Source organism: Malus sylvestris, chromosome 7 (assembly GCF_916048215.2).
Source record: "Malus sylvestris chromosome 7, drMalSylv7.2, whole genome shotgun sequence".
In the NCBI taxonomy this organism is placed as follows: domain Eukaryota; kingdom Viridiplantae; phylum Streptophyta; class Magnoliopsida; order Rosales; family Rosaceae; genus Malus; species Malus sylvestris.
In genome coordinates this window covers 11616544-11688632 of record NC_062266.1, presented here as the reverse complement: position 1 = coordinate 11688632, position 72089 = coordinate 11616544, and the positions used below count along the sequence as shown (strand labels likewise).

At 37.8% G+C, this 72089-nt stretch overlaps 4 protein-coding genes and 1 long non-coding RNA gene across 8 annotated transcripts; 2 read left to right on the top strand and 3 right to left on the bottom strand.

Moving 5' to 3' along the window:
• The first annotated feature begins 9980 nt into the window (after positions 1-9980).
• Positions 9981-13106, top strand: LOC126630584 (receptor-like protein 7). The gene has a single exon (XM_050300712.1). It carries the CDS (start codon positions 10042-10044, stop codon positions 12889-12891), a length of 2850 nt encoding a protein of 949 aa, XP_050156669.1. The 5' UTR covers positions 9981-10041; the 3' UTR covers positions 12892-13106.
• A 358-nt stretch (positions 13107-13464) lies between these two features.
• Positions 13465-14591, bottom strand: LOC126630592 (uncharacterized). The gene is made up of 3 exons (XR_007626049.1): positions 14266-14591; positions 13552-13688; positions 13465-13521 (listed from the first exon to the last, which is right to left on the bottom strand). It is a non-coding gene; the product is annotated as an uncharacterized LOC126630592 (long non-coding RNA).
• Positions 14592-22635: 8044 nt separating this feature from the next.
• Positions 22636-35422, top strand: LOC126630585 (COP9 signalosome complex subunit 7-like). Of its 4 annotated transcripts, XM_050300717.1 has the most exons (9): positions 22636-22973; positions 23162-23240; positions 24025-24110; positions 32969-33058; positions 33784-33828; positions 33964-34034; positions 34438-34576; positions 34921-35009; positions 35229-35422. In XM_050300717.1, the coding sequence occupies exons 1-9, from the start codon at positions 22815-22817 to the stop codon at positions 35254-35256; spliced, it is 786 nt and encodes a 261-aa protein (XP_050156674.1). In that variant the 5' UTR covers positions 22636-22814; the 3' UTR covers positions 35257-35422. The 4 variants fall into 4 exon arrangements, with proteins under 4 accessions (XP_050156674.1, XP_050156671.1, XP_050156672.1 ...); XM_050300714.1 differs by lacking the exons at positions 22636-22973; positions 23162-23240 and having other exon boundaries at positions 23295-24110; positions 34900-35009; XM_050300715.1 differs by lacking the exons at positions 22636-22973; positions 23162-23240 and having other exon boundaries at positions 23537-24110; positions 34903-35009.
• Positions 35423-41975: 6553 nt separating this feature from the next.
• On the bottom strand, positions 41976-42991 carry LOC126630588 (ethylene-responsive transcription factor 2-like). Its single transcript, XM_050300719.1, has one exon. It carries the CDS (start codon positions 42890-42892, stop codon positions 42230-42232), a length of 663 nt encoding a protein of 220 aa, XP_050156676.1. The 5' UTR covers positions 42893-42991; the 3' UTR covers positions 41976-42229.
• An 18888-nt stretch (positions 42992-61879) lies between these two features.
• Positions 61880-62745, bottom strand: LOC126630587 (ethylene-responsive transcription factor 2-like). The gene has a single exon (XM_050300718.1). The coding sequence runs from the start codon at positions 62649-62651 to the stop codon at positions 61938-61940; it is 714 nt and encodes a 237-aa protein (XP_050156675.1). The 5' UTR covers positions 62652-62745; the 3' UTR covers positions 61880-61937.
• Positions 62746-72089: the final 9344 nt, after the last annotated feature.

Genomic DNA, 72089 nt, shown 5'->3' with positions numbered 1-72089 from the left:
CAAAAATATGGTATAAATAGCATTTCTAAAACCAAAAAAAAAATGGTATGAAAATGTGTTGCATCATCAAGCCTTGTGTTCTTGTATGGTGCTGCTCATTTTTCTAACTTCTAATTCACGCAATTTCAAAAGTTGAAGATGACTTCAAAAGTTAACTCATGTATCAATTAGAACGACGGTTTGATTCCTCATTAAATGTTGTTGTGGGAGACATATGAGAATTTTTGAGTATGTGAATTATCGAAGGAAATCTAAATGTGGACTTGTGCTTTGTTAGGCGGTGATAGAACGTGATGCCTTGACTATTGTGCTAGGGTACATTAGCACGGACTCCAGGTAAGTGACTTTAATATATGTGATATTGGTAATTATCAGGTTGTCATAATTATGATCCTGTGTGGATATGAATTGGTTTTATGAATATGTTCTATTGAATTGTTATTCCAATACTTCGACATCAATTTATGTTTATGAAATAGGGTGTGGCATGTATATTGGAAATGTGGTTTGATTTGTATGATTGGCATGTTGAGATTAATGTGAGGACTAGTAATGGACCGTTAACCATTATGATGGGGATTTGTTGCTTCGATATTGTTTCACCTTCCGCTGCGGTGATTGGTTCTAAATTTAGTAATTGTGCCTAATCTCCCTTTGTTGAGTTTTTGTAAATTAAGTAGCATGTGCTTGTCTCATTTCTTTGAGTCGTCGTACATTCTGGTTGTTGGTCTTCTGCGATTCCGTTGAGTGATGGTTCGGAATCGTATCCACTAGGATTCCGTTGAGAGATGGTCTGAAATCCCTTTTATTCCGTGATTCCGTTGAGTGATGTTCCGGAATCGTATCTAATTTGGGTTTCATTTAGTTATTGTTATGTATCGTACTTTGCGATTCCGTTGAGTGAGGGTCCGGAATCGTATCCACTTGGATTCCGTTGAGAGATTTTCCGGAATCCCTCATATTTCGCGATTCCGTTGAGTGAAGGTCCGGGATCGTACTCACCTTGGGATTTATTGAATTTGAATTGAGATATCTTCAAAGGTGTAGGCTTCGGCCAAACTGTGTCGCTCTAACTCTACTTTTCATTGTGTTGTATGAGAAGATGGTTGTGAGATGTTGTGATTGGTTTCAGACGAACCGTTGGATGTCTGGGTGACTCCTTCGGGGTTTACAAAAGTTGGTATTGATTTCTTATGAATGATTTATATTCAAGATATGTAAACTGTGTTTGATGGTTGGCATTAGCATTATTCTCACATACTTGATATTATTGTCACTCTCATAAGTTTCGCAACTTATCCAGGTTGTTGTTTGCCTGGTGCACCATTTCGATGGTGTAGGCACTGATCGTACAAGTGACAGGTTTAAGTAGACTCTAAGAAGTTTGTAGGTGGGGGTAGCAGTGCAGTTATTAGAGACTTGGAGCGTTAGGTTACCCTTGATTCACTCTTGTACTTTATCTTTTGGGACTTTCTTTTGAGCACCTCATACTTGTTCTTAGTAAAGCAAAGATTATGCTTCTTTTTGGGATGTAAATATTTGTAAATATTTTGTGGAGAATTTAGCCACCTTCACATTATTTTGGGTTATCAATTAAAGTATTTCATTCCGTAACTTATACCGTATTCAACGAACGTTATTTTCCTGCTCACATGTGGATTCTCGACGTATGTTGGGATCGAGACGTGACATCTTAATCCAATATACTAGTTTGGATGACATATGGAATTGGAATGACATTATCATGGATGATGTTTCAGTTATATGGTAGCTACAGACATAAAGGAAAAGTGACGATATCGAATTGCGTTCTGTTGATTACTAACAACGTAGAACTGATTGGTCAATTAGAAATAAACAATCAATGTCGAATGAGATGAATGAAATAGTGCGATAAAAAGTTACCTTATGGGATCATGATACGAAATATACATGGAAGTTTCTGAAGAACTTACATGTATTTATTCAAATAGTTCTAGACCACAGAACACCCTCTGGGTTTAGATGAGGCTTTCACTTTACGGATGCAGAACAATTTGGGCAGATGTGGTATACCCGTCTTAATGAATAATTGATCAGTTAGGGATAATGTCATTGTGTGTACATAATCCAAAATTGTTAGAGTTGCAGAAAACTGACTCGCACCTAAAGTCGGACTTTGAGATGAATAATCTTGGGAAAACTCTACACTACCTTGACCAGAAGTTTCGAGTATAGTTCTAATGATATTACATAAGGTTCCATATCAAGACATGCGGCGCCATATTTGAGTGAAATTAGTGTTTATTGTACTTAGCTCATAGCACTAGATCGGACATCTCAAGTGCTAATAATCATTTGACATAAAGCAGCACTGACTACACGCCATCCCCAAATTGGTGTTATCGACATTTTTCCGTTAATACAGATTTGGGGTTACTCTATTCCTATGCATCTCAGAATAGATCACACCTTATTGATCTTCGGAATGAGGCATACCTTGTGGGATTCACTGAGTTAAACTCTCTATCTGATCTGCACAAGGTACATTCCTAAATGTTTATGTCTTTACTATTAAGGAACACTGCAAAATCTTAAAGGTCAACTAGATAGACCTTAGTTTCAAAATCTTCGAGTTGTTCCAAAACCCACCGTATCTCACGTGAGATATGGTCGAGAACTCTTGTTGAGCATATTTAAAGTCACTACGATTTTCATCCATCGTTGAGTCTTAACAATGATCCATGAAGAGAACGCCATATGTATCGACCAGATCATAAGGCATCCTAAAAGTCAACACTAAGAATATTGTGTCTACATAAGCATAAGCATCAGAAGATTGAAGTCAAGTAATCCGACCTAGACAACCTTGTCGACCTCTATACGATGTCACTGCTGAAGTCTACGTTCCAGAAGCTTGTTCGAGGAATTGGATGCGTAACTTTCTCAACTTTTTTCATTAGTCATCATTTTTTTAATATTTGTCAATGGAAAACCGAATTGTTGATGATTCCATTTTTCAATATTTGTCAAGGAAATTTATTGCGAATAATATGTTGTTGCATGTCATTAATGATCAAGACTTCTTAACGTGACTTTGGCAGATAGCCTAGTCAATTTGGAGTTTTTAACACTTGGCCACAAATCTTGGAGCTCTCCAAATCAACACTTCTTGACGTGACTTTAGAAGACAGGATAGTCAATTTGGAGTTTTTAACACTTGTCACCGCATATCTTGGAGCTCTCCAAACCATTGATCTTCATTTTTAATGGACTGTACTGTATGTTTCAGAACATGATGTGGTTATCCATCAAAGATCAGATGGAACAGGTCAACTTTATTTATTTATATATTTATATTTGTACAATTGATATTGAGATGTACGGAATGAATGTTATTAATTACTTGAGTTACGCTAATCAACCTTTTTTTGGACAAATGTTTACTTATATGAGCTCAGAGTACCTACAAAATAAATAAAACCAAACACAATTAAATATTTGCAACTGCACTAGATCAACAATAGTATTTTAGGGGCAAGCATGAGAGCGACTATTATCCAACTATTATGCGAATGTTAAAGGTCGAAGTTCAAGAATATGTACACTTCCTAGAGACATATGTAGTTGGAGGAGGTTTCCCCATGGTTGGGGCCTCAACTCCAAGTCGAAGTATTGTCTCTTCCTTGCTTTCCCTTGAGTTAATGAGTTACCGTGATATTTCTTTTCTGATGAGAAAAGAACTTGCAGTTTGAAAAAATCAACATAGACCAAAACCAAAGCACAAGTTCCACACATAGACCAGTATCCACTCCACCGGTCGAATTAAAACCTTGTAGCTTGCGCCCAGACGGGGATAGGTTATACTAGGGTGCTGGAGCCGAAGGGGTGCTGCTGGATTTTCAGCCCACTTTGGGCTCCCTATCCCGGGGTTGCTCCTTCACCTTTCTCTTCCTTTAAAAAAAAATAAATAAATAAAAAGAAGTTCTACACTACTCTTAAATCCTTCTGTGCCACATGATCTTAGATTACTTTCGTATTATTTAGGAGGGTTTTCGATTGCTTTCATGTTTGTTAAGAATTGGGTCTTTATAAATACATCATTTAACTTGGCTGGAGTAAAGTTTGGTATGATGTAGTCACTTTGTGTTGTGTAGCAATTTTGGCAAAGTTTTGTAATCAGTTTGTACTTCTTTTTCTCTTCCTTTCATTTATTTATTTTTTACACACTTGCTCTCCAACCATTAGTCTGGATCTTGAGGTCGAAGATCAGATGGTTGAAGTCAAGTCAAGTGATGTAAGACAAGATATGAGTCACTTCGTATGAAGAAATATAAATAAAATAAAATGTTTCAAATTAGGAGAAGAAGAATTAAAATTGGAAAATATTGGATTAAATAAATATGGCAACAGAAAAGGCAGCAAGAAATATTCTGGTGTCATAGTTAGGCTTGTAATATGTCGTTTTAAAGAGAATCGCGAGTAGAACAAGAGGAATGATATCATGAGCCCATCGTGTTTAAGAGGGATTAAGCTTCCAAAACCTAAAAATAAAGTTTGTAATAAGTTTCGAACTTTTCAATTGTCGTCTGATTAGTGCCATTTACTTTTGTTTTAATTCTCTAAGCCTTTTGAGTTGTCCAGAAGTGTTGTAAATGACTTATTTAAGTCATGGATGTCATCGATTGTAATCTTCAACTCATCAATTAATCAAATTAACCTTTAGAGTGTCTATCAAACTGGTGGGTTCCAAAAACTTTGGTTCTTCAAGGATTTATATATTTTTAATCCAAGTAATGCTATTCGTACCATGTTTTTGTACCATATTTCTATACCACCTTAGGTGGCATTTGATGTGGACAGCTACATCATTTGAAAAATTTGCAAAACTCAAGGAAAGGAAGGAGAAAGACGAGGAATACGACAATCATTATTTAATTAACTAGTTTTTCTTAATTATTAGTTTGTTAAAGAATGAACTAAATTTAAAAATCTGATTAATTCAAATGATGTGGTTATCCACATCAAATGCCACCTAAGGTGGTATGAAAATATGGTATAAATAGCATTTCTAAAACCAAAAAAAAATGGTATGAAAATGTGTTGCATCATCAAGCCTTGTGTTCTTGTATGGTGCTGCTCATTTTTCTAACTTCTGATTCACGCAATTTCAAAAGTTGAAGATGACTTCAAAAGTTAACTCATGTATCAATTAGTCAAGAGCATCTCTTCTTACGCATGTAGAAGAAATGCGATGCACTTGTCCCTGTTACACCTGTCTCTATCACTTTTTAGAAATTATATTGCGGAATAATTTTATATTGATGCCAATCTATAAAGGGTAATGCTAGAGAGACTAAATTTGAAAACTAAATTTGCAATATAAATGACATGTCTCCAATAGGAATAAGCACGTTTATCAACGTTTAAGTAATAAAACAACCATCAGTTTCCATGTCCTTTAGTTTTCAAAACTTTATCTACAAATTTAGTCTCCATAGCATTACTCGTCTATAAATAGTTGTGTCACTTTGTACTTCCATAGATAGCTAAGAGTGCAAAAATTCAAAAGATTATTGTTATGGAGTTACTTGGTATCACTACAAGAAAACACCTTTTTAGAGGAAACCATTTCGTCAGGTAAAAGTAAGTTTTCAGCGCTTAAGCTTTTACCCGAAATTTAAAATATTTGACTATGAAATGCAAGTTGGGAGTTCGGGATCTTCACTCTCTAACTTGAGAGGGAGTGTTAGTTAATTAGGTTCATTGAACAATTAGGCTCATTAAATCTTCTACATGGGTTCATTGACGTTTTTGCATTAGGCTCATTGTATAAAGGAGTAAATGGTGTGTATTTATAATTAATCCATATATTTTTATTTACTATATATATATATATATATATATATATATATATATATATATATATATATATATATATATATTGTACATTTGAGAATGAATGAAAAGTAAAATTGAGCCAAATACGTTTTTCTACTATTTTCTTATGGTTGGAGAAAATTTTCATTATGACAGGAACACAAGTTGTACACCACGTGCTTTAATAGTAGTGGTGTGAAATTTTATTTTTTAAGTTATTAACTTTTTAGCACACGTATCCCACCATTTATATAGTGACACATGGTGTATCACCCCGTATACTGGTCATACTGAAAAATCTCTCCTTTGGTTGGGGCCTCAACTTCAAGTCGAAGTATTTCCCCTCTTCCTTACTTTCTCTTGAGTTAATGAGATGTTACTTTTCTGATGAGAACAGAACTTGCAGTTTCAAAAATGCAACATAGACTAAATCCAACATGATAAATTTCGCTACACCTGCACTCTTGACATAATATATGTTAGGAGTTTGAAAGTCCTAAAATGAAGAAGAAATTGGGTATCGAATAAAAGTTTCGGGCCTTAAATCCATCCCACTTCAAGCCAGTGCAGGAATTGAAACTGATGAGTCTAATGCTTTAATTTGATGGTACGAGTACGAAACTTTCATCCCCTTTACTATCTGTTGGTAACCTGTAAACGAGTTGAGTTTATTGGGTTTGAGTTATGTTTCACCTGACTCGTTAAGCTAATGAGTCACGCGCACCTAACTCGTTAAGCTAATGAGTCATCCAAATTCAACCTGTTAAGCTCATGAGTCACCCGTTAACATTTGTTTTTTTTTTTTGTTTAATTTTGCATTCCAATACAAATTACACATTTTTGAATCAATATTTCAAGCGTGTAGGTCCAACACATATAGAAGTACCCAAATGCAGAGTTGATAAGTCTTGCAATTAGCCATATAAATATGATAAAACCTTACAAGTAGACCTAGCAATTTCTTACACGACCCGTTAACACAATACGTAAATGACACGAAAATAACAGGTTTCGGGTCAAAACAATAACTAATTGGGTCATTATCGGGTCACATGATAATAACCCGTTAATAATGGGTCCTTAACAGGTTTACACGAGAGTGACACGCGGGTAACCTGTTTCGACACGATACGAAAAAAAGTTATTTTGATGATTTTAATTTTTTAAACTACTAAAAAAAAACTTACTATAAAATACAATAGATATAATGAATATGTATATATTGTTTATTAATTATTATTCAATATAAATTTTAAAATTGAAGTTTTATTTATTTATTTATTTTTATAGTATATTATAGGCAAAGATTAAGATTAAAAATCATAAAACACATTAAAAATAAAAATATCAAGTAATTTAAAAATACCAAACACATTAAAAAAATTATAATAATTAATTTACATGTGCAAAAAATATGCAAACGCTCGTAGTCGCATCCTCTACGCTTTGAGGATGGGTATATGATCGTGTGAAATTTTAAAACCATACAAACTCTCATGAATAATATTTTTAAGGGGGTTCAAAATAAGCAAAATTCATAATCATTAATGTATAAGTCTGAAAGATGTGAAAGCATAATAAATGTTCCTAATTGCATCCTCAACGCTTAGACGATGGTAACATGGTCGTTTAGATTTTTAAAACCCTCCAAATCTCATGAACAATGTTTTTTATTTGAGTGCAAAATTAATAATAATTATTGTAGAAGTGTGAAAAATGTAATCACTCGTAATGAAAAGCTTTATAACTTTCACGAAGGGGTCAACTCCGAAATTTAGTATGTATATACTAATTTAGTACTATGTTTTACATTTTTTTTTGGTCAAATTATGTTTTTCATTTTCATTTTTATTGATTTAAAATATATTTTTCTTAACGGGTAACGGGTCGGGTCATATTACCCGATAATATTAACAGGTTAATTTTGGGTCGGGTCATATTACTAGTTTACTTTAACGGATATTACATGACACAACCCGTTAAGCTATCGGGTATGACACGAACACGAGAAACACGACACGAATGCCAGGTCTACTTACTAGAGTGTCAATACAAATATCATAAACCCTTACGGAAGGAACTCATGAGATCAACTATGAATGTGTTACATATATGCAAAAATTAACCTCTTTTTTTTTTCTTTCTGTTTTTTGCGGAAGAATTTTCAAGCCTAACATGTGAACAAACAACGGGGCAACGTGGAGCGCATGTGGCCATTGGGATATTATGGTAGAACCTCAACTTCTGATTTCACGCCATTTCAAACATTGAAGACGACTTCAAAAGTTAACTCATGAATCAATTAGTCACGAGCATCTCTTCTTACGCATGTAGAAGAAATGCGATGCAATTATCCCCGTTACACTCGTCTCTATCACTTTTTAGAAATTATATTGCAGAATAATTTTATATTGATGCTAGTCTACAAATAGTTATGTCACTGTGTACCTCCATACATAGCTAAGAGTGCAAAACTAAAAAATTTAAAAGATTATTGTCATGGAGTTAATTGATATCACTATAAGAAGACACCTTTTGAGATGAAATCATTTTGTCAGGTAAAAGTAAGTTTTGAGCACTTAAACTTTTATTCGACATAATTTAAAACTTGAGGGGGAGTGTTAGTTAATTTGGTTCATTGAACAATTGGACTCATTAAATCTTCTACATGGGTTCATTGACTATTCTACATTACGCTAATTGTATGAAAGAGTAAGGGTAATGATATTAACACAACTCATTTTACTTCCAACACACCCTTGTTAATCTTTGTACATTGATCTTCTATCATTCACATGATCTGAAGGCCAAAAATTGAGAGTGGTGTGTAACAGGTTAAAATGGGTGTATAGATAGCACCACCCAAGAGTAAATGGCGTGCATTTGTAAATAATCGATATAGTTGTATTTAATATATATATATATATATATATATATTGTGTACATTTGAGAATGAATGAAAAGTAGAATTGAGCCAAATATGTTTTTCTATAGTTTTCCTATGGTTGGGGGCTCAACTCCGAGTGTAAGTCCCTTCTTGCCTTCTCTTGAGTTAATGAGATATTTCTTTTCTGATGACAAAAGGGCTTGCAGTTTGAAAAATGCAACATAGATCAAATCCAACATGAAAATTTTCGTTACACCCGCACTCTTGACTTAATAAATGCTAGGAGTTTGAAAGTCCTAATGATGAAGAAATTGGATATTGAATAAAAAGTTTTGGCTTCAAATCCATCCCACTTCAAGCCAATGCAGGAATTGAATCTGATGACTCTAATGCCTTAATTTGCTGTTGAGAGTCCGAAACTTTCATACCCCTTACTATCTGCTGGTAACCTGTAAACGAGTAGAATTTATTGGGTTTGAGATGGGTTTCACCTGACCCTTTAAGCTAACGAGTCACCAACACCCGACTCGTTAAGCTAATGAACTACCCAAACTCAGCCTATTAAACTCATGAGTCATCCGTTAACATTTTGTTTTGTTTTGTTTAATTTTGCATTCCAATACAAATTACACATATTTTCATCAAGATTTCAAGCATGAAGGTCCAACACATTTAGAACTATCCAAATGCAAAGTTGGAGGACGTTTCTCTCCTACTCAACGTCGACAAGAATACCTATTATTCAGGATCGTTTGCGATTGCTTTCATGTTTGTTAAGAATTGTATCTTTATAAATACACCATGTAACTTGGCTGGAGTTAAGTTTGGTACGATGCACTCTTTTTGCCTTTCGTAACCATCTTGGCAAAGTTTGTGATTGGTTTGTATTTCTTTTGGGGTGTGCTATCCACATATCCCATATTACTTCTCACACACCCCTTGTTAATTTTTGTCCGTTGAACTTCTTCAATTCATTCAATTTGACGGCAGAAAATTAGAAGGGTGTGTGAGAAGTAAAATGGGGTGTGTGGACATCACACCCCTTTCTTTTTCTCATCAAGTCGACTTGTTTCTTGAATGGTGCTGCTGATTTTTCTAACTTTTGATTTTTCTCATCAATTAGTCAAGGCATCATATCAACTTGTCCCTTCTACACCCGTCTCTATTACTTTTCAGAAATTATATTGTGGAAGAATTTTATACTGATCGGTGCCAGTCTATAAATTGTTGTATATCACTCTGCACTTCCATCATACACAGCTAAGAGTGCAAAAAAAATTCAAAAGATTGTTGTTATGGGGTTACTTGATATCTCCATCATTCGCATGGTTTCAAAACTAGTACTAGTTTTGTTGCTGTTTCATCATGTGGTTATTGCTAACTCTTCCTACTCTTCGCAGAAGCAGTATCCCTCTTGCCCTGATGAGGAGAAGTCCGCCCTGCTGCAATTCAAAGACAGCTTTATTATTGACAAATCTGCTTCTAGCGATGGTTATCCAAAGGTTTCATCATGGAAACCAGCTGAAGGAGAAAACAGCACGTGCTGCTCATGGGAAGGTGTCAAGTGTGACGAGAAGACAGGTCATGTGATTGCCCTAGATCTTGGTAGCAGTTGTCTCTACGGCTCTATCAACAGCAATAGCAGCCTCTTCCGCCTCGTTCATCTTCAAAGGTTAAGTCTCTCTGATAATAACTTCAATCACTCTCAAATTCCTACTAGCATTAGGAATTTTCCAAGCCTTACTCATCTTGACCTCTCTTTCTCTGTCTTTTCTGGTCAAGTCCCTTCAGAAGTTTCACTGTTATCCAAGTTGACATACCTTGATCTATCTGGCAATGTAGATCCTTTGTCAGAAGATGAGTATCGTCCCTTGTTGAAACTTGAAGCATCAGATCTTGGAAGCCTAGTTCAAAACTTAACTAGTCTCGAGGTACTTTCCCTCAGTTTCGTAAACATATCTTCGGCAATTCCTCATTCAATGGCTAACTTATCATCTTTGAAAACCCTAGCCCTCGTGGAATGTCACCTGTTTGGTGAATTTCCGGTGAGAATTTTCCAGCTACCAAACCTAGAAATTCTTTCTGTGAGATACAACCAAGATCTGACTGGATATTTTCCTGAATTTAATCGAAGTAGTCCTCTCATGCTTCTGAAAGTTTCCTATACCAGGTTTTTCGGGAACATACCCTCTTCGTTTGGAAACCTTGATTCACTGCAAGAGTTGGATGTGGCTCAATGCAATTTTTCGGAAGGGTTGGTTCCATCTTTTCTTGGGAATCTTAGGCAGCTCACTTATCTAGACATTTCAGCCAATAAATTTGGAGGTCCAATTCCTGATTCCTTGGCAAACCTTACCCAACTGGCTACTTTTAGGATTAGTACAAGTCGATTAACTGGTCCAATCCCACCTTGGCTAGGCAACTTTAGCAAACTAGATTACCTAGATTTTGCTTTTAATGAACTGAATGGTTCAATTCCTGCGTCATTTTCCAATCTCACAAACCTTCAGATCCTTTATCTACATTACAATAGTCTGAGTGGTGTAGTAGAGTTTCAAATGTTTCAAAATCTACACTTTCTTTACCAACTCCAATTAAATTGGAACGGTTTAGAATTTGTCACTGAATCCAGAATTTTGAATTCAACAGTTCAACAGTTCACCATTCTTGGATTGAGTAATTGCAGCCTAACAGAATTTCCAGCCTTCTTACAATATCAGAAGGGTTTGCAGCGTTTGGACCTTTCTGGAAACAAAATCCGAGGCCAAGTACCAAAATGGATGTGGAACACAAGCATAGAAACTTTGGTATTGTTAGACATTTCTCGAAACTCCATTTCAGACCAACCTCCACTTTTCCTTCCTTGGGTGAAACTGATATGCTTAAGGTTTACGTCCAACATGTTTCATGGATCACTACCGATACCTCCACCAACCATGCGAGAATATGCAGCTGCAGACAACAACTTTACTGGAGAAATCTCACCGTTGCTTTGCAATGTGAAAAATCTTCAGTATCTTGACTTGTCGAAAAATAACTTGAGTGGCATGCTTCCTCAATGTCTCGGAAACTTTAGTGATGATCTGATTCTTTTACTTCTTGGAAACAACTCTTTTCACGGAATTATTCCTCAGACATACAACAAAGGAAACAAGTTGAGAATGATTGATGTGAGTCATAACAAGTTGCAGGGGCAGTTGCCGAGGTCATTGGTCAATTGTATAATGCTTGAGTATCTTGTTTTGTCAAACAATCGATTCAATGATGTTTTCCCCATTTGGTTGGGGACTCTTCTAGAGCTAAAACTTTTGGCAATGCGCCATAATGGATTCTACGGTGTGATTGGAAAGTCTAGAAAGAATGTCGATTTCCCTAAGTTACGCATTCTTGATTTGGCTTACAATGATTTTACTGGTGCGGTTCCATCTCTGTTTCCAGATATTACTGTAAACAAGTCAACATATATGTACACAGACGTAGTTTATGATGTCAATGGATTCATGATTGTTAACAGTGTTGAATACCAACTCACTATAGCAACAAAAGGTTTGGAGCAATACTACCCAAAGATTCGAGAAGAATTCGCATCCTTCGATATCTCATGCAACAAATTTGAAGGGAAAATTCCAGAATTCATTGGGAATCTTAAGGAGCTTCGTTCGCTGAATCTATCCCACAACATTCTCACTGGTTCTATCCCATCATCCTTTGGAAACTTGATGAAGCTTGAATCGTTGGACCTTTCACAAAACAAGCTCTCAGGACGTATCCCCCAACAGCTGGTGCAACTTAATTTTCTTTCCAGTTTCAATGTGTCTCACAACAATCTCACAGGTTCTATACCACAAGGAACCCAGCTTACTTCTTTGAATGTCACTTCATACGAGGGAAACCCAGGGTTGTGTGGAGATCCATTGCCAAAGATATGTGGAGATCCTAAGGCCCCTGAACTTCCACCTTCAACCGTCGATGAAGGTGATTCTAGCTCAGAAGGCATATTTGAATTGGATTGGAAAATTGTTTCGGCCGGATGTGGAAGTGGGTTGGTAGTGGGAGTAGTTCTTGCAGATGTTGTGATCACAAGGAGGCCCGACTTGTTTCTTAAGATTGTTGGAATGATCAGGCAAATGATAATGAAAATTTAGAGTACTAGTGGGGGCGTAGAAATACAGTTTGTTACTGTTACGCATTTCTTGTTGTCGTTTGTTTTCTCTGTTGTGGTTTCTTTCCTTCACTTTCTATATGTTTAGTTATAAGTTTGTATCAAGTTATGTAAGTGTATGTCCCTCCTATTTTCTTGTACTTTCGGTTTCTTTTCTTTCTTCTTTCTTTATTTTGAGGGTAAGGTTTATGTCCCCCCTGACTAGGTGTAACTTCTTTTTTTTATTCAATAAAATTTCCCTCGTACCGTCGAGGTTTCTTTTAAAAGAAAAAGAAGATAGAAGGTATTGGTGCTTTTTAACTTTTAGTTGATTGTGTTGTTCAAGTTCAAGACTCAGCCCTATATATCATATTGTTTTTAAGTTATATCAGTTTGCTTGTACTGTCGAGCTTCTTTAACAACTAAATGGAGATAGAAAGTAATGTAAATAAAGGTAGTAGAGTGCTGCATGTTTTCATGGATTTGGATTTTCTGAAATTAGCATGAAAGCAGCTATGTTCATTTGAAAGGATTCTTATTCATTCGATTAATTGGAGACAATCTTTTCAATCAAATACTTGTACAACAGTTACATATTTAAGAGTAATGAGTATAGCAAGAATTGTCTAAAATTCTAAAACCAGAGCTACGAAATTTGTACAACATTTTGTTCCAATCATTGGAGGGAATGAATGAGAATGGTGAATTACAAGGGAACTGGTTTTGCAGGAACAACTTGTAAACTGAATACATCAGTTGTGCAATAGGGCCATAGGCAACAAATGCAAAAGGGCTGGTGGACTTGAAGTGCAGAAACAGAAAACATCAATGTCGTTAGCCCTAAAACTTGTGTTATATCATTGATGAAATAATAATGTTATCATTAATATAAATATCTATCTTATAAATTCTCCTCAATAGTTTTCATGTAATTTCTCTTTTGTCGTGCAAAAAACATTTTCACGTGAAGATATTATAACTTTATAAGAGTACTTTTATTTTATGTACCATTTTTCAAAATTATTGACATATTTTAACAAGAAAATTAATGGGAAAAAACAAGTCATTAGTACATGTGAAGAGGTGAAGGCGAAAGTCCCACATTGGAGAATAACAAAACCTTTCATTTTATTGACATATTTTAACAAGAAAACTAATGGAAAATAACAAAACCTTTTTGTGTTTTTGTGTGATGAATTCATATTTACAAATAGAGAAACAAGACTGTTAAAGCAGAAATGACAGAAAAGGTTTCCAATCCAAATCCCTAATCGGAAAAATATATCATACAAAAACACAGTTGTGATCCAAATTTTAATCAGCAGAAAGACCCAACTATAGTTGTGGATCCAAATTTTAATCCAGCACAAAGACTAACCTTTTGGAATTGAGGAATCAAGGTGGGCTGTCGAGACTCGAAACGGCGAGAGGAAGCTTGTGGGCCGCGAGGGTGAGTGCGAGGTGGGCGAGTGGTCGACGTCGAGGAAGGACTGAGTGAGGCTGAGATGGGGTACGAGTCAAGCTGAACAGCTGCTGAGTCGTGAGTGAGTCTCACAGACTCTGAAAGTGAGACAGCGCGGGGGAGAAAATACGAAGAATGAAAGGAATGAAGGGGAAGGCTGCCAAAACGAAGAAGGGAAGGAAGACGTAGTTTGGGAGTGAGGTGCTTTTCGAAGAATGAAAGGAGTGAAGGGGAAGGCTGCCAAAACGAAGAAGGGAAGGAAGATCTAGTTTGGGAGTGAGGTGCTTAAAAAAAAAGCACATATGAAAAAAAGTTGTAAGGATTTTAGGTGTTTGGTAAACTGAAAAAAAATGGCTTATTTTGGAAGTTGCTGTGAGAATAAGCTGAAATCAAAGGAAAAAGGTGAAGCTGATATTTGCAGCTTTGGAAAACTGGCTTTTTTTCAAAGCACACAGAGCTACAGTGCTCATTTAATGAAAATATCCACTATTAAACTGTTTTTTTTTTTCCAAAAGCACTTTTACAAAAAATTTTACCAAACGCTCTGCTGATTTATTTCACAGCCGCTTATTCTCACAACAGCTTTTTTTTCAAAGTACAGCAATACCAAACCAGCCCGAAGTAGGACGTCGCGTACAACTTAGGGGTTAAAAGGATGTTTTCTCTGTGTTGGTCTCATTCCCCCGTTTTCTTTTTCTCATTGCTTCTGAAGAAACCAAATTGCAGATTTCTTTTCAATTTCTTATTTACATGTTTTAAATTATCTCTGTAAATTTAGGTGTTTTTTTTTATTTTTGTTAACCTTTCATTTTAAAAAAAGTTGAGCTACCATAAAACTAATTGACAATACGAGAGGTAGCTTAACTTCTTATAAGCCTATGCAAGGTCCCTTCTTCCATTGACGTGGAACTCATTCTCTTCTTATAAGCTTATGCAAGGTCCCTTCTTCCATTGACGTGGAACTCATTCTCAACACATTCCCTCACATGTGGTGAATTTTCAAACCTAACACATGAACAACACAACGGGATGACGTGGAACTTGTGTGGCCGTTTGGCTTCACACGTGGGACGACATGCTCTGTACCATGAAAAAAAAATTAGGATTTCACTATAAAACCAATTGTTTGTAAATTTAGGTGTTTCGTCTCTCTGTTTGTTGGTTCTTCTTGTGCAAATATTGATATGCTTAAAAGCCTGTTGCATATGTGCAATGGCGCACCACAAATTTCTATGTATTATCGTTGTTAGGACAATAGATTAGGGTGCACAATACATTACCTGCTTCCTCATGAAGAATGGTTGTTTCTTATCAATCATTATTTGAAGGAAAAGACCTATTAGAAGCTTTTTAGTTGCTTGGTATCCATTCACACATCCTTAATTCCTATTTATCTCTTTTATACATGGTCCATATTAGCTTATGATGATCTTCCCCATTCAGGTTCATATTTTGTGATATGTGCTTTGCTTAAATGTTTTAGAAGGTTATTGGAGCTCTCTTTGTTAAAGTGAAATCTTACGAAGGCATGTGAAATTTCTCCTAACATGGGAAAATTAGTCAAATTACAAGCTACATATGTTCTTTCACTAACTGCTTAAATCATTTAGTCCACTTACTAGATTGTGAGAAAAGATCGGCGAGAAAAACATTAGCTGTGTTATGGTTTTACTAAACAACCATAATTATATAACACATGCTTTGTATCCTTCAGCTCATCACACTAATCATAGTTGGTCAGTTTAATTATTAGCCGCTGATAAGTGTTTGTAAAGAATTTAGTGTAGACATGGGAATTTAGACAAATTCAAATTTATAGATTCGAATGGGTCAAGGTTGATGTGGTAAGGAGGTTGATGTGGTAAGGAATTTATGGACACACACATATAACACGTATTCCTTTGTCAAGCATTTTCAAAGTTCTATTAGCTTAAATACAAATTGTTTTTCAGAAATCAAACATGCAAAATTTCTATGCGTGTTTTAATTTGGTTGTAGGAAGTAGGCTTCAGAGTGGACATTCTGTGTGAAAGTTGTTTTCGTCAGATATGCAATAGAAATTTGCATAATTGGGGAGTCTGGTGTTTGTCAATGTTTAATGGACTTCTAGCTTTAAAACCCCACAATTAGCAACCAAGACGAGGCTTAATTTGTGGTCATGTAGGTTAGGTTAAATTCTTACCTTAATAGGTTTAATTTGTGTTCTATTACATCTCATTGTGCTTTTATTTATATTTATAGGGAATGTTATATTCTTACCCTAATAGGATTACAATTCTAATACAATAATATCAAAATAATATCTAGTCTAAGAGATATGATAGAATCCCATAAGAATATCCTAGATATATTAGAATTTACACAACCACATTTCTAATTTAATAGGACTACAACATAAAGTTTGTTATTACGAGTGTTTATATATATATGTATATATATATATGTATATCCTAGATATATTAGAATTTACACAACCACATTTCTAATTTATTAGGACTACAACATAAAGTTTGTTATTAGGAGTGTTTATATATATATGTATATCCTAGATATATTAGAATTTACACAACCACATTTCTAATTTATTAGGACTACAACATAAAGTTTGTTATTAGGAGTGTTTATATATATATATATATATATATATATATATATATGTATGTATATATATATATATGTATGTATATATATATATATATGTATGTATATATATATATTTTTTATATTTTTAAGACTTTTATGTTAATAAAAAACTATTATTAAAGGTTGCTACAACCATCTTACTTACCAGTGTTCTAAAATCAGCCTAGGCATTGCCTAGGCGCTCCACGGCTGACTGTCGATCCAATTAAGGCCTAATCGTTAGAAAAATCGGATAAATAATTCGGCTGCGTTTAGCCAAGACCTATGAGGGTTGGGCGGGCAAGGGAGTGTTGGACGGGCGGCAGGCAAGCTGAGTCTTATTAGAAATATTGGAATTGCAGCCGTATAATCTTCCAAGCCAACTGGGTAGAAAAGCATGCGCGGCGGCGATCGAGAAGGGACGAAGAAGATGATGAATAGTAAAACACTTTAGAATAACCCAACCAAACGACATCGTTGATTTTAAGTGAATTCCCATAAAGCATCTTTGCATTGAACTTTAATAATGAGCTTCCGCACAATTTGGGCTTGTCACCAAACTAGTAAGGTCCAAAGTGAACTCAAAAAATATCTATAAATAAAAGTTTTTACTTAATGAATTTTTTATACTGTTTATTAATAATAGAACAAATCTTTATCAATAACAACAACAACAACAACAAAGCTTTTTCCCACTAAGTGGGGTCGGCTATATGAATCCTAGAACGCCATTGCGCTCAGTTTTGTGTCATGTCCTCCGTTAGATCCAAGTACTCAAGTCTTTTCTTAGGGTCTCTTCCAAAGTTTTCCTAGGTCTTCCTCTACCCCTTCGGCCCTGAACCTCTGTCCCGTAGTCACATTTTTGAACCGGAGCGTCAGTAGGCCTTCTTTGCACATGTCCAAACCACCGGAACCGATTTTCTCTCATAATTCCTTCAATTTTGGCTACTCCTACTTTACCTCGGATATCCTCATTCCCAATCTTATCCTTTCTCGTGTGCCCATACATCCCATAAAGCATCCTCATCTCCGCTACACCCATTTTGTGTACGTGTTGATGCTTCACCGCCCAACATTCTGTGCCATACAATATCGCTGGCCTTATTGCCGTCCTATAAAATAAAATTTTCCCTTGAGCTTCAGTGGCCTACAACGGTCACACAACACGCCGGATGCACTCTTACACTTCATCCATCCAGCTTGTATTCTATGGTTGAGATCTCCATCTAATTCTCCGTTCTCTTGCAAGATAGATCCTAGGTAGCGAAAACGGTCACTTTTTGTGATCTTCGCTAGATTGCTCCGGTCATTAGTGAGGATAAGTATATAAATGGATAGAGATAGGAAAGCAAACACAAGATGTACGTGGTTCACCCAGATTGGCTACGTCCACGGAATAGAGGACTTCTCATTAATTGTGAAGGGTTTACACAAGTACATAGGTTCAAGCTCTCCTTTAGTGAGTACAAGTGAATGATTTAGTACAAATGACATTAGGAAATATTGTGGGAGAATGATCTCGTAACCACGAAACTTCTAAGTACCGGAGTGTGGTATCGTCTTGACTTTCCTTATCTGTCTCATAGGTAGATGTGGCATCTTCTCTGGAAGTACTCTTCCTCCATCCAGGGGTGGTATCTGTAACTGGTGGAGATGCACAAGGTAATGTATCAATGTCACTTGAAGCTTACTTGTAGTTTCAGGCTTGGTCAAGCGCAATACAAACCATGTAGTAGGAGTCCCCCAAGTCGCTGAGCTAGGGGATCTGCTGAAAGAGGTGACAGACAAGGTAAGCAATCAGAGCTCCGGCTGATTGTTCACATTCTCCCTATCTTGCAGGCAGCATGAAGGATAAAGAGAAGAAAAATGAGAAGAGATGATATGGGATACTTTTGCTTTTGAAGAAGTAACTTTCCACAGGCTTATTCTTGAACTGGGCTGAAGGGTTTTCTGGTTTCCTCCAGAGTATAAGGCTGACTGAAGAATTTGAGGGTCAAAACAAGTCCATCAAATCTAGAGTACGTTCGACCCTGCTGATATGGGATACTTTTGCTTTTGACAGAGTAGTGGATGTATCGGCACGTGTGCTGTTACGCTTGTCTCCACATGCTTCCTTGTATCCTTCTCACTTGCCCTATCTGTTCCTCAGGTAGATGCGGTATCTTCCCTGGAAGCATAAGATGTTGAAGATGAGTACTCGAGAGCAATGCCAGGTAAGTAATCAGGTAAGGGGTTCCAGGCAGTCAGTTCCTGGCTGGAAGCTTGATTCCAAGTGCTAACTGATTGCTCTCTTTCTACTTGTCTTGCAGGTAAGAACAAGGCCAAAGGAAAAGACGGGGAAAAAGTATGATATGGGATACTCTTGCTTTTAACCCTGATGATATGAGATATTCTTGCTCTAGTATAGCTTGTTTACAGAGGTATTATCCGGGGGAAAGAAAGCTGAATATTTCGAAAGGCTTCGTTGGGAGTGCCCTCTTAGATAAGAGGAAGGGTTGAGCATTTTTGCAGGTCTGCCTGTCCGTTGGGGATGGAGGTCGACATATATAAGAGTCTCCCTAACATCAAGTAATAATGCTATTCCTTTACCCTGCTTGGTCATAGCACGGTAGTGGGAGCTGCCAACTTCACAAGTTTTAACTCTGTCAGAGCACTTTGAAAAAGTGGTCTGTGGTATCTGGAAAGCTGATGTTGCGTGTGAAGATTACAGACAAGCTTTATCCAAGGAGATCCAGCTCTTGAAGTTGGGAAAGTGGTGCCTCTTCGGTTTTCGAACAAGCAATCTTGTCGGGGATCCGGCTCTCGAGATTCGGAGAACGATGCCTCTTCGATTGCTCTCGAGATTCGGAGAGCGATGTCTTTGATTTTTGAGAAAGTAATCATGTTGAGAGTCTGGCTCTCGAGATTCGGAGGGCGGTGCCTTTTCGATTTTGGAGCAAGCAATCTTGTTGAGAGTGTTTTCTCGAATGTGAGTAAAGGTTGGGTATGTTTGCTAGTCTACCTTGCCACGAATCACAGAGGTTGACACACAGGGACTTTCTAATTATCCAGCAGTGGTACTGTTCCTTTACCCTCTCTTCGATTTTTGAGAAAGTAATCATGTTAGGAGTCTGGCTCTCGAGATTCGGAGGGTGGTGCCTCTTCGATTTTGGAGCAAGTAATCTTGTTGGGAGTGTTTTCTCGAATGTGAGTAAAGGTTGGGCATGTTTGCTAGTCTACCTTGCCACGAAGCACAGAGGTTGACACACAGGGACTTTCCAATTATCCAGCAGTGTTACTGTTCCTTTACCCTTTCTTCGATTTTTGAGAAAGTAATCGTGTTGGGAGTTTGGCTTTCGAGATTCGGAGGGCGGTGCCTCTTCGATTTTGGAGCAAGCAATCTTGTTGGGAGTGTTTTCTCGAATGTGAGTAAAGGTTGGGCATGTTTGCTAGTCTACCTTGCCACGAAGCACAGAGGTTGACACACCGGGACTTTCCAATTATCCAGCAGTGGTACTGTTCCTTTACCCTTGTGGGTAATAATATGGTAGCTAGACCTTCAAAATTTATGTGTCTAAACTTTGTTAGTGTTGTTTCTTTGCTATTCTTTTACCCTTCTTGGTCAGAGCGATGTAGTGGGAGCTGCAAGCTTCACGTGTCTCAACTTTGTTGGAAAACTTTGGCAAAGTTATATGTGGTACCCATGAGCTACTGTTGCGTGTGGGAAGTGGGTGATTGAACAGTACGATTCATGTGCTTTCTACTTCGCCAGAAATCTTCGACAGAATGCCCATAATTTTCGCAAAGCTGAGTGTGCGTGTGACAGGTGCTGACAAGGCTGGAAAAGTAGGTGCCTCTTCGATTTCTGAGATCGGCCCTAGTGGTCTCTGAGCAGCCCAGCTTTTGAGAAAGCAAGCCTCTTCGATTTCTGAGATCGGCCTTCGTGGTCTTTGAGCAACCCAGCTTTTGAGAAAGCAAACGCCTCTTCGATTTCTGAGATCGACCCTCGTGGTCTCTGAGCAGCCCAACTTTTGAGAAAGCAAACGCCTCTTCGATTTCTGAGCAGGCGCCTCTTCGATTTCTGAAGCTTCGTCGAGTGCAGATTTTTATAGGGGCTGACATTAAGTTCCAAAGCACACTTGAATATCCACCAATAGAAGCTCCATTCTTGCACTTCTAAGATCTTGATTTGTCCGACCTCTTCTCTCTTCAACACCTTTGAAAATGTCTGGCCCCTCCGACCGTCGTTTTGACTTGAACCTTGTTGAAGAGGCAGCCCCGCCTTCTCCAGACAACATATGGTGCCCATCATTCGTCTCCCCTACTGGTCATCTTACAGTTGGGGATTCCGTGATGAAGAATGATATGACCGCTGCGGTAGTGGCCAGGAACCTTCTCACTCCCAAAGATAACGGACTACTTTCCAAACGGTTTGATGAGTTGGCTGTTAAGGATTCTCTGGCTCTTAGTGTTCAGTGTGCAGGTTATGTGTCTAATATGGCCCAACGCCTATTTGCTCGAACCCGCCAAGTTGAATCATTGGCGGCTGAAGTGATGAGTCTCAAACAGGAGATTAGAGGGCTCAAGCATGAGAATAAACAGTTGCACCGGCTCGCACATGACTATGCTACAAACATGAAGAGGAAGCTTGACCAGATGAAGGAATCTGATGGTCAGGTTTTATTTGATCATCAGAGATATGTGGGTTTGTTCCAGAGGCATTTATTGCCTTCGTCTTCTGGGGCTGTACCGCGTAATGAAGCTCCAAATGATCAACCTCTGATGCCTCCTCCTTCTAGGGTTCTGTCCAGTACTGAGGCTCCGAATGATCCCCCTCCGGTGCCATCTCTTTCTGGGGCTCTACCGACTACTGAGACTTCTCCTAAGCAACCTTTGTGAAGGCTCCCTCTTGTTTGTTTATTTTGACTCAAGTATATGTACATATTTGTAACTTATCGGGGATATCAATAAATAAGCTTTCCTTCATTTCAACGCATTGAACTTTAATAATGAGCTTCCGCACAATTTGGGCTTGTCACCAAACTAGTAAGGTCCAAAGTGAACTCAAAAAATATCTATAAATAAAAGTTTTTACTTAATGAATTTTTTATACTGTTTATTAATAATAGAACAAATCTTTATCAATGAAAAGAAAAAAAGGAAAATGCATGTTTTAATCTAAATAGCCACTTATTTATATTTATATGATATGTAATAAATTTATTTAAATTCGTTTAATTCACCTTACTCCTGTGGCCTTGGGTTTTAACCAACCTCCAGACTGGCACCTAACGTTTTTTAAAATCATAATCTTTATTATTGGATTCTTTGATCTCTTTTACGTTTTTCTTTCATTTTTCATTAATTTAACATTTTTTTAAAATAACATGTAATGTCATATTACGTGTTAATATTAACTACCAAATTCGGTCAGATTATATTACTTATTTATTTTAATAAATATAATATGGCATGATAGTTAAGATATGGAGATGTCTCGATGTGAATGCCAGGTGCCCACAATAGAATCTGACAATGCATCATTCTGCCCTTAGATCCTTTATTCGAGAAGAAAAATTTTTAGTTGTAACAGGAACATAGATAATACAGCATATATTTTTATGTAACAGATGAAATATTTGAATTTTTAAGTTATTAACCTCTTGTACAACTAAAACGTAGTGTACCAATTCGTATGTGTGACGCAAAAACTGAAAAATCTCTACTCCGAAACCCCTATTTTCTCCTCACTCTTCCCCGAAATTCAAACCCACCAAATCCCTAGCTTTCCCACTGCTGAACTTTTCACCGTCTCGTCTCGATTTTTCCATCGTTGCAATTAGTAATTTCTGTTGTTTTCTGAGATGGAGATTGAGCAAAAGCAAGAGGAGGTCATTGATCACTACGTGAAGCAAGCCTCATCACTCGATGGCTCCGCTCTCGGCCCCCTCGTCGCAGAAGTCACCTCCCACCCTGCCCTTTTTGCCTTTTCGGAAATTATCGCTGTCCCTAATGTTCTTCAGGTTCCCATGTTTCTATTTATTTATTGTGGAATTTCAGTTTTCTGTGTATATTTTGGTCGTGTAGTTTCTGGGTTTGAGCAAAGGATGTATAATCAGAATTTGTTGCAGCCAAAGAGAAAATAAAATTATTGATTGTTACTGGGTTTTGTTTCATACGCATTTGTTTTTTGACTGTGGAATATATGCAGCTTGAAGGAACTGGAAATTCTGTGTACCTCGATGTACTTCGATTGTTTGCACATGGCACATGGAGTGATTACAAGAGTAAGCACGCAAAAATCGCTTCATCTTTTGGTCGATTTTCTAATGGGTTTGTTATTCTCTAGCTGTTGGTTTGATTGCTTTGGTTATCTTGCACCAAATCGATTAATGCTTGTTTTCCGCTTCCATATCTGTGATAAAGAAATCGAACAATAACCCCTAAAATTTAAATATCAACAAACCCTGTGCAACATGAAAACAAAACTCAGAAGGAGAAAAACCCAAAATTTGAGCCACCATTGGAACGTCTGTTGGCTCTTTGTATGAAACATTGTGCGCAGCTTCATTCTCAAGACCATGAGGCAGGGTTTTGGGTGCCAATGCAGTTGGTGCTTTTGTCATATTAATGTCGCTTCAGGATATAACTGACCCATGTATACTTCTATCAAGCTCTGCTGCAGAGTCATCACTTCATCACCAGTTTTTGTTTCTTACTGTTGCTTTGGAGATGTCAAAGAAGATATTTTCTTATACTTGTTCACTGATAAGATGAATAAATGGAGGCAGCAACATATTTTCATTAGAAGAAGTGTAAACTGGGCAACTGGCACATTTGTTTTAAATCAACTGCTGTATCTTTTATTAAAATCTACAACTGTGTCTTTTATTATTCCCTCCATAACATTTAAGCTTTTCCTTACTTCAATAATTTTGAAATTCGGGAGATATTGTCAATTCCCAGGAGAACTACTTCCCATAAAGTTTCTGAGTATATTTTCTATGAAAAAAGAAATTAAGCATCTCTTTGGCATTGTTATGGAATTTAAGAAACTGAAATGTATTGTTGGTGATGCCGGTCGTCTTCCACATTTGGTCCCTGATCAAGTCTTAAAGCTGAAACAGCTTACTGTTCTTACACTGGCTGAGACAAACAAGGTATGTTTCCTTAAATGCATAATCCTTTGAAAAGTTGTTGGTGATATACATCTCTGATTGCGTAGTAATGGTTATGGCTGGATGGTTTTCCAATGTGAATATATGGAGCTTGTCACCTTTGGTACTTGATGTCCTCCATGCTTCAGAAAATATGTCATCAAAAATGAAACAACAACAACAACAACAACAACAAAGCCTTTTCCCACTAAGTGGGGTCGGCTATATGAATCCTAGAACGCCATTGCGCTCGGTTTTGTGTCATGTCCTCCGTTAGATCCAAGTACTCTAAGTCTTTTCTTAGAGTCTCTTCCAAAGTTTTCCTAGGTCTTCCTCTACCCCTTCGGCCCTGAACCTCTGTCCCGTAGTCACATATTCGAACCGGAGCGTCAGTCGGCCTTCTTTGCACATGTCCAAATCACCGGAGCCGATTTTCTCTCATCTTTCCTACAATCTCGGCTACTCCTTACTTTACCTCGGATATCCTCATTCCCAATCTTATCCTTTCTCGTGTGCCCACACATCCCACGAAGCATCCTCATCTCCGCTACACCCATTTTGTGTACGTGTTGATGCTTCACCGCCCAACATTCTGTGCCATACAACATCGCTGGCCTTATTGCCGTCCTATAAAATTTTCCCTTGAGCTTCAGTGGCCTACGACGGTCACACAACACGCCGGATGCACTCTTACACTTCATCCATCCAGCTCGTATTCTATGGTTGAGATCTCCATCTAATTCTCCGTCTCTTGCAAGATAGATCCTAGGTAGCGAAAACGGTCGCTTTTTGTGATCTTCGCTAGATTGCTCCGGTCATTAGTGTGGATAAGTATATAAATGGATAGAGATAGGAAAGCAAACACAAGATGTACGTGGTTCACCCAGATTGGCTACGTCCACGGAATAAAAGAGTTCTCATTAATTGTGAAGGGTTTACACAAGTACATAGGTTCAAGCTCTCCTTTAGTGAGTACAAGTGAATGATTTAGTACAAATGACATTAGGAAATATTGTGGGAGAATGATCTCGTAATCACGAAACTTCTAAGTATCGGAGTGTGGTGTCATCTTGACTTGCCTTATCTGTCTCATAGGTAGATGTGACATCTTCTCTGGAAGTACTCTTCCTCCATCCAGGGGTGGTATCTTTAACTGGTGGAGATGCACAAGGTAATGTATCAATTTCACTTGAAGCTTACTTGTAGTTTCAGGCTTGGTCAAGCGCGATACAAACCATGTAGTAGGAGTCCCCCAAGTCGCCGAGCTAGGGGGTCTGCTGAAAGAGGTGACAGACAAGGTAAGCAATCAGAGCTCCGACTGATTGTTCACCTTCTCCCCATCTTGCAGCAGCATGAAGGATAAAGAGAAGAAAAATGAGAAGAGATGATATGAGATACTTTTGCTTTTGAAGAAGTAACTTTCCACAGGCTTATTCTTGAACTGAGCTGGAGGGTTTTCTGGTTTCCTCCAGAGTATAAGGCCGACTGAAGAATTTGAGGGTCAAAACAAGTCCATCAAATCTAGAGTACGTTCCACCCTGCTGATATGGGATACTTTTGCTTTTGACAGAGTAATGGATGTATCGGCACGTGTGCTGTTACGCTTGTCTCCACATGCTTCCTTGTATCCTTCGCACTTGCCCTATCTGTTCCTCAAGCAGATGCGGAATCTTCCCTGGAAACATAAGATGTTGAAGATGAGTACTCGAGAGCAATGCCAGGTAAGTAATCAGGTAAGGGGTTCCAGGCAGTCAGTTCCTGGCTGGAAGCTTGATTCCAAGTGCTGACTGATTGCTCTCTTTCTCCTTGTCTTGCAGGTAAAAACAAGGCCAAAGGAAAAGACAGGGAAAAAGCATGATATGGGATACTCTTGCTTTTAACCCTGATGATATGAGATATTCTTGCTCTAGTATAGCTTGTTTGCAGAGGTATTATCGGGGGGAAAGAAAGCTGAATATTTCGAAAGGCTTCGTTGGGAGTGCCCTCTCAGATATGATGAAGGGTTGAGCATTTTTGCAGGTCTGCCTGTCCGTTGGGGATGGAGGTCGACATATATAGGAGTCTCCCTAACAACAAGTAGTAATGCTATTCCTTTACCCTGCTTGGTCATAGCACGGTAGTGGGAGCTGCCAGTTTCACATGTTTTAACTCTGTCAGAGCACTTTGAAAAAGTGGTCTGTGGTATCTGGCTCTCGAGATTCGGAGAACGATGCCTCTTCGATTTTTGAGAAAGCAATCATGCTGGGGGTCTGGCTCTCGAGATTCGGAGAGCAGTGTCTCTTCGATTTTTGAGGAAGTAATCATGTTGGGAGTCTGGTTCTCGAGATTCGGAGGGCGATGCCTCTTCGATTTTGGAGCAAGCAATCCTGTTGGGAGTGTTGTCTCGAATGTGAGTAAAGGTTGGGCATGTTTGCTAGTCTACCTTGCCACGAAGCACAAAGGTTGACACACAGGGACTTTCCAATTATCCAGCAATGGTACTGTTCCTTTACCCTCTCTTCGCTTTTGAGAAAGTAGTCATGTTGGGAGTCTGGCTCTCGAGATTCGGAGGACGGTGCCTCTTCGATTTTGGAGCAAGCAATCTTGTTGGGCATGTTTGCTAGTCTACCTTGCCACGAAGCACAGAGGTTGACACACAGGGACTTTCCAATTATCCAGCAGTGGTACTGTTCCTTTACCCTTGTGGGTAATAATATGGTAGCTAGACCTTCAAAATTTATGTGTCTAAACTTTGTTAGTGCTGTTTCTTTGCTATTCTTTTACCTTTCTTGGTCAGAGCGATGTAGTGGGAGCTGCAAGCTTCACGTGCTCAACTTTGGCAGAGAACTTTGGCAAAGTTATCTGTGGTACCCATGAGCTATTGTTGCGTGTGGGAAGTGGGTGATTGAACAGTAAGATTCATGTGCTTTCTACTTCACCAGAAGTCTTCGACAGAATGCCCATAATTTCTGCAAAGCTGAGTGTGCGTGTGACAGGTGCTGACAAGGCTAGAAAAGTAGGTGCCTCTTCGATTTCTGAGATCGGCCCTCGTGGTCTCTGAGCAGCCCAGCTTTTGTGAAAGCGAGTGCCTCTTCGATTGATTCGGAGAACGATGCCTCATCGATTTTTGAGGAAGCAATCATGCTGGGGGTCTGGCTCTCGAAGATTCGGGGAGCAGTGTCTCTTCGATTTTTGAGAAAGTAATCATGTTGGGAGTCTGGCTCTCGAGATTCGGAGGGCGGTGCCTCTTCGATTTTGGAGCAAGCAATCTTGTTGGGAGTGTTTTCTCGAATGTGAGTAAAGGTTGGGCATGTTTGCTAGTCTACCTTGCCACGAAGCATAGAGGTTGACACACAGGGACTTTCCAATTATCCAGCAATGGTACTGTTCCTTTACCCTCTCTTCGATTTTTAAGAAAGTAGTCATGTTGGGAGTCTGGCTCTCGAGATTCGGAGGACGGTGCCTCTTCGATTTTGGAGCAAGCAATCTTATTAGGAGTGTTTTCTCGAATGTGAGTAAAGGTTGGGCATGTTTGCTAGTCTACCTTGCCACGAAGCACAGAGGTTGACACACCGGGACTTTCCAATTATCCAGCAGTGGTATTGTTCCTTTACCCTTGTGGGTAATAATATGGTAGCTAGACCTTCAAAATTTATGGGTCTAAACTTTGTTAGTGCTGTTTCTTTGCTATTCTTTTACCCTTCTTGGTCAGAGCGATGTAGTGGGAGCTGCAAGCTTCACATGCTCAACTTTGGCAGAGAACTTTGGCAAAGTTATCTGTGGTACCCATGAGCTATTGTTGCGTGTGGGAAGTGGGTGATTGAACAGTAAGATTCATGTGTTTTCTACTTCCCCAGAAGTCTTCGACATAATGCCCATAATTTCCGCAAAGCTGAGTGTGCGTGTGACAGGTGCTGACAAGGCTGGAAAAGTAGGTGCCTCTTCGATTTCTGAGATCGGCCCTCGTGGTCTCTGGGGAGCCCAGCTTTTGAGAAAGCGAGCGCCTCTTCGTTTTCTAAGATCAACCCTCGTGATCTCTAAGCAGCCCAGCTTTTGAGAAAGCAAACGCCTCTTCGATTTCTGAGCAGGCGCCTCTTCGATTTCTGAAGCTCCGTCGAGTGCAGATTTTTATAGGGGCTGGCATTAAGTTCCAAAGCACACTTGAATCTCCACCAGTAGAAGCTTCATTCTTGCACTTCTAAGATCTTGATTTGTCCGACCTCTTCTCTCTTCAACACCTTTGAAAATGTCTGGCCCCTCCGACCGTCGTTTTGACTTGAACCTTGTTGAAGAGGCAGCCCCGCCTTCTCCAGACAACATATGGCGCCCATCCTTCGTCTCCCCTACTGGTCCTCTTACCGTTGGGGATTCCGTGATGAAGAATGATATGACCGCTGCGGTGGTGGCCAGGAACCTTCTCACTCCCAAAGATAACAGACTACTTTCCAAACGGTCTGATGAGTTAGCTGTTAAGGATTCGCTGGCTCTCAGTGTTCAGTGTGCAGGTTCTGTGTCTAATATGGCCCAACGCCTATTTGCTCGAACCCGCCAAGTTGAATCATTGGCGGCTGAAGTGATGAGTCTCAAACAGGAGATTAGAGGGCTCAAGCATGAGAATAAACAGTTGCACCGGCTCGCACATGACTATGCTACAAACATGAAGAGGAAGCTTGACCAGATGAAGGAAACTGATGGTCAGGTTTTACTTGATCATCAGAGATTTGTGGGTTTGTTCCAAAGGCATTTATTGCCTTCGTCTTCTGGGGCTGTACCGCGTAATGAAGCTCCGAATGATCAACCTCTGATGCCTCCTCCTTCTAGGGTTCTGTCCAGTACTGAGGCTCCAAATGATCCCCCTCAGGTGCCTTCTCTTTCTGGGGCTCTACCGACTGCTGAGACTTCTCCTAAGCAACCTTTGTGAAGGCTCCCTCTTGTGTGTTTATTTTGACTCATGTATATGTACATATTTGTAGCTTATCGGGGATATCAATAAATAAGCTTTCCTTCATTTCAACGTATTGTGTTAAATACACCAAAGCCTTCTTCGCTAAGTTCTTTGAATTTTCTTTTGTTGAAGATTGTATGTTGAAGCTTTCTGAGTGGAGCATGTAGGTTGGGGTAGTGTTCCCTTAATTTCCCGAGTGAGGAAAACTTCTCGGTTGGAGACTTGGAAAATCCAAGTCACTGAGTGGGATCGGCTATATGAATCTTAGAACGCCATTGTGCTCGATCCTGTGTCATGTCCTTCGTTAGATCCAAGTACTCTAAGTCTTTTCTTAGAGTCTCTTCCAAAGTTTTCCTAGGTCTTCCTCTACCCCTTTGGCCCTGAACCTCTGTCCCATAGTCGCATCTTCTAATCGGAGCGTCAGTAGGCCTTCTTTGCACATGTCCAAACCACCGTAACCGATTTTCTCTCATCTTTCCTTCAATTTCGGCTACTCCTACTTTACCCCGGATATCCTCATTCCTAATCTTATCCTTTCTCGTGTGCCCACACATCCAACGAAGCATCCTCATCTCCGCTACACCCATTTTGTGTACGTGTTGATGTTTCACCGCCCAACATTCTGTGCCATACAGCATCGCTGGCCTTATTGCCGTCCTATAAAATTTTCCCTTGAGCTTCAGTGGCATACGGCGGTCACACAACACGCCGGATGCACTCTTCCACTTCATCCATCCAGCTTGTATTCTATGGTTGAGATCTCCATCTAATTCTCCGTTCTTTTGCAAGATAGATCCTAGGTAACGAAAACGGTCGCTCTTTGGTATTTCTTGATCTCCGATCATCACCCCTAACTCGTTTTGGCCTCCATTTGCACTGAACTTGCACTCCATATATTCTGTCTTTGATCGGCTTAGGCGAAGACCTTTAGATTCCAACACTTCTCTCCAAAGGTTAAGCTTTGCATTTACCCCTTCCTGAGTTTCATCTATCAACACTATATCGTCTGCGAAAAGCATACACCAAGGAATATCATCTTGAATATGTCCTGTTAACTCATCCATTACCAACGCAAAAAGGTAAGGACTTAAGGATGAGCCTTGATGTAATCCTACAGTTATGGGAAAGCTTTCGGTTTGTCCTTCATGAGTTCTTACGGCAGTCTTTGCTCCTTCATACATATCCTTTATAGCTTGGATATATGCTACTCGTACTCCTTTCTTCTCTAAAATCCTCCAAAGAATGTCTCTTGGGACCCTATCATACGCTTTTTCCAAATCTATAAAGACCATGTGTAAATCCTTTTTCCCATCTCTATATCTTTCCATCAATCTTCGTAAGAGATAGATTGCCTCCATGGATGAGCGCCCTGGCATGAACCCGAATTGGTTGTCCGAAACCCGTGTCTCTTGCCTCAATCTATGCTCAATGACTCTCTCCCAGAGCTTCATTGTATGACTCATTAGCTTAATACCCCTATAGTTCATGCAATTTTGTACGTCGCCCTTATTCTTGTAGATAGGCACCAAAGTGCTCGTTCGCCACTCATTTGGCATCTTCTTCGTTTTCAAAATCCTATTGAAAAGGTCAGTCAGCCATGTTATACCTGTCTCTCCCAAAAGTTTCCACACTTCGATTGGTATATTGTCTGGGCCTATTGCTTTTTTATGCTTCATCTTCTTCAAAGCTACAACCACTTCTTCCTTCCGGATTCGACGATAAAAAGAGTAATTTCTACACTCTTCTGAGTTACTCAACTCCCCTAAAGAAGCACTCATTTCATGTCCTTCATTGAAAAGATTATGAAAATAACCTCTCCATCTGTCTTTAACCGCGTTCTCTGTAGCAAGAACCTTTCCATCCTCATCCTTGATGCACCTCACTTGGTTTAGGTCCCTTGTCTTCTTTTCCCTTGCTCTAGATAGTTTATAGATATCCAACTCTCCTTCTTTGGTATCTAGTCGTTTATACATATCGTCGTAAGCCGCTAACTTAGCTTCTCTGACAGCTTTCTTCGCCTCTTGCTTCGCTTTTCTATACCTTTCACCATTTTCATCGGTCATCTCCTTGTATAAGGCTTTACAACATTCCTTCTTAGCCTTCACCTTTGTTTGTACCTCCTCATTCCACCACCAAGATTCCTTTTGGTGTGGGGCAAAGCCCTTGGACTCTCCTAATACCTCTTTTGCTACTTTTCGGATACAACTAGCCATGGAATCCCACATTTGGCTAGCTTCCCCCTCTCTATCCCACACACATTGGGTGATTACATTCTCTTTGAAAATGGCTTGTTTTTCTTCTTTTAGATTCCACCATCTAGTCCTTGGGCACTTCCAAGTCTTGTTCTTTTGTCTTACTCTTTTGATATGTACATCCATCACCAACAAGCGATGTTGATTAGCCACGCTCTCTCCTGGTATAACTTTGCAATCCTTACAAGTTATACGATCCCCTTTCCTCATTAGAAGAAAATCTATTTGTGTTTTTGACGACCCACTCTTGTAGGTGATCACATGTTCTTCTCTCTTCTTAAAGAAGGTGTTGGCTAAGAAGAGATCATATGCCATTGCAAAATCCAAGATAGCTTCCCCATCCTCGTTTCTCTCCCCAAAACCATGGCCACCATGAAAACCTCCATAGTTGCCTGTCTCCCTGCCCACGTGTCCATTTAAATCTCCTCCTATAAATAACTTCTCCGTCTGAGCAATTCCTTGCACCAAGTCTCCAAGATCTTCCCAAAATTTCTCTTTCGAACTCGTATCCAACCCTACTTGAGGTGCGTACGCACTAATCACATTGATAAGTTCTTGTCCTATTACAATCTTGATTGCCATGATTCTATCTCCTACCCTCTTGACATCTACAACATCTTGTACCAAGGTCTTGTCCACGATGATGCCAACACCGTTTCTCGTTCTATTTGTGCCCGAATACCAAAGTTTAAACCCTGAGTTTTCTAGATCCTTTGCCTTACTACCAACCCACTTAGTTTCTTGTAGGCACATAATATTTATCCTTCTCCTCACCATAACTTCCACTACTTCCATAGATTTTCCCGTTAAGGTTCCTATATTCCACGTTCCTAAACGCATTTTGCTCTCTTGAACTCTACCCTTCTGTCCTAGCTTCTTCATCCTCCCCCGTCTAATAGGATCAAAGTACTTCTTTTGTGTGTCCCGGGTAAAGTTGATAGGAGCATATGCTCCCAAACAACTTTGAGTGGAGTCGTTCGAAAAGAAGTTTCTATGGCCCCCTTGCTCATTTAACACTGCATCCGGGTGCCGATGGAGATACAGCGACCCTTGCTCACTTATCACTGTGCTCGGGCCACACAGCGCGCCACTTACGGGTGACGCCCTAGCTTTAGCGCGATTTTGTTCTGGATTCATTTTCATAAGGATTCGACGTGATCATGGAGTGCCGGCTGTCGACTACCTGACGCCCTCCCCCTCCTCCTTTATCCGGGCTTGGGACCGGCCATGTAAGACATAGGCGGAGTTGTCATCAAAAATGAAAGGAGAGGAAAAATTATCATCACTTTTAGACAAGTCTTATGGACAGATATTTGTTTTAGTTGCACTTGGTGGAAAGACTGCAGTTACCAATTGAATTCTGAATGTAATGGATGATGGTGCCTTTTACTGCAAACGATGATATGAAAAGTTATATGGAATGCCAGAAGCTTATTAGTTCCAATCAAAATTCAGAACAATAGTGGACTTACAGGTCTTAGTGTTGAACATATCATGAGATTGTTGTGCTAAAAGACCATGGAGAGAGTCTTCTAGAACCTTTTTAAGTATTTGTAAAGTAGTGATTCATCATATCATGATATTAGGTGTCTAGGACACTATTGTGTTGATATCCGGTTTTTATATACACAGATGTCCCATATTGTGCATTCAGTTTTCTCTTATATTCTTGAATTATTTTCCAGGTACTACCGTATCATCAACTTATGCAGGAGTTAGATGTTATCAATGTACGAGAGCTTGAGCATTTTCTCATTAATGAGTGCATGTATGCGGTAATAATTCTTTCATCCGTCTACCTCTAATTTTTCCCAGTTACATTGAAATATGCATCTTTTACTGGACAAAAAGGTTTCTTTAGTGAAGGTTGTGGAGTGAATAATCATAACTTTAACGAATTGTTATTCAAATACAGTACAAATAAACACTCTTCTCCCGTCCATCTGTCCACCAATTTGACTCAGTGTGCATGGGCGGCAGGACTCTGCTATGGTTCTTGCCCGTGTAAGAATTTATTTTTGAATATCGGACAGTACCTGAAAATTGTTACTGTTAGGTTGGTCTATGAAGCACAGATATTCCAAATTTTGCAGGTGTGGAGTATCCTGTGAGGATATGGCCCTGATGCCCCCCAATAACACCCCAACAGTTATCGGATACAGATTTGCAGTATTCATTGACATTTTGTAAGTTTTGACTTTTGGATATAGTGTGACATGCGTTGTGTACATACGCATCCAGATGCCCTTGGCATTTTTTGTGTGAATCTTTTCCTTAAAAATGGGGGTCGTCCATTGGTACTTTTAAATTACAACTCACTTCTGACTCTCTTATGTAGATTACTTATGCACATATACGTGTAATGTGATATATACTATTTTATTATCCCATCCTTGTTATATAGTAATTTATCCTGTATTTGTATCTGTGTAACATAGTTAAGTGGATAGAGAAAACATGAAGGAGATGTCTGATTGTAACTTTATATGTTTTCTCTTAGGGCATAATAAGAGGAAAGCTGGACCAGTTGCGAAAATGCTTTGAGGTTTGTGTTTATTACTGCTGCCTTTGCTTCAAATTATTTTTAATTTTTGTGTTGTTTTACTTGTTTTCGCTTGCGTTGGTCTTTGTTTATTTCCTTATAAGAAATATCGAATCAATTATTTCTTGTAAAATGCAGGTCCAGTTTGCTGCAGGGAGAGATCCGAGACCTGGACAACTTGGGAGTACGATTCAAACACTGTCAAACTGGTAACGTCTCTGATTTTGATGCAGTTTCTCTGTTGGGTTGTATGTTCAGTATGCATATATGGAACTTCTTATTTAGAATTTGGTCCTAAATATGTGCATTATGATCTGAAAACATTCATGTCTGACCTTGATTGCATAAAAGTTTCCCTGACTCTTAGTTGTGTGCAATCAAATGCTATGGAGCATCTGTTACCAATTTAATGAAATTGTTTCATGTGGTAGAGTTTATTAACTACTACCACATTAAAAAAAGCGGTTCCATGTTTATCGTAGTAATGCATTCTCGTGTTTAATCCAGTATGCTGACTTTGTGATATTTTGCTTCTAAGTTAATGATTTCTCAAGTTTCTTTTTGAGATATAAATCTGATGGTGTTGCCTAAATTTTGTGAATGAAAACGTAGGTTGGATACCTCAAGCAATCTTCTTATCTCAATTCAAGAAAAGATGAAGTGTGCTGATACTATGACTGAAGTGGCCAAGGAACACAAGAAAGAAGTTGGAAATAGGGTGGAAGAAGTAAAGAAGTCGATTTCCATCAAGGTCAGTTTAATCCTGTTGTATTTTTTGTGTTGCTTCTGCAACTAATCCTTCCTAATAAAGTGAACGGGATCCATTTTGATGATTTGAACATATGGCATGCGATGGCAAAACACGATATTATGATTTTCTTTTCGTTGATGTATTTCTCTGCCACAAATGTGCACATCAGCGCCTTTTTGATGAGCTATTCTGAAGCTATACATAATCATAGATGAACGAGTTCTTTAGTCCCACTCCACACACGAAACACATAATTTTTTATTAATCTTTTGTTTAGTCATTGGGATATGTTGGTCGATGTGTCTTTACTTACATTGTGGCAGAAGTTCCCCACTGTAAAGCAGGCCGACGTTGACTTCCGGGGGCATGAGGAGATCTACTCGGAACCTGGTGGAGTGATGGACTATGAGGAAGACCGTAGTCGACCAAAGAGGTAATACAACCACCTCATTTTCTTAGTTATGATTTTTATTTGCAAATACATGGCGATTCTTGTACGTGTTCTACTCTTACAATACAAATAAATAAAAATCACTTTCGCTCTTGGTTTCCTCTCTTTTACCGCCAAAACTATTATCGGCGATATTTGTACCTTTGGATCGAGTGATCAATATGATTTTCCTTCATTCCACTGTTTGACTTGGAATTGCAGGAGACGGCATCCTATATATAAGAGTTGAGAGTTGGAGACGACGATTATTTAGGCAAGTTCAAGTTGCCTTCTTTCCCAGGTCTGTTGATATCTCCTTTTCGGAGACCACAATATCTCTGGTAATAAACATTCTTATTTTTCCAATTGAGTTGACATGAATGAATAATGAAACAACGTTTGTTGGTGCGGCTAAACATGCTTTATGGATGGATATTCAGATACTAGGGCTCTACTTCTTTCTTTAATGTTATACGTAGTATTACGCTTGCTCTGTAGCACTCGAATGCAATCGCTGAAACCGATTAAACGCCGTTAAAGCATACCTTGAGGAAATAATTTTTAAACACCCATTTTTTAAAGCATTTCCAACAATGCTAGCTATGGTTTTTAAATTTATAAATGCAATGCGGCGTTCAAAATTTATAAATTTTTTATCTGAGTAAAACATTCAAAGCAATCCAAATTGCTTTGCTTTGCTAAAAATATGAAATTGAAAATAATTATTATAGATTGTAAGTGGCGTGTGACTCAGTTGGTTACGAACATTCGTCCTTGCACTCGAGGTCTCGTATTTCAATTTCCTTACCTGTAATTTAAGTGAGTTTAGTGTACGTACACTACTCTATCGTTTGTCCCAAAAAAGTAAAGAATTATAATAGTTCACATGATTATACTCCAACCTTGGTTGAGATTTTTTGTGTATTTTAGAAGGGTGGATGGATATGGAATCATATGAAAATTGTTCGTTATTTTAGGGAGTGTTACATTTACGTCATCATTTTGAAATTTACGCTAGGCACACAAATCATTTTTCTTTTCGTGTTTTTGTAATAGGCTCACAAATCATTTAACAGAAAGAATAGAAACTAAATAACTAAAAAAACATAGATAAACAAACAAAAATAAAACTGTCGTAACAAAAACATACGGTTAAACCTCCATAAATTAGTAATCTTGGGACCAAAGAAAATCTATTACTTTAGCAAATGTTAAATACATTAGAAAATTTATGTATGGCCTTAAACCGCATGTCTTGAGGATAAAGTTATCCTCCTCGTCGAGGTTTCTAGGGGTCTTCATGTCGTCAAGTTCTTGTGGTGCCATTGGAGAATCTGTTGTTTGCAGAGACTTTGCTGGTTAAATGCTGTCGCATTTTAATCGATTTCTTTTTTGCTTAGGCTATTTTCTTTTTATTTAATTTGTAATTACTTAAACCAAATTATAAGTCCAGCTGTAAATAGATGGTCCACATGTCAAAATTTTAATGGGAGTATCACGAATGATGTAGAAGTATAGTGCTACCTAATAATTTCTCGAGAGAGTGTTCCAAGTGTGGGAGGGAGGGGAGATTTTTAATGTGCTCGAATTACGGGGCGATCCGCCATATGTCATTATACGAGTGGACGGATACTTAAAAAAATTTCCCTCGACTTGTACAATAACATATAGTGTATTACCCATATTCCGAGCACATTCAAAAATCTTTCGGAGAGAGAGTGAAGTTCAAAGTTCCTCTTTGACGTGGGTTGCTTCCACGACTGTTTTGCATTTTGCTTAGGGTTTTGTTTTAATTATTAGTTTTTTTAATAATCAACTGATTTTTTTTAACAAACGATATTATTTACACTACGGTGGAAGATGTGCGCTTAGCCTCACAATGAGCTAGTAATAATGTGGTTCAAACTCACATTTGGTGAAAATCGAACCTTAGACTTCTCATTTATAAGTGAAGATGAATATCACTAGAGTATAGTACTAAGTGACTGATAATCAATTGATTTTAAGTGGGTGTACAAAAAAGTTTACATAATTGAGTAGGGTTTTTTATTTATCAAAAAAAAAAAAAAAAAAGAAAGAGTACAAAATATGAGTTTGGATGCACCTCGGATTGATTTCCAAAGTGATGTCTGATGCCTTTTTATAGGCACGTGGCTTTGACAAACGAAATGCATGTTTTATCTGCTTTCAAACATTTCAGCGCCGCCCTATTTCAGAGCCCTCCATTGCATTTGATTTTCGCCAACTCAATTTCTTCTAATATTTCTTTCAACTATCGCTGCTCCATCTTTTCATCATATCGAATCTCTTACTACATGCTTAAATCTCCTTCGTCAACTGTAACGTGTATACTTGCATACACACAAAGATACACACACACACACATGTAGACTTGGCAGTTTCTAACACAATACGAAAATAACGGGTTTCAGGTCAACATGATAACTTTTTGGGTCATTATCGAGTAACCTGTTAAGAATCCGTTATTAATGGGTATACACGAAGGTAAGAAGATGAACGGTTTAGATATTTGATATCACATTTCGATATTTACGATTAAATGAAATATGAGTCGATGTCATATAGTTTGTAGAAATTTTATAAACATCAAGCAATATTTTCACTAATGGTAAAACCCTGAATATAATATTAACGATCCAAACTATTCATCTTTCTGCATCCTCTAATAGATCAAGTTTTCAAAAAAGAAAATCTGAAAAAACAAAATTTGATGAGAAAAATGAATTGTAAATGTAAACAACAATCAATGGTTAAATTTTAATCTATGATTTATATGATTAAAGTGGCGAATTTCGAAGTTAAGCTCTTCATGAAAGTTGTAAAGCTTGTCATTACGAGCGTTTATATATTTTTTTCTATATTTTATACACTTCTACATTAATTAAAAAACTATTAAAGACTTTAGGTAAGTGAAAATATACTTAAAAGAAAAATACGTTTTTATGTTTTGGATGTGATAATATGATATGTATATACTTATTTAGTATTATGTTTTTCATTTGATTATTTATTGGTTTAAAATATATTTTCCTTAACGGGTAACGGGTCGGGTCATATTACATGTTAATATTATCGGGTCGATTTCGGGTCGGGTCATTTTACCTGTTTATTTTAATGGTGTTACACGACACGACCCGTTAAGATATCGGGTATGACACGAAAACGGAAAACACGACACGAATGTCAGGTCTACACACATGGTTCTAAAAATTCCCGCCTAGCTCCACCTAGGACATGCTTAGGCACTAGGCGGTTGATCACCATCTTGATTAGTCCTTAGACGTTTGAAAATTTAGAAAGTACACCTTGACCCGCTTAGGCGTCCGCCTAGCGCAACTAAACCCATCTGGGCACCCTGCCTAGATCTTGACTCTCACTTAGATAGAAAATCAATAACTTTCGTATTGCATTTTAATTTTTCAATATAATGTAAGACATGTGTTGAATACTTGGATGAACACTCATTATATGTTTGTTCCTCATATTTTCAGTATGTTCTAATATTTTATAATTTATATGTCAGTTTATTTTGCAATTACGTATTCCAATATAATTATGTGTGTATTTTAAAATATAAATAGACATTTATTTATACAATATATAACAAATTTACTTAAATTCGCATAGGTTTTGCCTAGCTACCTCGGCGCTAGGCCCAACCCGCCGTCCGATTAGCGTATATATATATACATTATAATATATTATACACATGTTCAGTTTCCATACTGCTGAATGACAATATATTTCTACAAGCTGACACTACAAGATTTATATATTGGATTTAACTAGTAAATTAATTACAATAATATTTTGTGTAATTTGAAATTAATTAGTAAATTAATTAAACGGAAAATTCTACTTCACTCCTGAAAAAGATTACTTTTTTAGGAAAATTTTGAATTTTAACAAAATCATCATATAACTTTATTTAATGATAAAGACAAGAACAAGAAAAAAAAAATCTAATTAAAGGTGTGTGCAATTGCACAGCGTTTTTTTCCTGCTTTATATGGAGTGATTGATGGCAGGAGAATGGGCTTTTTTGGAACAAAAAAAAGGGCATTCTTAGAGAGATAAATTGATAATGGAACAAAATTAAGTAATTAGTGTAGAAAGCTAAAAAATTGAAGAGATTCAGAGAAAATTTGATGAGAATCGAAGAAAATTAAAAAAAGAAAAGATGTTTGGAAGGTGAGAAAGTGAGAAAATGCAAGAAGATGAGTGAGAAGAATGACCGTTAGGCTTCTTGGAGAGATATTATATTCAATTAAAGAAATAGTCAGTGCACGCCAACGTGTGTTCAATTTTAGAAATAGTGCATGTGTTTAGTTTTAGAAATAGTGTAGTACTCGTGTTCAATTTTAGAAATAGTGTAGTTCTCGTGTTTAGTTTAAAAAAATAATTGGTTTTCAGTTTTCAAAAATAGTGTTCAGTTTCAGAAATCGTGTAATACCGTTCAACTTCAGAAATAGTATATTACCATTCAATTTTAGAAATAGTGTAACACCTTTCAGTTTTAGAAATAGTGTGTGTGATTTATTACTTTTTACTATTTTATTTTTAATTATATTATTTTTATTTTTTTTTACATTTTCATTAAAATTTAAGTCATTTTCATTAAAGTGTAAGCTCTTTTGTCTTTTTTTTTTTCATTAAAATTTAAGTTTTTTTTTATTAAATAAAATTTTAGGATGATTTTTAGTTAAAATAAACATTGACCAAGCCTTTTTCATTAAAGTTCTCTACTTTTTTTTTAATAAAAATTTGTCCAATATTAAAAACCAACACTAGTAATTGGCATTTAATTGTAATTTTTAAATATTAATTAGGTTGCAATAATTATTGAGTTTTTTCTGTGTAGGTTATAGATATTGATTCCCATAACCAAAAAAAAGAAAAAAATGCTATTGGTCAATTATTATTAAATTCTCATAATAAAAAAGATCATATATTATCATCTACTTTTCATTGGGTGCTCCATATATATGTATATGCATATATTACATACCTATGTATGTTTATATCATATAGTTACGTACCAATACATTCGTGTCGATAATTATGTACCGATACTTCCGTACCAATGAGTCTTTTGTTTTTGTTTTGTTGTTAACTTTTAGTTAATTATATGACTTTATAAGTAATAAATGTGCTATAATTACTAAAGTATGGTAAGTTTTAAAAATAGGGACTTAAATCAGATTTAAAAAAACCACTAACGTTAAAATCTAAAAAGAATCTTATTTACGCCCTAAAGTCTAAAAGCCACTTAATTAAAATGTAGAAGAGTAGTTTGACTAAATATCTAAAAGCCTTGGATGTTTCGTCTAAGAATTTCAAAAACCAAGCATCTAGATCAAAATGTCCCATGTAAAATTCATGACAAACGAAATGCATGTTTAAACTGCTGTCAAAGCCCTCCATTGCATTTGATTTTCACCAACCTATGTTCTTTTAATATTCTTTCAATTATTGTTGCTCCATCTTTCATCCCTCAAAATGTCTGACTACATGGTTAAATCTTCTCGATCAACTGTAACGTATATAGTAGAAATTAGAATACACACACACACACACGTTAAGTTTTCCGTACTGTTGAATGACAGTATATTTCTACAAGTTGAGTTTTCGAACTGTTTCAATACGAAACTGAAACAAACAACTGCAACTCTAATTTGGCAATCATATGAGTAACAATATGCTCAGTTAAGTGAGATGCATCGTACTCACGTGAATATATCAATCCACATATTTCATGCTCACGTTTGTTCGAGGAATGAATTCACACCCATTACATTTGAATTCCACGCCTATATATAATATATTTTTCCACTTGGGAAATAACCTCCAGTGCATAGAGAATATTATCTTTGAAACTTAAGAGATTGAGACAGAGAGCATATCTCAAAAGTCATGCAATTCATGTTTTCATGCTTTCAAGTTTGAAAAGACGCCCATACGTGGAATAACATGCCTACACATATAGACATACCATGCCTAAACAAACTGCTCATCCTTTTTCGTCAAATAATGCAGAAATGGTTGCCCAGATATCTTCATTTTATTGAACAAACCAATTCGGTTGCATGTAAACCGCTGCCGAAACATCATTTAACCCAATTATCAACTAAAATCACAAAGATTGAAGACTTAATTGCATTAACTGTATGCAATTCTTCTTAAAACCGAAAGGGCTATAGCTATACATCAAATACACCACCTTATGTTGGAGATCAGAAAATGTGAACAATATAAACTACAACAAGAAGTGTGTGTGCGATCAATATAAACAATGAAGAAAGTAAGAAACATTGACAAACTTGCCAATTACGGCTTGCATGCAATGTCCTAAAGCTAAAATTCCGTCCATGGCTTTCTTGTTGCAGTTCGTAGGCATCTGTCTTCCATAATTCAACTACCGGTGGTTTGAAGTCAAAGCACCACAACTTCAAACTCTGGCAAACCATTTTATATATTTGTACTCTCAAGGACAAGACTTGGAAAGACTTAGAGAAAGACATACATAGGGTTTTATAGGCCAAAGTGTCGTTTGCGAGAGGTTGCAACTCATTATCATTGAAGCATCTGCATATTCCTAGAGAATACACTACCAATTGCCAAAAGATGGGATGTTTAGCCTCTGTATAATGAACCACTGCCAGTTTACAAATTAAGTATGGTGCAGTACCCAATTTAATCAACTGGATTGAAGAAATTTTCATTCAAATATTGAAATTGAATATTTTAAAATAAAATTGAACTTTAGTAGAACCTGTTTCAAAGGTACGGAAGTTTCTCAGGATTCAAACCCTGATATTGAGTTTATAGAATCATGTAAAAAACCTGTCCGACAAAAAGAAGAATCATGTAAATTTTTTGCTTCTTGTGAGAAAGAAAATTCTTAATAGGTTATACACGTGCAACTGTGCAACATTGAGTTTTTGAGACAACTATATATATTGGGAAGCGTGAGACAACTATATACATTGGGAAAGGGTTAATCTATGAGTTAATAATAATTTGGTAATTAACTACAAATGAAGAAAAATATCAGTGAACCGTGGTGTACAAAATTATCGATTATGTTTGGCACAAATTACATATAGCATCTCACAAACTACAATGAAGGAAAAAAAAAAAAAACAAGAGAAAATAATAATCTGCGTCGATGGCGAAAAGATGGTCAAATGTATACAACTCAGTTAGAAAGAGTTCAGTTGGAACACTTTAAATGGTTCATCTCCTTCTTCCAACTTGGCTTTTGCCGCCGAGCAAACTACATTCCTTTTCCGCTTAAGCGTTGGTGATCCTCCACCATCCGACGATAATACAGACGAAGATGATGGCTTCAGTGAGCAACGCTTAGAAGCCACACGACCCGGCTCCGAATCATGCGTGCCAATGAGGTGAGGAAAATTAAGCTTAGCCTTGGAGCCACGCATTTTAAAAGCGGCTCGGTCATAAGCCAAGCCGGCATCCACAGCTGTCTCGTAGGTTCCGAGCCAGATTCTGGCCCCGTTCTTCTTTGGGTCTCTTATCTCAGCTGCGTACTTACCCCAGGGTCGTTGCCTCACTCCCCTAAAATTCCGTCCGCTCTGTGGGACTTGAACAACACACGCTGCCACCTCGAAGTTATTTGATGTGTCCAAAACATGGTTCATTATTCCCATTGTGTCACCCAAATCCTCGACAAGAAAATGAGCATTGCTAGAGCTTGAAGTACTTGGAGAATTAAGCGATGGTGCATCAAGCTCAGCTACATCGGCCAAAAATGTCTCCTGGGTTTCGAAATCATCGTGTAGTAGATGCTGACGAATCGATTCCAAGAGAGCCCAGTTGGATCTTGACATGCTTTCTGTCGACATTTCTGATGATCTAATAATTTTATCAGTATGTACTTAATATTCGGGGATATACGAAGAGTTGATGGTTGTGAGTGTGATATGTAAACCTGAAGGCTTTTGAAGTTGTGAGATATCTCCTTGTTAGGATTTGTATATATGTATATATATGCGTGGAGGTGTGCGGAGAGAGGCTTATTGTCATGTTCGTACACAATGTTTACTATTATATTGAATAGAGTTATAATTTCCATGAAAGCCCATTGGTTTTTCTTTTCGATCACATGTTTTGAATGCTTAAATATGGTTTTTTTATTCGATATTTGTCTCGAAGGTGCTTGTTGATTTAAAAATATATATAAAAAATGGAGACAACTTGACATAGATCTAATTTTATGAGCGCTTGCTAGGATGAACTAGGATCCTCTCCTGAGCAGTTCCCTAAGGATCCTAGGGATTCCGTAATCATGTCCGTTTATCGTATATCGTGCGGTAAGAAATTATTTAAAATTTAAATTTTAAAATTCAAATATGAATAATATCTAACGAAAACTGACCATACGATATAAAATGAACGGACAAGATTGTGGGATCCCTAGGGAACTGCTCAGGAGAGGATCCTGGTTCTGCTAGGATTAGTTCAGTTCATTGAAATAGGTCCAATAAATGAAAATTATTTATAATTTGTACTATATTTACCCTTTAGACTTATAAATTGTGGTAAACACACAAGATTTCTTAATTATGGGATTATTTGTGGTTTAACTAATATCTTAATTGTTGAATTAGTTATAGCAATATAATCACCTCAACCCCCAATTCGTTCATCCCTCCTTTTTTGCTTATTCTAAACAATTCCCTCTGTTCGATCATGGAATCAATCCTCCTCTTTTTTCTCTCTTATTTCATGAGTGATATTTTTGTGTTCTTTCCTCCAAAATCGTTCCTTTAATATTATATCTTATTTATATTTCTAATGTTCCGACATGGAGGTTCCTAACAATTTTCTTCCAATACAAGGTAGTTTATTTTTGTCTTGCAGGATGATTATATCTGTTTTGTAAGTGTAAAGCATTTTTCTTCTGATAAATTGTAGGAATGGTCTTTCAACTTTAACCAAATTGGAGCAATAATTCCTCAACTAAAAATCTTTTACCATTGATCCCTCAAGTCATCAAAACGTACATTTATGATCATTTTCGTCAACTTCGTTAGAACTTCCGTAAAAATAAGTCATGTGTCATGCACGTGAAGCTAAATCAAGGGGCAAATATGAAAAATCAAATAAGAAAAATTGTATCAATGACCCCTCAACTTTAATTCAACTGGAGAAATAGTCTCTCAACTTTAACCAAATTGTAGCAATGTCCTTCCAACATAACTCATTTTGATAGAATTCCAATGGAGTTGACGAAAATGACCATAGCTACATTCATGGGGGAAGTTACGTAGAAGCAAGAAGTGGCGGCCGCCCCCTGGTCCTGTTGGAAGTGATAAAGTTCCTTCTGGTCTTCTGGGTTCCTTGGGCGCGGGCTCCTTTTTTTTTTTTTTTTTTTTTTTCAAAATACCCAAGCCAAAGAAGGGAGGAAAGAAGATCTGCCTTTTGCAGCGTCTGCAAATGGAGTTATGTTTAGGTTCTAAGTTTCTAACAAAGAAGAAGAGAGGAAAATGAAAGACTTTCTCTCTCACCCATCCCACCACACGTGCCGCTTCAAAAACACCCAATTTGTTTAGTTTTTTTACGCTATTGTACCCAGTCAATTTGCGCCACTTAGCTTGCTATTTAATGTGCTAATTTATATTGAGATTTGTTTTATTTTTTAGTTATTGTCTGATTAATTTGCCCACTTTTTCAATATTTTTTAAGCCAGTTGTTTGACACTGTTATTTCACTTAAAACTCACTATAAACTCATACGAGCTTTTAAAAATGTTTTGTAAAGTATTACTGTGGAGCAAAAAATAATCAAGAAAATTATAAATGCGACATGTAGACCTTTGAGTAAAAAGGACAAAATTACCCTTGAGGCACACATGGACTCCCACACACATGCAACGAACAATAAATGAGGACGGCGATTATTCAAAAGGCAACTCCTAATTTTCCTATTCAATTTAGGTTTAATTGCCAAGTTATTTGCAAGATATCATTTCACATAATATCTTGCAATTACACTCACAATTTGACCATATATGGCCGGCCCCTATTTTCTAAATAGGGCCTGTCACTCCCCAATAAATAGCCTTATTCTCCCACTAAAATTGTAAGCCACTCTCTACCCACAAACTCCTAAACACATTCTTTTTAGAATTCTAACTTTGGCATCAGAGATTCTTAGGCCAAAGCTCCCATTCATCGTGGGCGTGTGAGGCTTTTAGCCTTCATCTTAGGTGTTTTTATTTTGTAGGGGCATTTTCGTCAAAGGAGAGGACGGCGAAAATTTGCATCCACAAATTGGTGCTTTCATTGACAGTCTTGATTCACACGCTTGAAGAAGACTTTCGCATTCAAAAGTTTCTCATTTCTTGTTCATTTGTAGATTTTTCGTACATTCTTATTCCTAGAATTTTTAAACTTCTTTGAATAAACATAAAAGAAAAGTACAATGATTAGAAATTCATAAACCACAACGAACGGAACTTCTTACATTCAATGATTTGGACCAAGTGATGGAGATAGTGACGTAGCCATACCACAATGATCCACGAGGCTCAACGCAATGACGAGCGGAGTGGCACCACCCTAGCTATGCCAATGATAGCCACTAGGGTAGTAGCCATAGTGGCAGGTCACAGCAAGACCCAGGCTCAAGCTGTAGCCGCAGTTGCCAAAGCAGCAGTCCAAGACCCGCAGGCCCAAGTTGCGGGAGAGCCCAACACTCATGCACTTCAGCGGCCCAGCCCGCGCCCACGGTCTAACTTGTGCATGCGACCCGACTCGTTCTCGCGGTTCAACCCAAAGTTCGGCCTACTCCCGTGACCCTTCTAGTAGCCCAAATTGGTCCAAGACTGGTTCAACTATATCGGGTTTAGATTTCTGGATCGACAATTGAATCGGGGGTATTTTCACCTCATTTCTCCACAGATTTGACATATCCCAACTCAAATCTCGCACCCAGAGTTCATTACACTTCCACTACTTAAGAAGACGTATACCTTCCAAGCTCTTCTAACCCAAATGGCGAACAAAACTTGTCTTGACAAGTCAGAATGTTGACAAGCGCCTTCACATAGTAGATGACCTTGGTGAATCAGCTCTTGCAGCATACCGAGATGCAGTGTGCCTTAGACGAGGTATCCTGAAGTAGGACAAGGGTAAACAACAAACCTCTCTAGCGGAGTCCTGGCAAGCAGCCACTCGACTAGTCACTAACCGAGCACTTTGGCAGTGTACACTCTCGACTAGGTCCCTGAGATAGCGTATACTCTCATCTTAGCGTGCTGAGGAGTGTGCATTCTTGGTTAGGCCCACAGACGAGTATACATTTATGGTTAGGACCACATTCTGATAATCAACATGAGTAACCTTCCAAGAGAGGTGTTCATTTGCGGCTAGGCTCTTGGTTAGGCCCACAGACGAGTATACATTTATGGTTAGGACCACATTCTGATAATCAACATGAGTAACCTTCCAAGAGAAGTGTTCATTTGCGGCTAGGCCCACAAGAAGCATCATGCATCACATGTCGGCTTAAGCTCAATAGGTAGCCTGTGAGGATCTACCTCGTCTGTTAAGAATGTACCACTAGACCAGTAGGTCACGACCAGGGGCAACTGAGAGCTCCGCTACCCCCAACAAAGGCAAATTCAGGAAGAAGTATAAAGGCTTCTAACTGAGCGATCACTCGATTTCCAATGTAACTGACGAGGCACTACGACGGGACATGACCAACATAAGTAGGTTACCCTTCACGGACAAGATTAGGTAGGCATAACGTCCATGCAAGTTCGGCATGCCACATTTCACATCCTTCAAAGGAGATGGAGACCTAGAGAGACACCTAAAGCACTACCGAATCACAATGATCCTCTATCAGAACAACGATGCTCTTATGTGCAATATATTTACCACCACTTTACAAGGTGAGGCATAAGATTGGTTTCACACATTGCCATCATAATTCATCCAAAGTTTTGATGAGCTTTCTTTGGTTTTCACCAAGGAGTATTCATCATATCGCTCTATCAAGAAGAAGTCCGACCACTTGTTCAATGTGAAAAAGAACCCAAAGGAGTCCTCCGCAACTATGTGAAGAGGTTCAAAGCAGAGAAGGCAAAGATAGTCGGATGCAACGACTCGATAGCAAGTGCATCATTCTAAAAATGACTCCTAGCAGACCACCTGCTATTCGGAGAATTGATCATGAAAGAATATCTAACGTTGGCAAACTATTTCGCTATAATAGAGAAGTATGCAATTTGGGACGAGGCTCACCGATGCACATTTAAGACAAATCCGAGCGATCTTGAATATGAAGTCCCCCACTACTCTAAAGATGACTCAAGATCTGACTAAACGAGCAACTTCACTCAACCTTTTACCCTTACGATCTACCGATCAACGTGAGCCATTTTTTTTACTCAATCGAAAAAGAGCACTAAGACAAACAGGACGACAAGTGCGAAAAAGCATTTAAGGACTTGAAAAGTACCTGACATCACCTCCCTACTATGCAAACATGAACCAGCAGATGCCCTATTTACATGTTTAACAGTATTTGAAGCAGCAATAAGCTCTACCCTCATACGAGAAAAGCTGAGGGCCCGACTACCTGTATTCCACAGTTCAAAGTCTCTTATTAATGCAGAAACCAGTTACCAAAAATTCAAAAGATAACTTTGGTGACAGTTGTTGCAACCCTGAAGCTTAAGTTATACCTTCAGATGCATGCAATCATTCTTATGATGCACTATTGCACCCAATTCAGACGCACGACGATAAAGACCTAGACATTGACGGATGCAAAGTTTTCTAACAAACGCAACAACTCACCCTAAAAGGCATACCAAGGGTAGACGAACACTAGAAAGATATACTCAGAAACAAGTTTTGTCCTTGTCGCCCCAGAAGATTCTACATAGGAGCAACATGTACCAATAGTTGAGCACCACCTCCTGCTGCACATAACACGGCCCCAGCCGACCCTTGCTCTATAATTCAGCTTTAGAGTGGCATAATACTGGCATTTAAGCATCTTCTATTACGTGTAACATGGTCTCAGCTCTGCAACTCCCTACCGCGCCTATCTTACATCACGACTCCCTACTGTGAAGAGTTTTACTCCGTGGCTCCTCGCCAAGCTGACTCAAGATCCACAGCTTCTCGCCATACCGATTATGTTCGCAACTCTTTAGACTTTAAAGTATTTAACGACAGATCATAATACGAGGCTTTTACCAAAAGGCCTCCGAATAGTAAAGGACTTAGCAGTGAAAAAGCTTGCAATTCAATCTGATTCCCAGTTAATCACCAGCCAGACTAATAAGGAGTACACGGAAAAACATCTGAAGATGGTGCAGTGCCTAGAGAAGGTACAAAAGTAACTTGAGGCATTTCAGACTTACACCCTCACTCAAGTTCCGCAGGCAGACAACGCCCATGCGAACGTGCTAACCAGCCTAGGCTTAGCCCTCGCCCATCAGCTCAAATGCTCTATTTTGTTGGAATATCTAGACAAGGCAAGCATAGAGGCGGTGCCAGCAGCGAAGGTGTCACATATTACTATAACTCCAAACTGGCAAGATTTCATTATAGATTACCTGGTTAATGACACACTTCCCATGGAAAGATTGGAGTCTAGAAAGCTCCAAACAAAGGCAATACGTTACTACATGTGGAACGGCATTCTCGTTTGAAGATCCTACACTGGACCACATTTCTGCTGCTTAGTGCCTCATGACGACCTAAAAGTTCTAAGTTCAATCCACAAAGGCGTTTGTGGAAATCACTCTGGAGGTTGATCCTTAGCACATAAGGCTTTTAATGCAGGCTACTACTGGCCTACTATGCATCAAGACGCTAAGGAGTTAGTACAAAAGTGCGACCACTAGCAACGCTACAAGTCTATACTTGCACTGCCTGCTAGCTTACTACATATGCAAACGAGTCTTTGGCCGTTCATGTAGTGGGCAATCGACTTGGTAAGGCTAATTTTGTCCGCTACTGGGGGCAGAGACATGATGATCGTGGCAACTGACTAATTCACCAAATGAGTGAAAGTACAGTCCATGACAACCATAACTCAGACGGACATAGAGCGCTTCATATAGAGGAACATCATTTGCCGATTTGGCATCCCTCAATCCATCGTCACATAAAATGGCCCGCAATTTGTAGGCAAAGATTTGGCGAATTTCTTCAAAAAATATGGCATCAAGTAGCACATGCCCACGCCAAAGTGTCCTCAAGGCAATGGGCAGGCCGAAGCATCCAATAAGACGATTCTCGACTGCCTCAAGAAATCACTCTTAGATAAGCAAAAATCGCCAGACGAACTTCCCGGATATCTATAGGCAAATCGCACAACCAAACGACAAGCAACCGGTGAAACTCATTTCTATTTGGCATTTGGTTTAGAAGCAATCATTTCCTCCTAATGTCATCATGCCAAGCATCAAGTAGAACAGAAAAGAGATGGCCACAAACTTAGATATGGTAGAGGAGAAACGCGAGAAGGTCATCACCCACATCGCAGCCTACCAATAACAGCTTCTCTCCAGCTACAACAAAAGGGCAAAGATCCAGCAGTTCCAGCTTGGAGATCTAGTCCTAAAACCAAAAAGATAAAACTTATCTAGGAAGGTCCGTACAAGATCAGTAGAGTAAGTGGCAAGGGTAGTTACACCCTCGCCACCATGAACAACAAAGAGATAAAAAAGTAGTGGAATGCCTACGATATGAGGAAGTACCATGCATGACCTCCCGTTACATTAAAGCCATAAGACTCAAGCAGCACGACGGGCACCATCTTGCAAGCCAAGAACTATCCAGTTGTTATGCAGTTCCTACCTTACAGTTAAGTTTTCATTTGTTTCACTCGTTTTTTAATGAGGAATTAGAAGTAATTTACAACTTGGCTCGGCTGCATGCTTACAACAACTGATCATTCTTGCACTTCAAAAGAAGACCGTGCCTTTTTTAGGGACTTATCGCAGGAATTGCGCTGGTATAATTAGGTGCATAATGGCTTGCGCCAGGATTCCTAGAAGTAGCCACAATGGTCTTTTTCAAGGCTTAGTTCTCTTGGCTTAATCCATGGGGAACTGGGCCTCAGAGACGGATAAGGCACACTACGCAGTACGCCCTATGGACGGCTGCCCTGGAACCCTAAAGCTGCTATCAAGTGCACTAAGGTAGCCTACGGTTTCCAAAAGAGGACCTATGACTTGTCCTTGGAGTAATAAGTTGCACTAAATTTATACAACCGCACATTTTTTTTGTGAAAGGTTAAATAGTTAGCGTGCATATACTAAGCTTTATCCACTACTGACATGCTACGCAGTCATTAAGCTTCACCTCATCCAAGCAAGGAATGATCTTTTAGATCTACACTAATTCCTAAAGTGTTGTGATACCTTTGATACAAAAGGTTAGCCAATTTTATGACCCAAAAAATCTTTAGTATGTTGTGATGCGGGCTACATAACTCAAAGGATTGAAGAAAGCCAAGGTTAACAGCCAAGCGGTCACGCGAACTCGTCTGCTTCTGTAAGTAAGGCATTCGACTGACAACCCTGTGGCTAACAACTTTGCAAAAGTTCTACACCAACACCTATGGCTGCATAGGCTATGTGGGCCTATTTGCTTATAGAAAAGCAGCACGCCTGCCGCTGGTCTAAAGGTCAATGGTTATGCATAAACAAAAGAAGCACAAATGAAGAAAAACGTAGGAAGCAAGTTTATTAAATTTTCTAGCAAAATTGATATACAAATAACGAAGGCTGAAGGAGTTCAAGCAAAGAAAAAAGCAACAAGGAAAATAAACAAAATCCTAAAGGCTACGTAGAAGACTACTCTTCAGCAACTTGGGCATCCTATGACTATTTACTTACCACCCCTTCAGCAACTGTGATGCTGTCAGTAACGGCATCATCCAGTGCTTCACCCCTGGCTACTCTAGCCTGGGCACCAACTTCTTTGACTACTTCATCAATGGAAGCCTCAAATGTAAGGGCAAACAAGTCTTCTGGAGAAATAGAGAAGGTCTCAAAGTTTTTCCAAATAAACTCAAAGTCAGACGGCCTGCTATAAAGATAATCTACATAACCCAACTTGTAGAAATCGACCTGAAATTGAACAAACGAAGCCTCGAGCCTAGCATTCTCACCATTTTACTGCTCGTTCTCCTCAAATAGACTAACATGGACGCGCTGTAGCTCATCCACTTCATTCTTCAGATTTTTGTTGATCTTAAGTGCATCTTAGAGTTCCAACACTTAGGGTTCAAGCCTATCAATGACCTTCTTGAACTGGATCACTTGGTTATAAGCAGGAATCAACTCTTCATCCTTTACGTAAGTAGTAAAACGAAGCTAAAAAATGGCACGCCCAAGATCTTGAATATGAGGTATGTAATATCCAATCTCTTTCTCTACACTTTCATACTTAACTTGGATCATGTCAAGCCTAGTTTTCAAGTCAACGATCTCTTGGCTAGCGATCTCAAGCTGTAGAGAAATACGGGTAGAAATATTGGACCTCTTCAAAGCAACGAGCTCAGACTCCAATTTTTTGATCTTCTCTGTGGAATAATAAGCCTCAGCTGCCATAGTCGTTGCCACCTCCTTGGCAGCCTTGGTATCCCTTTAGTCCAGAATCGTCGTTTTTTACATTCTGGCAAGCTAAGCAGTCTTCTTATACTGTGTCGTATGCTTCGTAAAGGAACTTAGGCAAACAACCCTTCTGACGCCATCAACAATTTTGGCACACGTGTCTATATCTTCAGGTAGATATGGCTTAAAAAGCGCATAGATCTTAGTAGACTCTTCAGAAACAGATTTGGTGGATTTTTCACAACTGCCCATGTGATTAGTCTTTTCTTTCTCAGCAGGCGAATCAATCCCAGCAACAAGAGGAGTGGGCCTTGGTGCCACTTTAGCAGCAAAATCCACCTTATCGCTCTTCACAATAGCAAGCCTCTCTAAAGGTGAACCAAACTTAACTCCTAACAGACATTTTGGTACAGAATTCAGCACTGGGGGCATGACAGAACCTCTACGCTGCGTTGAGCAATCCTATTAGCAATCGTTCTAGTCATTTTCGTCATGGTAGACGTCATAGGTTCAGAACTAGCAGCCTCATTTTTCTTCCCATTGGAAGAAGTCAAGTCAATCACAAGCCTCTCAGCAGTAGACGGACCCTCAGGAGCAGCGGAGGCAGTCTTTGGTTTTTTCTCAACAGACATCTTTTGAGCAGGCGAGGAAGATCTATTATTTCCACCTTCATCCACAATAGGCTGCACGAAAACGATCGGACGAGCCAATGCATCCGCCTTGATCCTATTTATCTCCTTTCTTGGAAGCAATCTACCTTTCTCCTGGCAAAGAGGACTAAGCAGCCAACATCATTCACGGTACTCAACAGGGATACGTAAAGCAACATGCACCTTTTTCATATTTGGAGAAGTCTGGGAATTGAGCCAAATTCTGAATCTACATAGACAAAGGAGGACAATTAGCAGTTTAGCACATAACATCCTAAAAATCAAACAGTTTATGATGAAACCTCGACTGCCTATAAGCCAAGCTCCACGACTTATCTTTCTTGGCTCAACTAGACAGTAGGGGAGCTCGATCCATGCTGGCTTTCCCCTCATTTTTTCTTTTAGACCAAGAGGCTGGAGGCATACATCCCCAGCATTCCAGTTGCCCATAAGGCCCACGACGTTCTTATTTCTCTTAATCACCAAGCTGGCCCGCGTCAGGTCCAAGAGCCCAAAAGACATGTGCCATACGGCTCGCCTAGAATTGTGCCCCAGCACCTCAATTTGTGGCCCCAGCTGCATATTTTCCCTTGGTTCTAGCCAAGCCGAGCAGCCCAAGCAGTAGTCCTTACCGCAACATCTCCTCGACCTATGCCAAGCCAACTCCCTAGCACTGCTAGCCGATGTGTCGCATCATTCCAACGGCTGGCCCGGGACAACACTATCCAAGAAGAAGATAAGGAAAATTAAATTTTTCTTACCTTAGTGTGGCTCGGAGAAGATAAAGAACACAATGAAAAATGATCCTTTGCACGAGCAAGTGTAGAAGATTGCAAGGGGAGGGGGAACAAAATATCCTCTAGCTTTCTCTCTCTTGTAGGGTAGAATAAATTGCTCTCTGAAGTTGATTTAATCATCTACTTAAGGTAAACTTAAATAGACTTTATAAGTGATTTATTTCCCTTTTCTAAGGATCTAATTTCCAATTAATGTGGGAATCTACATCAAAATAGGAAACAATCTTACATTTCTTAAAGCAAGGGAAGATCTCTACACCTACTGCCCTTTCCTGTGAGTAGCCCAATAGGTGTAGGGGCATTTGTGGAGCCAAAAATAGTCAAGAAAATTATGGAGGCGACATGTGGACTTTTGGGTAAAAATGACAAAATTATCCTCGAGGCACACCGGGATTCCCGCACGCATGCAATGGACAATAACGGCTTAATCAAGGAAGAGTCAAAGGTGATCAAAATGGTATTTATTCAAATCCCTCTCATCACTCCTCATCAAATCCTTATTCACAAGGTAACTCCAAATTGTCGTATTCAATTTAGGTTTAATTGACAAGTTAATTGCTAGATATTATTTCACCTATAAATAGCCTTATTCTCCACTAAAATTCTAAGCCATTCTCTACCCATAAACTCATAAACACATTCTTTTCAGAATTCTAACTTTGGCATCAGAGATTCTTCGGCCAAAGCCCCCTCATTCATTGTGGGCATGTGAGGCTTTTGGCCTTAATCTTAGGTGTTATTATTTTGCAGTGCATTTTTGTCAAAGGAGAAGACGGCGAAAATTTGGATCCACAATTACGAACTTGTAATCATTTGAATTTTTATCTCTTACCATCAAATTCAACAAAGTAATAAAAAAATTTGTCAATATTTTTATATATTATATGTTTTATAGTCAATGTTTTTTTTTTGGTAAACTTTATAGTTAATGTTTTCATATATTATATGCTATATAATAAATAGACAATTATTTATACGATATATAATACATTATTCAAATTCACCTAGATCATCGCCTAAGCGTTAGGCTATGCCCGTCGCCAGACTAGCGCTTATCATCTTTTAGAACTTTGCTCATTATAAAGTTATGGAATAGCACGATACAACAAGAAATGGTGCTTGAATCCTCGTTCAAATAATAATGTTATTCAAATCCTCCTTTGAGTATTCCGGATAGTCCAAATCCTCCTTCGAATATTTCGGTTAGTGCACATTCTCCTACGAATATTCTGGGTAGTTCACATAATCTTCTTGCAAACCCTTGACTTAGACCTCGAATAGATGTCCACATTTTTTCGGGACCTTAAACCCTTTACACTTCGCCCTTCCCCTTGACAATTCCTGGCTTTGCCACTAGGTACACTTTTGGATAAGTTGATGGACCAATGGTAATGGATTTTTAGTTGAGAGACCATTGCTCCAATTTGATTAAAGTTAAGGAATCATTGCTATAATTTATTCTTTTCTTCCTGTACAATAGATAATTACTAGATTATATCGGTTTGTAGGTAGACATTATTTTTCATATACAGTATGTAGTTACTAGATAATATTTTAGTTTGAGTATTTAAATATTCAAAATTTAAAAACTGAATAAATGATACAAAAATTAAAGAATTTAAATATTTTTATCTGAAATGGCATAATTGATATCAAAACATGTAATTGGATAACTGGATTCAATCCTGAAAACTACCTATGTTTTTGGACCTAGATCCAAAAGTCCCTATAAAATATTGCAACCGTCCATAATTTTCTTGCAAGCATAAGTAACGATACATTAGAACAAATTGTCTTATTACTTCATGCCATAAACACAAAGCATTGGTCATGGGGTAGTTGGACTCATATCTACACCATTGTCAAGAGTGGATCATGTGCTGCCTCGACATCATTACTGGTTCTAGGCTGAAACGCTGCCAAATTAAAAATAATGTCCTTTCTGCATACTGGTGCTTCTTTGGTTAAATTTAGTTTCAAAATCAGCTTAGTTTTTGTGAATATATTTTCTTTAAAAAAAGAAGGTAAATTTTTTTATTCATTTTTACTACAAGCGATAATACTATTCTAAGTTACGTTAAAAGAAGAGGATCTAAACTCGTGACAGTGAGTTAAAAAGAAAAGCTTTATTCACCATGACAAATTCATTTGAAAAAATGATCTAATCTACCATCATTACTATTCAAAACTCTATAAGGAGTACAACTATAACTATTCAAAATTATAGGAATATTAAATTGCTTAGGTACTGGTACTCCATTCACTTTAAAACTGGTAGATTAGAGCATTTCTCAACTTATTTGTGGCTTTTTATTTGTTATGATTTGTTGGAAATAATATATAGGCAAATGATGAAATAAAGAGAGCAACATGTAGAAATATTGGGACAGTATAATATGAGTGTCTTTTTTCTCCTCATTAGACTTCTTTATGTAGTGTTAGCATTAGTTGGAGGCCAAGCTCAAGTTTTCATATTTAAATCAAGAAGGAATTAAACTAATAAGATAGTACCTATTGGCTATAAGTGCATGGGCATTCACATGATTAATAATAATCACAACACTCCCCCTTGCATGTTTATCAATTAATGATAGTTGTCTCTAAAACCTTGTTTGGGAAATCCAATGGGACAAAACCTAAACAAATTAAAAAAAATAAAAAATACAACTTTGGAAGTCATTGATAATGCGTTGGACACGCTTAATGATGTCTCGCTACAACCTTGCCATGAAAAATAGACATGGTGGAAGGGAAAGCAAGTATAACATGCTCATGCCAACCACAACATATCCTCAAAGATTTGCTTTGATGATAGTAAGTGTTTATCTAATTGTAGCCATAAGACTTGAGATCCACAACACTCTTCAAGAAATTGAACTTCAATAGAACTTGTTTAGAAAGTGTGGAAGTTTATTAGGAGACAATAATGCAGTAATAAAATACTCAGCCCTAAATCAAAGACATTAATTCCCAAAATTGTGTGTATTGACTGGCTTAAATCCAAAGCTCCCTTTTTTGTGCAACGATATTGAGAGTTGGACTAAGTCACACATAAGTCAATAAACCTTCCACTTACAAATCAATGAAATAACACTTGACTATGTTTTTGGCAAAAATTACTTCTATTATCTCACAAACTTCAAAGGAAAAAACATATAGGAGAGAAATTATACATCTTAGATGGCGAAAAGATAATCAAATGTATACAACTCGTTGGTTGCAAATTTGTTGTCCCTTTTATGTGTCTCGTTTGTGTTTCTTTGCTAATATTTTGACACATGTCCTATGACTTAATAGAGACATAACTCTATTAACTTTTTAATTTGGCATTTAAAAATTATAAAAATCTAAAATATGGAAAAAAATATGCGAGCAACGTATGAAGGTCCGGTGCAAGAAAAAGTGTACATGGCTGGTCAATCTTCATCTTCACTCTCATCTTTCAAACCCTACCAGAGCGAGGAAGAACAGTAAAACGACGAGGGTGAAAGATCCGACTTCATACAATTTGAATGGCGGGTTTGTGGTGGTGGCCGTTGGGACCGCTCCATCCTTGGAGCTAGAGTGTGTGCAGAGGTCGCCGTCCATCGACATGGCAGTCAACTAGGTGAAAAGTTGAGTAGGTGAACGGAGAGCTTAGTAATTAAGAAAAACTAATGAAAAAAGTTTGAAAACTTTGAGTTTTAACGATAAGCACAAAATAAAGGGCAAAGTGAATAGTATATTAACTTTTTAGTGTAAAAATATGGTTTTTCATTAAAGTGAACAGTACCAGAAGCTTTTCGTTAAAGTTCCCTAGTAATTATCGATAGAGTATTAGGTGATTATATAGTTCAAGAAAGTATACCAAAATTTCCATACAATTGAGATTTTAATCACCGTTGAGAAAATAGCAGTACAGCCATGGCGAAAAGATTGGGAGCTTTGCTCACCTTGTTAACTAACAACCAGGGAAAAAGTGAAGATTAATGGCGCTAGGGTTTGAGAGATGAGTGTAGACAAAGATCGGCCCGCCATACACTTTCTTGAAATGGACCTCCATACACTGCTCGCGTTAAGTCAAAGGACATGTATTAAAATTTTAGCAAAGAACCACAAAAGAAATATAAAAGGGGATACAAAACTTGCTGCCCGAGAATTTTTTCATTGTGCCCGGAACAAGGATAGTACACTCACGTTATATTATATAAGTGGGGGAAAATTTTACTTATTAAGTTGTTAATTTTTTAACCTAAGTATCTTATCACTTGTATAATAATATGGTATACCATCTTGTTTTCTACGAACATTAAAAAATATCTGCAGCCCAACTAGTTAAGCAATAGGCGGCAGCCAAGTGAGAAAGAGTCCAGTGGGAACATTTGACGCCGTTCATCTGCTTCTTCGAGCTTGGCTTTTTGTTTCTTCTTTCGATCATATGTTTTGAATGCTCCAAATTTATTTATTTATTTTTTTGTCTTGATATTCCTTTGGTCGGTCGGTCGATTTAAATTAATAATAAAAATGTTCGAGATGGCAAAGCGTTAGTTTAAACTAGATTTGATGTGACCCTATCCAAAATTTTCACACGTGCAAAAGTAAATGATGCTACATCTAGAGAATGGATGACGTCGTTATACATAGACAGGAGAGCAACTTTCTTTGAAATTAGTTTGTATTGTCACGTTTAGTTCTAGTTGACTAATGTAATGCTATGTAAAGAAACATTTACATATAACGTTATGTTATTGGATCAGGACATTGTAGTAGTAAATAACTCGTTCATATACATTATTTTTTGTTTTTTTGTTTTTATCCAAAATGGATGACGTAAGTGATATATATAATTTGCAAACAAGATATGAATACTCACCCAATAATCTAGGGGTGTGCTATCCATACATTATTTTTACCTCTCACACATCCTTTTCAATTTTTGGTTGTCGGTTCGAATGAAGAAGATCAAGGGACAAAAATTAACAAGGATTATGTGAAAAGTAAAAATGAGTTTTTAGAAAACATCACCCAAAATCTAAAACCATTTCGCTTAGCTGCTTATACTTTTACATATAGTTTGCACTTTATTTATCAAATTTGTGTGTTCTTTTAGGCGATCTTCTCTTATTAAGGATAAATGTTGGTGTGTTATACATAAATCCCTTTTTACTTCTTACACATTTCTCGTTATTTTCGACTTTCAGATCGGATAAATACGAATACAAATAAACTTAGACAAGGTGTGTAAGAAGCACGAAAGGGTGTGTGGATAGTACACCCATAAAAATGTTAAACTTGTTGGGAGTTTGAAGACTAATAAACTTATCATAGCCCACCATCAACAAAATCACTTTTCTTATTAGACTTTATAAACTTTTATGCCTTGTAATTATATGAATTGATTTGGACACGTGGGTATTCACCATAAAAATAGGAAAAATACCCTACTATGGATTGACCTATGGATGACCTATGGATCGACCCCACCTTGATCCACTAGTAGAGCACCTTAAAAACCCTAGCGAGCAAGAGAGCAGTGACGGGGACGAGGGAAACCGTAGGGAAGGCATTGATTTCCAAGTCTTTGAGAAGAACTCAGCAGCAACTTCCATTAGAATCGCATGCTTTAGATCTTGAAAATGGAAGAGAAATGTTAAGAGGGTGTTTGATCCGCATGAGGAAGAAGAAGAAGAGGATTTCATTTGGGTGGTGCTATTCACACACCATTTTTTATCTTTATCACATCCTTATTAATTTTGGTACTTTAATGTTCTTCAATTCATTTGATTCGATAATCGGAAATTAAGAAGGGTGTGTGAATAGTACCACATTTTCATTGTATCATAATAAAAGGGCACATAAATTAATTCATGTTAGAATTTACTTATTTTAGCAATTTTTTCTTAGATTGGTTAGATGAGACTGATTACACATGTATATAATACAATCACTAACTAACGGTTAAACTTGTGGTTGTATTATGTTAAACCAGAGTCCAACATAGATTACACTTAGTATCGTATTCTGCTTTTAATGAAGATATTCATTATCTCTTGTATCTGATATGAACTTAACATCCTAATAGGACTCTTGTAAATCAATCTTATGTAACTATTTATACAAAGGAATGAAGCAATGCAAATCAATGATTTCAAAAATATTTTTCTCACCTTAGTTGGGTTTTCTACATATTAAATACATAAAAGTATTATAGCCAAATCCTGATTAGTGTTGCACTTAAAAGTTGTAAACTCATCATAGTCAATTTTCCTTTTAACATTTTATTTTGTGGCTTTTATTTGGTATAAAACATATGCATTCTATTTGCCTTATACCAAAATTCTCAAACACCTGGATGTCGATGTTTATATATCTTCCCCTTAATTAGTAACTTGTCATGGTAAAAGCCTTTACCAAAACAATGATTTAGAAAATCTTATTATGGTAAAAGTCTTTACCAAAAAAGTCTTTACCAAAACAATGATTTACGAGAAAATTAAGAAATTTTGCACGGGTGCATCTTAGGCTCTTTAGAGTAATATGCTTACACCAAATAAGTGCATCAAAAACGTGTTTGTTACTCTCATTTTAGGGATGAGTCACAATCTCTCTCATTCTTCACACTGTAAACCTAGAGGCACAATTTAATATCCTATAAAAGGAGACAAGTCTCTATGTACAATGTAATCAACACAAAATATATGGTTGAAACAGAAACTACGTCAACAAGGACTTTGCTCCAACTTGGAGTGAATTCGATGCATGTATTCTTGTGTTTTATATGGTTTTACGGTCAAATATTGTGAGTGTACTTGAATGTCCTTTTCATTCTCATTTGACTTTCTTAATTTTTTGCTAGGGTTACTTGGAGACCCTCAAGCTTCCTATATACATCAAGAAAATAAAGAAAGAATTAATCTAATAAGATATTATATATTGACCATAAGTGGATAGCCATTAATTAATAATATTTGCAACTACTGACTTTTGAATGTTTATAGTTGCTTCTATAACCTTGGAGAACCCAACGAAACAAAACCTAAGCAATGCAAAAAAATAATTGCAACTTTTGTGAATCCTTGATATTAGCCACAAAATATCGAAAGAGATAAGGTCTGTTCAAAGTGAAAAAGAGGACAATGTGCTTATGTCAACTGTAGCATATCGTCGAAAGCTCTCCCAGATGACAGTAAGTTTATATCTAATAAGACTAAATGATCTCACAACAATTTACTACTTGTTGAGAAGGTACAGAACTTTCTCAGGGGACAATTATCTTTAGATTTATCTACATATTAGCAACATGGGTGTTCAATTTGGTGATAGGACTTCGGATAGAAATGCGTTGAGGCGATTGGCATAGATTTGTTAGCTAGAGGAATTGTTACAAAATTGAATATATAATTAACCGATAGACGAAATGAAGCTCTCAAGTACATAAAAGTCTCTTATATCCTTGCTTGCGAGGTTCTGAGATTCCCATTTTATCACTTGAATAAAAAAAATATACTAGTGATTGATGGAGCTTTGTGATTATCTACTGTAATGTACGAATATATAATGCAATATGGGGTATTTGAATTCTTTAATGTACGACTTCAAACATTGGATTTTGAATTTTGTATTCTCAATATATGCATGTGCTATTTTCGTTTTTAGAATTGTCCTATTCTTTTGCTCTTGTAAATAATTGAGAAGAACCTGAAAGGGAAGGGTTATACAATTGCAAGATTGTTGTTCCACCTGATAAGAATTCACAATACAGAAAGTAACCCAATTCATTATAAACACATATGATGTTTATTGTTTTATTTTTTTGATCTAGGATTCATACTTTTGACGGGTTAAATAAAACCACACAATAAGTTAACAACAATTTAATACTAAACCTAAAACTTTTTCCAACAGGTAAAAGAATACACACTTGTAGTGTTAGTGATGTGCAACAGTGGCGGAGGCAGTTAAGGACTACAGTAGTCCTAGGCCTACTCTCACTTAAAAAATAAGATTAGTCTACTACACCTATTTCTATTGCTTTGCAGCCCTTCTCAACAACTAAAACAAATTCAATAATTATCTATTTTTCATCTCATAGAGTATATATTTTAAATGGTCATTTATCACAAAGAGTAGTGTTATCTGCATACATTTTTTTACCTTTAACACACTCTTGTTAATTTATGTCATTCGATATTCAATTCATTCAATTCATTCAATCAGACGATCGCATATTGAGAGGGTGTATGGAAAGCAAAAAGAGGTGTGTGGATAGCACAACCCTCTCACAAATCAATAACATTAAATTAAAACCCATCATTCACTTTTAATTAAAATAAAATCATCTTTCACTTATGCACAGGGAGAGTTTTTACCTTTTCTTATTGAATTTCATATATTTAGCCATTCTAAATCCCAAATTTATTGAATAAAAAACAAAAAGGTTTGTAATACTCTATTATTCACAATATTTGTTTCTATTCTATCCCACCTCTTACTTGAGTTTTAGGGTTTGCAAAGATTTTTGTACTTATCTCTATTCAGTTTAATAATTATTTAAATACTATAGATGACATTATGCAACTGTTTCATTACAATTCGTCAAGAATAATTTTGATTACTATGGATAGATAAAATTATCTATGCATATGTTAATTTTGACTACTTAATTATTTGGATAAATATTATGATGTTTTGCATTAGTAATTTTATAATCACTATTCGTTTTTTCTTCTTCTATACTTGTTTGAGGCCCTTCCTCACATGAAATCTTGGCTCCGCCACTGATGTGCAAGATTGTTTATCACACAACTACAAAGGAAAAAAAGGAGAGAACAATCTCCGTTCTTTTTTTGAATAAACGATATTATTTGCTTTCTTAAATGGCAAACAGATCGTCAAATGTATACAACTCGTTAAGCAATAGATGGCTGCCAAATGAGAAAGGGTTAAGTTGAAGCTGTTCATCTGCAACTTCCAATTTGGCTTTAGCCGGCGAGCTAACTACATTCCTTCTCCGCTTAAGCATTGGTGAGCCGCTACCATCAGAAGATGAGACCGATGAAGATAATGGCTCCGGAGAGCAACGTTTAGGAGCGACCCGACCCGGCTCCGAATCATGTGTGCCAATGAGGTGAGGGAAATTAAGCTTAGCCTTGGAGCCACGCATTTTAAAAGCGGCTCGGTCATAAGCCAAGCCGGCATTCTCTGCTGTCTCATAGGTTCCGAGCCAGATTCTGGCCCCGTTCTTCTTTGGATCTCTTATCTCCGCTGCGTACTTCCCCCATGGTCGTCGCCTGACACCCCTAAAATGGCGCCCGCAGAACGGTGATTGAACAGTCCCCACCGGCAACTCGAACTTATTTGATGTCTCCAAAGCATGGTTCATTACTCCCATTGTGTTACCCGAACCCTCCACAACAAAATGAGCACTGCTAGAGCTCGAAGTACTTGGAGAATTATGCAAAGGTGCATCAAGCTGAGCTACATTGGCCAAAAATGTTTCCTGTATTTCGAAATCATCGTGCATCAGATGTTGACGAATCGACTCCAAGAAAGCCCAGTTGGAACTTGAGAAGCTTTCTGTTGACATAGGTGATCCGTTGACGAATTGAAATGACGATGGTGGTAAGTGTGATATGTAAATCTGATGGCTTTTGGAGTTGTGATATATCGCCTTATCAGGGTTTCTATATATATATATATATATACAGGGAGATGTGGGACTTATCCTTTTGCTCGTAAAGTATGTTATTATATAGAATGGGGTTGCTTCCATGAAGCCTCACTGGTTTCCATTTTTGCGATCACATGTTTTAAATGCTTCAAATAAAGTTTATTTTATTCGTTTGTTTGTCTAAGTTTTGCTTTGGTTGTTTAGTGGGTTTCAAAAATATAATTGAATAATGTTCAAGATGCCAAAGTATTAGCGTAATAACAAGAACTGATGTAATGCATTCTATGATCACATCTACAAATTACGATTAAATAAAACAAATTGTCTTACTTCATAACGTAACTCAACATGTTGCTCATACATAAACTCATATACTTTTTTTTTTTGGCATGTTTACTTAATTAAAATAAATGAAAAATGAATGAATCGAAGAGCTTAAAAAAAGAGAAAGAAAGGGAACCAAATTACCTAATCTTCCATATTCGATTCAATTCCTTATTTTAGTTATTTTAGGGTATTTGATTACAAATTTTAAGGGAAAATTTGCATTTTTTTTAATTAATGTAATAATGTACTCTATGTATGTTATCATATTTTTAAATTAAATATAAAATTTGTAGTTATTTATATTAATGAGATTTAAAAAAAAACCACAATTTATGGGACTAAAAATATTAAAGATAAATTATAGTCTCTGTTGTTAACATTCCTAGTTTAAGTGTGATTGTATAAATCGTAGATTTGATTTTATGCTAGTTATCATTTCCTATTACAACTTGTATTACTTGGGGAAGAAAAAATATCTTCTCTCCTTTTACTACTATAAATAAAGGCACAATGTAGGAGGGATAACACACACATTCCCCTACAATTCTACAAACACATCTCTCTCTCTCTTCTTCTCCTTGCCGCTGGCCACCCTAAACTTGTTAGATAAAATAGACCACAACACGTTATCAGCACACTCCTACAGCTGCGCTTAGGAATTTGATGTTGAAGAATTTTTCTGTTTCAAACCAGTTCATCCATATCATCACGCAATCAGGTTCTTTTAAAACAACGGTTTTTATCTCGATATTTTTGCAGCCCTGATAGCATGAACATTCACCATGATGCATGACCAAACTTTACATTTTACGAATTTTCGATTCTACATAAATTGTGTATACCTCATAACCATAATTGTTGAAATTATGTGAATTTGATATTTGCTATGAATTGAATCAAATATATTTGTATGTGCATCACATTGAATTAAATTAACATATTATTGTTTTTGAATATGCATATAATTGGAAAAAAAATTTGCGATTAGGACAGTTAGGGTTCTTTGAACCCGTGTCTTGCCCTACCCCATCCATGGTGATGGGCCACACCGTGCACACATAGTTGAGCCCTTTGGGCTCCTATTGTCTCCCACGTGCTGCCAAGCTTGCAACTTGCGTCGAGCCAAAACCAGGAGCTATCAGCTCCTTGCTTGCCCCAAACCACTGGGCTTGGCCCCCCTTTTTTCTTTTGGCATACTGCTCCAACCTGTCGGGCTTTAGAGCTCCCTCGGCCCAAACAGTTTCTCACAGCTCACGTGAAAGAAAAAAAAAACATTTTTTTATAGTTTTTTTTTTTTAGGTCTGCTTGCAGCAGCCCAATCCTTGCCTAGTACTCACCATGGGCCTGGGATACATGGCACAATTTTTTTTAGCCACCCATGCTTCATTTTTTTTCTTTTGGGCACCAAGTTTTCTTCGCCTAATTATTTTAGGCCCAATGGGTTTTATATTTTTTAACCCACACTTTAATTTGGCCCGAAGTCCAAATAATTAAAATTCAATTATAATTGTAAACCTAAAATTATATTTTTGCATATTAATTTGGCCCAAAGTCCAAATAATTAAAATTCAATTATAATTGTAAACCTAAAATTATATTTTTGCATATATATTTGTGTTTGCCTGTAGGAATATATGAACCTGAAGTTCATAATTATTTTGAAACCCGAAGTTTCTTACAAAAATGCCTTGTTTGAAAACCTGAAGTTTTTCATTTAAACACATCACCCATGAAAACCCGAAGTTTTTCACAAAATTAAACCAAATCATGTCTATTAGAACCTGTATGTTCTACTCCTATGTGAATGGATTGATTTTTCTCCATTACACTAACCACATCTTGTCCATCTATTTTATGATAGGAACATGTTGAATTTGAACAAACTCAACTTCGCCGCTTTAGAGGTCTCTGGAAGGAACTACCTCAAGTTGGTCTAAGATGTGAAGCTCCACCTCACTGCAAAGAACTTGCGTCCTTCCATTGAAGAAGCAACGGATGAGCCTGTTGGCGAAGCTGAAAAAGCCACTGCTATGATCTTCATCCGAAGACATATTCATGACACTCTGCAAACTGAATATCTTGCTGAGGAGGATCCACGTGCACTCTGGGTCGCTTTGGCTGATCGTTTTGATCACCAAAAGGACATATTTTTGCCTGAAGCAAGACACGACTGGTAGCATTTGCGCTTCCAAGACTTTAAGTCTGTGAATGAATATAACTCTGAAGTTTGTCAAATCCGATCACTTCTCAAGTTTTGCAATGAAACTTTGACTGAAGAAGATTTCCTGGAAAAGACCTATTCAACCTTCTTTGTTTCTAATATTGTCTTGCAGCAACAATATAGAGCTAAAAAATTCACTAAGTTCTAGGATTTGATCTCCGTTTTACTTCTTGCTGAAAAGCAGAACCAGTTGTTGATGAAGAATCATTAAGCTCAACCTACTGGGGAAACTGCTGTGCCTGAAGCACATTATAGCAATAACCAACGCCCAAAATGCCAAAAGGAGCGTGATAGAGGCAGCCAGAAGCCATCCTACCAAGGTCAACAGAGTCAAGGCCTATCCAAGGGAGGAAACAAAGCCCAGAAGTGCCCAAACCTCACTCACAAGGCCCCGAACTTCAAGAATAAAGGCAAATCACCTGAAACCATGGATGCGGACATGTGCTATCACTGTGGTTCAAATGACCATTGGTCTCGTGTTTGCCGAGCTCCTAAGAAAGTTGTAGATGAATATTATTCTCGTTGTAAGAAGTTTGAATCAAACTTCATGCAAGTGGACGAATCGGAGACTACAAAGATGGAGGTTTCTGATTTTCAGGCAGATACCACCCCTATGGAAGATTAGAATCTTAGACATAGACTTATTTTTTAGTTGAAATAAGACAATTTGGGGCCGAATTCCACCTAGTAGTCGAACCCCTCCTTTGTTTTTGGTTGATTTTTGAACAATTTTCCTTTAGGTTTGGATTATTAGTTGGTGATTTGTTTTGGATATTAAGTTTTTAATCCTTGAATAAATGAAATTATTTTGAATTGATACTTGTTTTTTATAAAACTTTTATGCATGTGACCGATTCAAATTAATTTCTCATTCTAGGTATGACTAGTAGAAAAGTTAGTTGTTTGGCAGATAGTGCAACCATGCACACTGTTTTGCGTGAACACATCTATTTCACTAACTTCATACCTAAGAATGCACCTATGACAACCCTTACAGGCTCATCCAACCTGATAGAAGGATACGGTAAAACACGTATAATGTTATCCAATGGTACAATTTTAACCATTGCTGAGGCACTCTATTCTCCATGTTCCGGAAGAACATTGTTAAGTTCAAGGACATTAGAGATAACAATTACCATGCTGAAACCCACATAGAAAACGGAGTTGAATTTCTGTGCATAACTTCCTATGAATATGGCCAGAAGCGTATTCTAGAGAAGATGAAGCGTATCTCAAGTGGTCTGTATACTACGACCATACGCCCTATTGAATACCACTATGTGACCAGGCCTACTAATGGGACCGCACACGAAATTACACTTTGACATGATCATTTGGGACATCCTGGATGAATAGCGATGCACCGTATCCTCAAATCTTCACACAGGCATCCATTAACCCGAAGTTTAGGTTCGATCCAAGGAATCGCATGTCAAACATGTTCGATGGGAAATCTTATTACTAAGCCTTCTTATGACAAGATTCATTCGAATCTTCCCATTTTTCTACAACGGATTCAGGTGGACATTTGTAGACCGATTCACCCTCCCTGCGGACCATTTAGATACTTTATGGTTTTGGTTGACTTTCCACACTTTGGTCACATGTGTGTTTGTTGTCCACAAGGAACACTGCATTCTCTAAACTGTTTGCTCAGGTTATCAAGCTCAGGGCTCACCACCCTGATTATCCAATCAAATCTATTCAATTGGATAATGTTGGAGAATTCACCTCTAAAACTTTTAATGACTATTGCATGTCGGTTGGGGTTGAAGTTGAACATCCTGTACCCCATGTTCACACCTAGAATGGCCTGATAGATGCTTTCATTAAGCGCTTACAAATGATTGTTCGATCATAGGTCATACGTACCAAGCTCCTGATCGTTGCTTGGGGCCATACAATATTGCACACAGCAAAGTTGGTCTGCTTGAGGCTTGTTGTGACGCAACCATTTAGTGCCCTTCAGTTGGTTACCCAATACGAACTCGACATATCACATTTGCGCATATTTGGTGCGGTATATGTGCCGATCTTGCTGCCCTTACATACAAAAAATGGGGCCTCAGCGAAGGATGGGAATATATATCGGATATGATTCTCCTTTGATTATTAGTTACTTAGAACCTTTGACAGGCGATCTGTTTATCACTCATTTTGCGGATTGTCACTTCTATGAGACAGTCTTCCCATCGTTAGGGGGAAATAAGAACGTCAACGTTCTTGAAGAACGATGCAAATTATCGTGGATGACTCCCACTTTGTCTCATTTAGATCCCCGCACCTCTTAGTCTGAAACTGAAGTGTAGCGCATATTAGATCTTTATAGCATAGCTTAGAGCATGCTAAATGCTTTCACCGATCTAGCGCGTGTGACAAGATCACAAATTCCAGATGCGAATACGCCTACAAAGATGGATGTACCAAATGTACGACGAACTACCCTCTTGGAAGCCCGAGACGCCAATCTTGGTGATCCACGTATATTAGCGACTAGCCAATCATCTGCCCCTACACAAAAGCATGGCAGACCCCGTGGTTCAAAATATTCACACCCCCGGAAGAGGAAAACCACGGCACAAGGTCCTGAAGAGCGTACCGTGAATCTGACTATCGCTTACTCATTCTACCCAACTTATGAGGAAATTCTAGATTATGGAATCATCCTTGAAGAGACAAATCCTCCTCCCGAGAATCGTGAGATTTCGGTCTATTATGCTAGCTTAAATGATGTGTGGCGTAGAAATGAGATGATTGTCGATGATGCATTAGCATTTGCAGTAGCTACTAAGATCATGTTGAGTGATGACATTGAACCACGTTTCATTGATGAATGTCGACGTAGAACTGATTAGTCAAACTGGAAACAAGCAATCCAAGTCGAACTCGATTCGCTTGCAAAACGTAAGGTGTTTGGACTTGTTGCTCCTACTCCTCCACATGTGAAGCCCGTTGGCTACAAGTGGGTTTTCGTTCGGAAGCGTAATGAGAAGAACAAAATTATGCATTACAAAGCTCGCCTTGTTGCACAAGGCTTCTCACAATTCCTCGGGATTGACTATGATGAAACTTATTCACCCGTTATGGATGTGATTACTTTTCGCTACCTTATCGGTTTGGTAGTTTCCGAAAAACTAGATATGCAGCTGATGGACGTAGTAACTGCGTATCTCTATAGGGATCTTGATACAGTGATCTATATGAAAGTTCTCAAATGACTTACATTGACTGGTTCAAATATTTCCAAACCCCGGAACACGCTCTCAATTCGGCTGAGGTGTTCACTCTACGGTTTGAAACAATCCGGAAGAATGTGGTATAACCGTCTGAGTGAGTATTTGACTAGTCAGGGATATGTGAACAACAAACTATGCCCTTGTGTGTTCATTAAGAAGTCACATTCTAGATTTGCAATTGTTGCAGTATATGTCGATGACATGAATCTTATCGGAACTCCTGAAGAGCTCGCGAGAACTACCGTGCACTTGAAGTCCGAATTTGAGATGAAAGATCTAGGTAAGACTTGATACTATATCGGTTTCGAGATAGAGCATTGTTCAGATGGAATCCTAGTACATCAATCGAACTACATCTAAAAGATGTTGCGCCGCTTTAATGAGGATAAAGCAAAGTCTTCAAGTACTCCTATGATCATTCGTTCGCTAGATGCAAAACGTGATCTTTTCCATTCGAAGGAGGATGATGAAGAGATTTTGGAGCCCGAAGTTCCTTATCTAAGTGCGATAGGCGCTTTATTGTACTTAGCTCAATGCACTAGACTTGACATCTCTTTCGCTGTTAATCTTTTGGCAAGATATAGTAATGCACCAATATGCAGACACTGGATTGGCATGAAATACATCTTCTATTACGTTAAGGGTACTACATATTTGGGCTTGTTCTATCCCTACGAATCCTTGAATGGTGCCACATCCTATGCTTCTCGAGTTGATTCTCACCTTGTTGGTTATGCCGACGCAAGATACTTATCTGATCCGCACAAGGTGCGCTTTCAAACAGGTTCTGTCTTTACCGTTGGAGGCACCGCAACATCTTAGAAGTCAACTAAATAAACCTTAGTTGTCACTTCGTTTAACCATGCTGAAATTCTCGCCTTATATGAAGCAACTCGAGAATGCTTTTTATTGAGAGCAGTAGTGGGCTATATTCGAAGCTCATGCGATCTTCATCTCGCTATTGATGTGCCAACGACAATCTTTGAAGACAACGCAACTTGCATCGAATAGCTTAAGAAGGGTTACATCAAAAGAGACAACACCAAGCACATTGCGCCGAAGTTTTTCTTTTCACATCAACAACAAGAGCATCAAAAGATTAAAGTCATGCAAATCCGTTCACAAGACAATCTGGCCGACCTCTTTACCAAATCACTGCCGAAGATGACGTTTCAGAAGCTTGTTCATGGAATTGGTATGCGTAAATTTTCTGAGTTGTAACTTTGCTATTTCTCTTTGGAATTATGTCAAACTTAGGGGGAGTATCATGTAGATACTTGCTTGATCTTAATGTACTCGTTTTCCTTACGATTAGGAGCATTTTTCCCACTGGGTTTTTGCTACCTAACTAGGTTTTAATGAGGCATCCACCTTAGGCTGGTCATATCCCTGATGACGTCCCATAAATGTTTTTTGACTTTTGCATTTCTCACGCATTTTTCCTTAGACTATGGATTTTGTCCCTACACGGGTTTTTGCCATAGCCTTAGGTTTTTTTTTTAGTGAGACTTACTACTTATGCAAGTTCCTACCTTATTGAGAATAAGCATTGTTCCTTGGAATCAGTGCCGATGAGTCGACTTCCTCAACTTCTGCATGATGCTAAATCTACCTTGAGTATTTACACACTCAAGGGGAAGTGTTGTAAACATTCCTAGTTTAAGTGTGATTGTGTAAATCCTAGATTAGATTTTATTCTAGTTATCCTTTCTTATTACAACTTGTATTACTTGGGGAAGAAGGAATATCTTATCTCCTTTTACTACTATAAATAAAGGCACAATGTAGGAGGGATAACACACACATTCCCCTACAATTCTACAAACACATCTCACTCTCTTCTTCTCCTTGCCGCCGGCCACCCTAAACTTATCAGATAAAATAGACCACAACAGTCTCCAATATATTGTATATGTGTGTGTGTGTGTATATATATACGTATACACACACACACATGGGTAGGTTCATCAAAACTAACCAAAAAATTATTGTACCAAAACATGGGTACATTTTTCTAAAACACAAAAAAGAAGAAGATATTAGGCTTAATAACATTATTAAATGTCTTCTATTAAACTTGACACGGATACATTCTTAAATCAACAAAATAGAATGTGCCCATATAAGTTTAAAAAATTGATTAGAAAAAAGATTGAATGAATTTTATATAAAAAAAGGGTACATATATTTTACATATAATGTAAGATCCCACATCGCCCAGGGGTGAGGATCATGCAAGCCTTATATGTATATTCCCATCTCTACCTAGCACGAGGACTTTTGGGAGCTCACTGGCTTTGGGTTCCATCGAAACTCCGAAGTTAAGCGAGTTCGCGCGAGAGCAATTCTATGGTGGGTGACCCATTAGGAAGTTCTCATGTGAGTTCCCATAAAAAAATCGTGAGGGCGTGGTCAGGGCCCAAAGCGGACAATATCGTGCTACGGAAGAGTCGAGCCCGGGATGTGGTGGGGGCCCGGGCTGGGATGTGACAATTTGGTATCAGGGCCAATCCCTGGACGAAAGTGTGCCGACGAGGACGTCGGGCCCCTAAGGAGGGTGGATTGTAAGATCCCACATCGCCCAAGGGTGAAGATCCTGGGCCTTATATGTATATTCCCATCTCTACCTAGCACGGGGCCTTTTGGGAGCTCACTGGCTTCGGGTTCCATCGGAACTCCGAAGTTAAGCGAGCTTGCGTGAGAGCAATCCCATTTTGGGTGATCCATTGGGAAGTTCTTGTGTGAGTTCCCAGAAACAAAACCATGAGGGCGTGGTCAGGGCCTAAAGCGGACAATATCGTGCTATGGCGGAGTTGAGCCCGAGATGTGGTGAGGGCCCAAGCCGGGATGTGACATATAACAAATTCGTATATTTAAGAATAAGTACATTTATGATTAGAAAAAATTGAAATATTATGGGTACATATAAATTAATGGGTACAAACTTATTCTAATTTTATTTTTCATATTTTGGAAATGTTTTGAATTGAAAATTATTAGGAGTTTAATAAGGGTGCGTGTATTAAAACCCTAAATCAATACTAATTTTTATTTTAAAAAATTATGTAACTGATATGTAATTCACTAATACATTAATGCTAGAAAGTTTGATCAAAATCTAAAAAGTAATAAGGTCTTAGTCAATACACATTGGAAAGTAGGGACAAGGTATACTAATTTTCCTTCAATAAATGCATAAAACTCAAGAATCAAAATAATTCTAATTTTTATTTTTTATAAGTAAATATTGCATGAGTGTGATAAAACCTATCATGGTAAAAGACCACCAAAAAAATGGTATGAGCCTTACTTATGAACATGCATATTGGTTTATAAGAAGTTGGGTTACCCATAATTAGCTATAGGGTGGAAACTTAACATTTTTCGAGTATAAGAGCATGTTGGTTCACGTGTGAAGCTGAACGCCGGTGCATAATCCATGCCACTCAATATGTCTTGTCCATGTGCTTGACTTGAGTGTTATTATACGTGATGGGGAGTGTAATTATGTGAGTTTTGTCCCACATAAGAAAGTTAAGAAACCTTACAAGACATTATCCATGCAAA

Coding starts and splice junctions, on each gene's coding strand:
- LOC126630585 (XM_050300714.1), top strand. CDS start 23,607: ATGTATACTTCTATCAAGCTCTGCTGCAGAGTCATCACTTCATCACCA. Junction 33,829..33,963: donor AGTTGCGAAAATGCTTTGAG/GTTTGTGTTTAT, acceptor TGTAAAATGCAG/GTCCAGTTTGCTGCAGGGAG. Junction 34,577..34,899: donor AGAAGTCGATTTCCATCAAG/GTCAGTTTAATC, acceptor ACATTGTGGCAG/AAGTTCCCCACTGTAAAGCA.
- LOC126630587 (XM_050300718.1), bottom strand. CDS start 62,651: ATGTCAACAGAAAGCTTCTCAAGTTCCAACTGGGCTTTCTTGGAGTCG.
- LOC126630588 (XM_050300719.1), bottom strand. CDS start 42,892: ATGTCGACAGAAAGCATGTCAAGATCCAACTGGGCTCTCTTGGAATCG.
- LOC126630584 (XM_050300712.1), top strand. CDS start 10,042: ATGGGGTTACTTGATATCTCCATCATTCGCATGGTTTCAAAACTAGTA.